General features: G+C 43.4%; 2 protein-coding genes across 3 annotated transcripts; both read left to right on the forward strand.

Moving 5' to 3' along the window:
• The first annotated feature begins 5523 nt into the window (after window positions 1-5523).
• Window positions 5524-17018, forward strand: fhdc2 (FH2 domain containing 2). Its single transcript, XM_080035720.1, has 12 exons — window positions 5524-5710; window positions 7252-7870; window positions 7992-8053; window positions 10553-10655; window positions 10878-10963; window positions 11415-11515; window positions 11767-11837; window positions 12137-12244; window positions 13205-13275; window positions 13604-13721; window positions 13823-13987; window positions 14205-17018. The coding sequence occupies exons 2-12, from the start codon at window positions 7388-7390 to the stop codon at window positions 16215-16217; spliced, it is 3381 nt and encodes a 1126-aa protein (XP_079891846.1). The 5' UTR covers window positions 5524-5710; window positions 7252-7387; the 3' UTR covers window positions 16218-17018.
• Window positions 17019-18999: 1981 nt separating this feature from the next.
• Window positions 19000-23730, forward strand: rhogd (ras homolog gene family, member Gd). Of its 2 annotated transcripts, none has more exons than XM_080035623.1 (2): window positions 19000-19067; window positions 20603-23730. In XM_080035623.1, exon 2 carries the CDS (start codon window positions 20632-20634, stop codon window positions 21205-21207), a length of 576 nt encoding a protein of 191 aa, XP_079891749.1. In that variant the 5' UTR covers window positions 19000-19067; window positions 20603-20631; the 3' UTR covers window positions 21208-23730. The 2 variants fall into 2 exon arrangements, with proteins under 2 accessions (XP_079891749.1, XP_079891750.1); XM_080035624.1 differs by having other exon boundaries at window positions 19031-19166.
• Window positions 23731-57334: the final 33604 nt, after the last annotated feature.

Genomic DNA, 57334 nt, shown 5'->3' on the forward strand with positions numbered 1-57334 from the left:
CTTAAAATGTAAGAGTTTGAGGTTGCCTTACTTTTTCATTTGTACGGTGTGAGTTCAAGCAACAAAATGCATCAAATGTGGCGCTCTCACGCAACACGGACATTGTCCGTTGACCAAATAAGATATTCCAGCCAGGGAGAGATGAAATGAAGAATGTGTGGTGTGGTTTGGTTTGGATTGGATTTAAGTCTGATGGATGGGGGGAGGAAGAGGCCCTGCTTTAATAACTCACTATAGACTCCATACATGACCACCCCGGCAAAGCCCATCCGTTCGCTGCCCTACGTAGCTATATACACAGCCTACTTAAAGAGCAGCCTTTGTTTGTACGACGCGCTTTGTCAACCTCTATTTAGTGGCTCCTTCACAACAGACCCGGCCCTTTGAATATTAACTGTGTGATCACTCTTGCCACACAAGCAGACGCTCAGGGACCCCCACCCTCTCCCTCTCTATATATCTCCGCGGCCTAACTCCCCTTCTCTTGGCTCCGGGGTGCTTTGTGCCCGACCACAGGCTTGGTATAACAGACTCTAGCGGTTTCTCATCAGCGTTTCGGGGGGAGAACTTTTTTGCTTTCCATTTGCCTCGCTGACATCATTTACCAAAGACTTTGATTCATTTCACATATGAGAGAGGAGACTCTAAAAACTAGGGCCATCAAACATGAGAGGAGTTCTTACGTTTTGGCCAAAGAAAGAGACAGGAGAAAAGTAAGGAGAAGAAAGGGGCCTGATTTGTCTATGTCCCGCTCTGTGTGTCACTGTGTCATTGTGAGCCGCTAGTGGAGTGCGACTGTCAGTCCTGACCGGTGTAATGACCGTAGCAGCTGGGACAGGAAGGCGATGGGAGTGAGTCTGGAGCTGTGTGCAGGGCCAATAATCCCCTTTATTGAGTCTCAGGAAATCCTAATTGGAGTCGGAAGTGGCTCTAGTGGCCAGATGTGCAAAGACAAACAAAGAAGACCCGACCCCCCCCCCCCCCCCTCCCCTGCCCCACTCCCCTCAAGGACAACTGACCACAAGCCTCCTCGCCACCCTGCTGGGTTTCATTTAAACGCAGCTCACACACACACACACACGCACACACACACACACACACACACACACATACACACACACAGATATACACTCACAGACACCCACACAGACACACACAATATGCATAGGCCAACTGACCACAAGCGTCTCCAGAAAGCACCCCCCCCCCCCCCCTCCCATCCGACCTGGAGGGGAACTTATCACAACAAAACAGAGCCACACATGTCTCACACGTGCATTCAATGCTCCAACTGTTGTGACAGTATAGACAGCTCGGTAAACACAGCAAGGCGTCAGCTGTGTGCACTTAGGACAGTCTTAAAAAAACAAATGGGGGTACATGGTCTATTTCTTTCTCAATCAATAACAAAGCAGGTGCTGTAGCCCTTATTGTTACAAAAGCACATAGTGTATATTCTTCAATAATGATTGTAAAGGAAGCTTCAAAAAGTAAGAAAAAATTATAGAACAAGTCTGAATAATCAGGCATGTTAAGACAAAGACATGAAAACCCTCCCCCAAAAGTAAGAGCTTCCACAGATAACGCTTCAAAGCATGTTTTTTTTTCTCTTATTCACAAATTTGACTCACGGCCCTTTGGTTTTTTCAGTCTCCATAATGTTTGTATCACTGTCTAATGGCCTGTCTGTGAACCCAAAGAGTCATATTGTGCAGCAGCAGTTGAGTAGAAGCCTCTCTGTTATGACAGATCTATCATGTGAGGGAGTGGATATAGTTGTCTTGTATGGAGCAGCCATGTAATGAGTTACTTTGAAGGCATGTGTGTGCAGTGTTGGAGCTTTGCAAAATAACAATGACATCACTGGAGGAAATTGAGAGCAAAGCTACCCTAGGAAGAAATCTAGTTTGGTTCATTAAAGCTACTTAGAAAAAGTAGTTCAAACTATACTTGATCAAATTGACAATGTGCATGTGATATAAAATGATAACATTAAAAACAATAAGCTAATCTTGTCACAGGTGAGCTGTCAATCAAGCAGTGAATAGGCCTGAGATCTAAACCTGTCCTCAATAAAAACAGTCCCAACTGGAGTTTTCACAGGGACTAAATTGCAAGGAATGTTACATTTTTCTTGGAAACAAATCCGGATTTTCTATCTGTGGCTCGTCAATGAGGGTTCAATTAGACAAAACAATGGTGAAATGAAAATAAGAAATCACTCCTCTCCTTTTATGGCCCAAAATGTTTTGGAGTTTCAGTAGCACAAGAAATGTGCGATACGTAATTGAACTGCTTGAATCACTAAGCAAATATGAATGTATTTGACCTACCAGCAAGCTACTGCAAAATGCATTTAAACTACTAGTTCAACTGCACGTAGTTCACTACCCCTTTAACACTGTATGTGTGTATGTTGGAAGTTTTAGAACTTCCAACATTTAGAATTTGGGAAAAGTAGGCTAAGAGTGCGTCTGTGTTTGTCTGTCTCTTGCCGTCTCTCCTTATCAGGCTGACTGTCTGGCCGAAGCCAGAGATCCTTGTCTAGGCCGTTCTAGATAGCTACACGTGAGCTGAGTGCAGCTGCATGGGAAACCGAGCAAGATCTGAGGAAGCTGGCTTTGATTAGGAATACCTCCCCAGACCTACTGTCCCAGTCTGGGATCAGACCCAGGTGTGTGTGTGTGTGTGTGTGTGTGTGTGTATGTGTGTGTGTGTGTGCGTGTGTGTGTGTGTGCGTGCGTGTGTGTGTGTGTGTGTGTGTGTGTGTCTGTGTATGTATGCGTGCACAGTTTCCTCCAGCACACACATACACACGTTATGTCTATGCTATGTGTTTAATACCCCCGCGGAGCCACCGCAGTCGCACTGACCTAGTTCCTCCACCATTGAAACAGCCAAGACCCAGGAGGCAGACCAGACTCACCAGAGGCAGAAAAACACCAAGGCCCCATACGGTTATGTCAATACCTTCACATGGAGTGTAGCTTTAGTACGCTATATATATAAATGGGGCATCTGGACAAAAAAAAGAAAACAATCTATCGTTATTGATTTCTTTACATCCGGATTCATTTCTGCTGTGTGAAGAGCAAATCTCAGCAGAGGTCACTGGATGGAATTCGATCGCCCGTAGCAAAAGTATACTGTGTAACAAATGCCAATGTGTGTGTGTGTGTGTGTGTGTGTGTGTGTGTGTGTGTGTGTGTGTGTGTGTGTGTGTGTGTGTGTGTGTGTGTGTGTGTGTGTGTGTGTGTGTGTGTGTGTGTTTGTGTGAACACCTACTGTTACGTGTGCGTAAGTCATAGGAGGAAGGAGCTAATAGCCTTCACCTTTACGTAACCCCTCTGAGACTTCAAAGCGAGATTATGAAGGGGAGATGGCGAAAGGCTAACACTTGCGACAGCCACCCCACCACACCGAGTCCTGAGCTCCTAAAGTCCTGTTGCTGTTGGGGTTCCATTTGTTAATCCTTATTCTCTTAAAGCTAGCAGGTCTCCTCAAGGCTTTACAGTAATGTCCCGCTTGTGATCCACCCATTCTTGGGGTTTTTCTTGAGGATCAACTATTCCTCATGTAGCACAATTTAAAGGTCAAACAAAAACACAGTACTTTGCACGTGCTATGTGTCTGAGCTGAAACACATCCAGTGTTAATACACAGCCTAGGCTCTGTAAACGGGCATGTTGCTAGCTGTGGTAACCTTTCTTTACTGTTAACGGAGCCTACGCTGAGTATTAACACCAGTGATGTTTGACAACAAGCGCGTTCCAGAATGGTTGACTCCACCTTTTTGATGCCTTCAAGCGGAAGCCATTAATTCCCTCACACACTCACACGGGCTTATGCACAAATCTTTCTATACATAAACATCCTTATGCACATTCATTCACTACAGAATGGACTCTGAAGCTCGCTGTCAGGCAAAGTAGTGGGGGGTCGGCTCTGAGTGGGTCCGTAAACACATCACAGACAGTTTTTGTCTCCTTGCAAATTTAACGGTCTTGGTGAAACAAATGAGGGCTGCCAAGTTAACTCTTTACTGCTCATTCATCACTGTCTCAATGTCCACGTTGCATGAATGCTGGCATAACATGTGGAGTGGTGCGGGGTCGTTCGGGGACTTTCATAGACTAATAATAATAAAGCTGCCGTCTCTCGACAGTGGCATTTCCTTGTATTCTGAGAGGTGCACTGTACTCTGAGTAGTGAGCCACTGAATAGAAAGTGAAGTTTCCTGAGAGAGGTTTATTCTGGCACGGCCCGACACACACACACACACACACACACACACACACACACACACACACACACACACACACACACACACACACACACACACACACACACACACACACACACACACACTATAACCATGCCCTGCTGCACTGCACAGGCACAACAATAGGCAGATCTTTTGGGGTCTTAACCCCACTAATTACTTGAGAGCCCAGCAGCGATGAGCAGCGCCTGTCAGCGTGTCCTGTGAAAGGGGAGTCTACCTGAGCCGGAGCGGGGAGCTCCAGGTGACATGGGAGCGCTCCAGCACCTCAGATGAAAGGTGGATGTTATGGGGTCTGCATCATCACCAGCACCTGGGCCTTTTCAACACCTCAGAGGGACTTCTGCTCTCTTGGCTTTCACCTATATTCCCCCTCGAAAAGTCCCCGCTCTTGGTTGGAGGGGAGGAGATGCGGAAATCATTTCCCATGTCCGATAGCCATCTGCTGCCCTCTCTCTCTCTCTCTCTCTCTCTCTCTCTCTCTCTCTCTCTCTCTCTCTCTCTCTCTCTCTCTCTCTCTCTCTCTCTCTCTCTCTTCTCTCTCTCTCTCTCTCTCTCTCTCAGGGTCTCAATAGCATCCTCTTCTTAGCCTGATCAAGGACGTCTGCACCAATTACAGATCAGAGACCAGTCCACTACGATGATTAGCATGAAATAGAGACTTTTCAAAGTTGTCAGTATACAGCCCCTGGACTGCAAGTATATAGGAAATATTTTTGGGGGGGTTCAGAGTATTGAAAATAATTAATGTTGAGATAATGGTCATTAAAGATGGTTGTATAGGAGAACTTTATAGACGCAAACGGACAAGGTATAGTCAAATAAACACCTAAATATACATTCTGGACCTTTTGATTTATACAAAAAATGTACAAAAAATCTCCAAATCATGCTTTGTCTTGCCCTAAATGAACACCATATGAGGTAGGCCATTAAAACAATTCATCTGATAGATAAAATAAATATAATCATTTCTGTTTTAGTGTTATTGATAGTCTCTTATTTCATCTTTTTCAACACTGTAAACATATCCGAAGTGTCAGTCCATTTCTTAACATCTTCAATGTCTACAAGTAGAGGACAAAAGCGGAGTTATGATAGATTGCACTCCCACCTAAGAACCTTGAATCCGCTCATGGGAAAAATGGGGAGGAGGAGGATACCAACAGGGCATATCAGCGTGCGGGTGCGCGCCTGCGCTTGCGCGCTCCTGGTTGAGCTCAGTGGAAGTTTCCCTGGAAGTTGAGGAAGACGAGAGCAGCCTACTGCCACGGTTGGAGCGGCGCAAGTGACTGGGATACAGGAGAAACTGCAAAGAAAAGCCTGGGATGGGAGCATACATTTATTTTTATGTCCTGTAAAGTTAGATCTCTTGTTGTTGGAGTTTGGGGAGTTTCCTCACCGGAGAAGTGAAGCCGTCAGCGGCAGGTAAGTGAAGAAACTTGATTTGGATTCGATTTGGAATCAGAGACACAAGAATGATTAAAAAAAAAAGATAAACTTTAATTGAGGCATTTGTTTTTTATGTTTTGTAAAACTAAAATGCAAAGCGATAATATCTGGTAGGCTAATTAGGCTATCCCGAAACATAACGAGATTAGCAATCATAAACTAAATGTAAGATGAAAAGAAAATGCACCAAATTGGCTCAGATGCAAGTCACCAAAAGTTTATTTTGCTTTTTTAGTTTTGATTGACTACTCACTTTCCCCCGCGATGACGTTTCATACTACCGACGAGCCATTGCGCAATGATATTTTTCAAATAATTCTTCGACAGATTTCATTAGGCTTAATGATGGAGGTTGAGGCGGCTCTTGCAGCGCGCTCGTGCGGCTCTCGGCGGTACAGCTTGACCATCATGCGTAGCAGCGTAGGCCTATCCCAGAAAGCTTTCCCAATAATGTGAATCATAGAAAAGCGAGGGAGGCTGATTAGCGGAGGTGTTTTTTTGTTGGGACAAATGCAAAGCCGTATCATAATTAAAAACTCTCCCTTGTCCCAGACTACCTGAAAACCTGTGTGAGTCATTCGTTAATTGCATTACTAGTCCTGTTCCAAACCTGCTGGTGCAAGTGTGTGCAGCACGTTCTCTTGACGTTATAACCTCCCACTGCGACGTGAAAAATAGTATTCAAAGTCATGATTTGTGACGATGATAAGCAGCCCTCTGTTTTTTTTCTCTCTGCTCTGTGGTTAACTCTGCATCTCACCTTGCCCTTGGTGTCTCCATATATTCTAATTAGTAGGGAGAGGCTGCAGTGCGGAGGTGTGTGTGCATGCAGCGAGGTGTAACTGAACAGGATGGGACAAGCAGTTCAAACAGCCTAAAGAGGGGGAGCGCTTGTCTGCGCTCAGCTAGTATACTTTCCCCGAAAAGCCTTGAACTTCCACTGAAAGTTGAACTCTGGGTTAGATGTTCAGCTCATGGACTTTTCGTTAGACCAATGGATGAGCAGGAGTATTCTTGCTAATGAAAGGAGAAGTGAGGGCAGGTGTCAGACAGACAGAGATGGAGATGGAAAAAGGTGTGAGGTCGGGCTCAGCTGAAGGTGCCTGCTGTTGCAAAAATGCCAAATAGTGGTGTAAAGGGTACCAGAAAACCATATTTGAGTAAGAGCAGAGATACCTTTCTTGAAGAATGACAACGTTACAAGTCATTTATTGCAATACTGCTTTTGTAAAAGTACAGAAGTCTCAGATTTGAAAAGTATTCTAAGTATCAAGAGTATTATGAAGTATAATATAAGTAGTCAGATAAATGTAGTGGAGTAATAAGTAGAATATTTCGCACTGAATTACAGTGGAGTGGAAGTATGAACATAGCACGAAAAGAAAAGATCAAATTTAAGTGTGTACAACTTTTTGTTATACATTACAGCTCTGCTTGAGACTATGACTAACTTCTCATCTCTTTCTATGCTCGCTAATGTCTGAAGATAAGAATTTTTTGTCTTCTTGTTTTTCTAGGAATACTGATGGACTTTTGAACTTTGAACCTTGGAATACTGGAAGAAAAGACGTTACTGACGCCTGACAGAAAAGAGACTTTTCACCCACTATTATCCACCCGTGGCTTCTCAAAACCCCCCCAGACTGCCTCTATATGCTCATCAACCTGACCGTTGCCACCAAGGAACCTTTTCATGGAACGCAGCCTGATGCACTCCATGTTGCGGAAGTGACGACCATGGATTCTCTCCCGGCGCTGGTCGCCCCTCCACCGCCACCACCACCGCCCCCACCACCCCCACCTCCTCCACCTCCATCTCTGCCCTGCCCTATCTCTGACTCCTCCTCTTCCTCCTCATGCCCCTCCCCTTTCACCCGCACGGACAGCGCCCGGCGGAGCAGGCTACGGAAGCTCAACTGGGAGAGCATCCCCAAAGAGAAGGTGGAGGGCAGGAAGAGCGTGTGGAGCGGAGCGCCGCCGGGCACCCCCGAAAACGAGGACGAGTTCCCCATAGACCTGCACTCTCTGGACGAGCTGTTCGGTCAGAAGGACAGCAAGCCCCAGGACAGGACCACCGCCCTGAGACGCCAGTCCGTTCTGATGCGCTGCAGATCCCCCCAGGACAGCCCTGAAGAGGTAGGGTCACCTGGATGGATGGATGGATGGCAGTTATGTGTTCATTCTGTGTATAAAGATAAAGAGAGATTTCTTGGCACCTGCTCTTCGCCTTAATTGTGTCCCTTTGCCCCATTTGCAGATCTCCCTGCTGGACTCCAAACGCAGTATGAACCTTGGAATATTTCTACGGCAGTTCAGGACGTAAGCTCCTCTCCTGCTTTTTTCTCTTTTGTATCACTGTAGGTCAGTGGTGTGAAAAGACTCTCTAGAAAGAAGGGGCAAACAATACAAAAAAAGGCTTAACTGGGGTTGATAGGCCCTACCATACTGAGAGCCCGCAGATATTGTAGTAAAAATGATTAGTTTAGGCTGAATAAGTTGACATTGTCACCTGAGAAGCTAAAATACCTTTCTGGTGTGACCTTGGGACAAAAACAGAGGGTAGAGGTACCCCATTGGATGAATGAAAGGTAGGGGCTCATATGACACCTGGGTGTTCCTATACAGTAGTACGGAAATCAATCGTAAACTTTGAGCTGACTGGCCACTTGTATAGGGCAAGTATAGAAGTCCCATTAGCCAACAGGTAAAATACGGTGCACACGCCACTGCCGTACATATGATTTTTTGTGTTTGTGCTATTTGTCAGACAAAGTAGTTCCTTTGAAGACATTGCATTGGACTTTAACAAATTGTTATTGACATTTCTTCTCTATTTGCTCATATTTCATGGACTAAACATTGGTGGAACTAATCAATAATGAAAACAATCAATAGTGCTCTTAAAAATGGGGTTGCACTTGAACGGTCTCAGTCTCTATAGCCTTTGTGTCTGCATTTGCCGGAGGTCACCCTAAGTCAAAAACGGAAAAGTAGTTTGAAGAGCAGGAAACAAAAGTGTGTACAAGTGCTCCCAGGGGAACGGTACTTCACTTGAGTTGTGGAGGTCGGAGTGTGTGGCCGTACATCAAAGATGGGTGGGTGGCTTTGTGTGTGTGTGTGTGTGTGTGTGTGTGTGTGTGTCATTAGTGTGAAGTCTCTTCAGGAAGGAGAGAGAGGGGATGTCTGTTAGGGAGGGGGGACTGGGGACAGCAGTATATTGCAGGGGACAGGTGCAGGGGAGAGTGCACTGTGGGCAGCTGGACACGGGTATAGACCTAAGAGTCAGAGTTGACACCTGCTGACGCCCTTAAGGAGTGTCTAATGCTAAAGCTACCCCCTACGGAGAGACACTCAGCTGGTGGCTTGTCATATTCATCCATCCCCTAAAAGCCTGTTTAGCATGTTTGCCTGGCTTGAACAAAGCCGCGCTCCTTGTCATGAATAGGGCTGTTTTAATAATCGTTAAAACACACACGAATGCACAACGTTTAGTGTCTTGGAATGACATGGAAAAAGAAGTGCTGACTTGCCATATCTTCATGCCCCCACCCACGTGTGTGCACAAAGTGTTCACGTAGACTCAATTGTGCGCCGCTCAACTGAAGAGCGGTTGTCTTCTGAACCAGATTTGTCAAGACATGTAGGGAAAGCCATTATGTGAAAAAACCCGCCTCTTGTGCAAACAAACATCTCTCCTGTTGGAAACTTGTTTGCCCTCTGTTGTAAACACAGACGGATCTACTGTTGAATTGCGGGTGCAGTTTAAACAAAATCTGGCTTTGTATTGACAGACAGGTAGACAAGAGTCTGAGAAGTCAACTTCGGTATCTTTTTATCATGTGTTAGCTATATGTAGGCCATTTCCCTGAGCATTCCGTTTACAAAAGAACTAGTTGGGACAGATATTCCTGCTCACAATAAGAGTGTTGAACCATGTATCCGTTTTGAAAGGGAGTTCTTGTGAAAATGATTTATCCTCAGTGTACCTTGGATGTCTTCGTTAGTAGAGCCTGGGGTGTTGGTGTTGAATAATTAACGATAAATATGACTGTTGAGCAATAGCTGAGGAGTTTGTTGTTGGCGAATGAAAGCCATGCAAAGTGGCGTGCACGTAATGGAGTATCAGCATGTGCGATGTGTTCAAATTTGAAACTTATAGATATCATCATGACATTTTCTCAGTTGAATACTTGTGCTAAGAATGACTATAGAAAGTTTAGTTGATGTGAGTGCGTTAGTTTTGAGATTTTTGGTTCAGAGTATTTAAAAAAATGTATGTTGATATAATGTTGTAAATTGTCCGTTGGAGATGGTTGTATAGGGGGAATATACAGACGCACACATTCAATGTTCATTATGGACATTTTATCTACTAGTCGGCAAAAAGACATGTTATGGAAGTGAAATAGACCAAAACCTTAAAATGTTTGGAGTTTTTTCCTGATGTGCCTTACCTTAATGGTAGACCGCTGGAATAGAGGACAGATGTGTCACCCAGAGAAAGTAAGTCAGAGTTTAAACGGGCAGTCAGTTCACTTTGTGGTGTTTCACCTTGACACCCGTGTAGATGTTTTCTTTGCATGTCTGCCTTTTGTTTGCCCAGTGTGGATATGCCACTTTGTGTCGCCGGTGTGGCGTCAACCAACCGATAAGCCTGACTATGTGATCAAGGCAAAACAAACTCATGACATAAGTCTTCTAAGGGGTGGGGTTGGGGTGCATGCTTTTTCTCTGAAAAAGGCGGAAAAGCCTATTGCACGGTAACAATTATGTCATTCCCCCCACAAAAAACGTGCCTGTTGTCATTATTTTCCACAGGCCTGCTAAGGAGATAGTTGAGGATATCAGGCAGGGTGCTGGGGACCGTTACGGAGCAGAGAAGCTCGCCGAGCTCTGCAAACTGCTGCCTGATCACGAGGAGGTAAAGTGACTTCTTTTGGCGTGCAAATACAACAGTGACAACCCCCCCTCCCTTTTCCTTTACTCATCATCTGGCTCTGGTTAGGATGATCAAAGGTTTGCCATTACACCATGTTATATGATGTGGTCTGTTTCTGGAGAACGCAGCATGTTATTGGAATCGACTGTTGACGGCATGTTGCTTTTAGTTTTTTAATTTTAACTCAATTTGGTTCTCTCTCAGGAGTGTCGACTAAGGCGGTTCAGCGGGGATCGGAGCTGGCTTGGAGAGCCTGATCTTTTCCTCCTGCTGTTGGTGGAAGTCCCCAGGTACACCACTATTCCTTGGATTGGATAAAATACCCAAAAATATAATAAGTGCTTTTCCAACTGAGTGTTGTTTTTGCCCGGTAAAGATGGTTGTTAATGGAGAAATACACAGACACACACACACAGACACGATTTAGTCAAATAAACACTTTAATGACCTTTTATTTGTATGAAAAAAGACATTAATTGAAGCAGAACAGACAAAAATCTCAAAATTGACCTGTGCTTGACAAATACAATAGTTTTGCCTGCTGTGTCTTGCCATGCAGCCTCCTATCGCCCGTGTGTTCGTGTTTAAGACCCCTGTCTGGCTCCACATACTTCACTTTGTGATGACATGTTTTTTGTTTAACTGTTGACTGATCAGGAGAGCCTCTTTGTCTCTACTCACCATCACTCACCCCTTGTCCGCTCATCCATCCGTCCCTCCGCCTCTTTTCTTTTTTTTTAGTGTTCGCCATCGTCTGGATGCCATGATCCTGCAGCAAGAGTTTGACCCTGCTGTGACCTCTCTGTGTGTGGCAGCCAGATGTCTGAGGGAGGCGGCCAGAGGTAAATGTAACAACAGGGAGTCATGCACACTCTAAAGAGGTCTGGGCCTTTTTGAAACGAGCTTGGAGCCACAATGCAAATGCGATAGGCTTGGTTGGCATTCAGAAGGGCGCACTTGCACGTCACCTCTTCGAAACAAAGTTGCTGACTCATTTGAAGGCTTTGATGTCAGCTGCATATTCATTCATAGTCGTCATTCCTCAACCTTGAGACAGACACAATGTTGAATCTCTGTCTTTGACTGACTCTAGAACTGCTGAGCTGTCCCGAATTGCACTCCATCCTTCGTTTGGTGCTGAAAGCAGGGAACTACATGAATGCTGTGAGTGCTTCTTCATTTTCTATTTATATTTCCATTTGTTTGGTTTTCTTTCATCCAGTCTGACAAAGCAATATCAGCCCTTTTTATCTGCGCACAATATGTCAGTCGCTATGGGGTCTGGGTGTGTGCTCTGGGGCGTCACTCTGGCTGTGCACCTGGGTTTTGTATCATTGTTTGCTTAAAGTTGACACATGTTTGTGTGTGTGTGTGTGTGTGTGTGTGTGTGTGTGTGTGTGTGTGTGTGTGTGTGTGTGTGTGTGTGTGTGTGTGTTATCCTGACCTTGTATGTGGCGTCTCAGGGTGGATACTCAGGGAATGCCGCTGGTTTCCGGATTTCATCGCTGCTCAAACTGGCTGATACCAAAGCCAACAAGCCGGGCATGAATCTGTTGCATTTTGTAGCTATGGTAAGTTAACATTCGCGTATGTATATGAAATGTAGGTGTACTAAGAGATCGCCGTAAACTTGCCTCTTGCTCGTATATTCGTCACAAAAAAGCATGCTGATTTCCACACTTACAGTTACAAATGTATGTAGTAGGGGCCTCAGAGTATTTGTAAGCATTCTGCATTCAAACACATGTATTGGGACATCCTAAATGTTTTCCTACCATACTAAATTGCAGGGATTAAGTATGGGGATTGGAACAAAGCCTAGGTATAGTCTAACTTTAAAAATCAAGGGGAAATGGCTGTTTATGTGACACCCACCTCTTTCTTTGCAAAACGGTAAAAGCACCGTTCTAAAAGAGTATGCACATATTGAGTGTCAACGTATCTGAAAAGCTGGACCTCTAAACTAGAAAGGTGGTTCAAGGTTCAAGGTTTTTATTAAATGTCCCACGAGGGCAAATTTGTGTACAGCAGGAGAAGTTTAAAGACACACGACAAACAAGACATCAATGGACACAATAACACAACAATATATACACAAGCCTGAGGAGACACAAAGTGCATAAAAATAAAGTGCCAAGAAATACAAATAAAAATAAAAGTCATCAACAACCCAAGATATAAAAATAAAAATAAATAAAAATAAAAGTCATCAGCAACACAAAAATAAAATCAGCATCAGCAGCATTTACCTGCTGGTGGCCGCATTGATTGCCCGGATGGATGATGGGATGAAAGAGTATTTGTATCTGTTTTTTTGTGATCTTGGGTACACACAGACAGTTAATGTTGCTGATGATTGAAAACATTCATGGGGAAATGACTGTTAGTACAACTTTTGCATAGAAGCAGTCGTTTCGGTGTTCTCCAGCCAGACTGCTCCACAGAGCATATGATTTTGTCAACAATCGCAAATGACGCGTTGCCTCTTCTGAAGACAATAGCTCCACAATCATTTGTGTGTGTCTCCGCAGGAAGCTGTGAAAAAGGACCAGAGTTTGCTGTCATTTCCCAGCCAACTAGGCCATGTTGGCCCCGCCTCCAGGTCAGTCTCTTCCCAAAGCTCCGAACCCTTTCCGATCCCACAGTGACTGTGTCTCAGCCCTGCCTACTAACATCAATACACCCCAACAGGCTCCTAAAACAAACCTAATCTAAACCTATTGCACTCTTGTATCAGAAAAGGGCGCCAGCTGTTAGCAATAAGTAGCCACCCTGAGTGAAAGTGGGTCATGACAACATTGATACACCGAGCCAATATTTAAGCTCTGCAGGAGACTTTTGCTGGAAAGTTTCTTCACAAGGTGCCAAGGAATGACTGAGCTTTTCATGTTCAATTGTTGATCTGTTTTATGTATTTTCCTTCTCTGTAGGTTGTGTGAGGAGTCTGTGCTGGAGGACTTATCCAAGTTAAAAAGCAGAGTGGTGGCCCTGAAGGCAAACGTCCAGACTGAGGCGGGGATTGAGCAGCACACGCGAGCATTCCTAAAGGTATAAAACATTCAACGACAGTCACAGTAGTACAACAGATGTATTTTAAGACTTGTTTCAAAAGTGGATGTAGTCTGTTGTAAACTCTGCCTGTGTGCCAGGTGGCTGAGGAGCGTCTGAAGGAGGCAGAGGATGAGATGGAGACTATGAGGATGTCCAGTCAGGCTCTGCAGGAGTTCTTCTGTGAAGATGATGAGACCTTCAAACTTGAGGAGGCTTGCAAGGTCTTCCATTCGTTTTGCCTCCGCTTCCAAAAAGCTATCCAGGTAAGATTTTAAAATGTATGGAAATATCTGTTAGAAAAATTGAATATATTCTCATAAAGAGTTTGATTCCAGAATGTGTGCTGTTTTACTGCTTACACATGCATAGTACAATTAGGATCTATGCCACATAAGAGGAATACATTTTGGATTGGGCCGCTTGAGCCATGTTGTGTAAAGTGTCGCTGACAAATCGATGATTCCTCCCCTTTTTCTGCAGGAGAATGCAGAGCGGGAGATGAAGGAGAAGAAGCGTCTGGAGCGCCAGCGTGAGATTGGGGAAAAGCGTCGCTCTTTGGCTGTTTGCACGGGGCTGGACCTGGGCATCAGCCTGGCCAGAGAGACACAGGGTCCTGAGAACCATGAGGAGCTGGAGAATCTACTGAAGAAGAACTTGGGCTTCACTTGGAGTCGACGTAGCCTTAGAGGCTCCGACTCCCGCAGACCTTCCCCCCAACTCCAGAATGACGCCCATCTCTTCAACTCATCCATTCTAAAGAGTTTCCCCGAGCTGGGCAGCAGCCCAACGTCCGCTGGCAGTTATCACTCCAACAGCTTCTCTGACCATGACACCACCGTTGTGCTTTGTACCTCCCAAGAGACGGACGGTACATGTTCCCCAGTTGACCAAGAAGCTGTTCTGGGCAGCGGGAGAAAGTCTCAGGGCGGTCAAACAACCAACAGGAGCACGGAAGGTGTTCAGGACTTGCACATTGCTAAATTCAGACGTCCTCAGCGTGGACGTGGCTTTACGGGGATGGAAAAAGAGAGAATTTCTGATTTGCTGCAAGGCCTACCGAAGGCACCTGGACTAAACAAAGAAACTGATGAGATTTCACATGAACACATGGTTTCCATGATCACTAAAACCAATCCCTGTACAAAAGACAGTGCTTTATCCATTGACACGCCTGCCCTCTGCGATAAAAACCCAACTTCCCCTCAAAGACACAGGTTTGGCTTGCCAGCAACAGACAAATCTCAAAACCCTATTCAGGGTAAATCTAACGGCTCGTGTTTTAAGGAGTCTGTTCCTCACTCTCTGAATACAAGTGGAAAAATGTCTCTCGGTGACACTAAAGGCGGGTCGCTAAGGTACCGCAGATCAGATAGTCAATCACAATTATCGGTAAATGATCCAGATCTGGTCAAATTGCAACCACAGGTGGGAGAGACGCCCAGTGCTGTGACACCTTTACCCGATGAGGATTTAACAAAGCAATCCAACACAGACAAGGTGTCTACACCCGTGAAGAAGAACAGGGTGCCCTCAAGTTTGCCTGAGTTCAGCCAATCACAGCCAGAGGAGCACTCTAACTTGCCAAGTCCCGAGCGGGGGACGGCAAAGTCATTCTCCCGCGTGGGTGAAACGCTGGAGTGCCATACTCTGGTAAAAGGCCTCCGATCCTACGACGCTTTGTCTGCCCCAACCTCCCCGACCTCCCCTACCTCCGCGCTCCCACGACCCGCACCGAGCCTCTGCTCCAAGTGGAGGAAAGAGAGGAAGGTTGACCTTAAAGAGGGGCCAGCTACGGGGTCCCCCACGCCAAAGGAGGAGACTCGAAACACAAAGGCACCTGTGCGTAGCGGAATAGGGGCCAAAAGGGGACTTGTCTCACCACGTGCAGGACCTTCCAGTAGTACGGGCATTCCAAGGGTGCGCTCCAAAACTGAGCCTTTACCCCCTGGCGCTAACACGCCCACTCCTAGCCGGCCGTCTACTCCTCGCAGCTCCACTTCCACTCCCACTCCCACACGCTCGTCTCCTGTCACAAGGCCTGCCGTTGCTAAGCCAGAGGTCAAACGCAGCAATAGCACACAGGAGAGGACTAAAAGTGAACTGAAGAAGTCTGTAAGTGAGCCGCAGACTCCAGGAAAGCCCACCTTGAACCGCAGGGCCTCAGAAAGGTCCCAACCAGATAAGGTGTCCGGAAGCAGCGCAGCCCATCCAGCATTCGTGAGAGGAACTCCTCTCAGAGTGTCAAAGCGAGTCGCCCCAAAATCCGAGAGCCAAGCACCATCGACCGAGCCTCTCACAGCCCACAGCCCGTCCTCTGCCACGGCCAAGACCATACGCACGGCCGTCATATCTGCCGCGCGAAACAAAGCTGCCAAGTCAACGAGCCCAAGCCCAAGCACCTCTCCCGCTAGCAGCTCTCAACACCCTCCAGCGTCACGGATACCGGGTCCAAAAACCCCCCGAGCTGCTGCGGCTCCGCCACAGTGGAGGTGATGGCAGTGGATAAGTGCATGTACTGCACAGTTTTACTCCCCCACACTTTACATGCTTTCATTGACTTCTGACTAATAAAAAAAATAGTGTTTGTTCATTAAGGGTGCGAGTCATCAATCACATTTCTGGTCGTAACCAGCTCAAGATTGTCTAAATTCAACTTTTGTGAAATTTGCATGTAATTCTGAACTTATGCCTCTGCATCTGGGAGAGGGAGCCGCACCGGGTGCAACTTGGACACTTTATTTCATGTCCAGTTGCAGAATAGTAGATCTTCCAAATCCTACCTCTTTTTACACCCATTTGTGTCCTTTGCAGGCAAGGGGACTTCACAATAAGACCCATCTTACTGTAACAGGTTAACGCTTAATTCTTCATATATCACAATCAAGTGACATTTCTCTGTGCCTAGTCCATTCAAGTGTGCTTTGAAATTATTGTAATTCAGGACACTGTTTCAATCTCTCTAGTTTAGAAAAAAGTAAGTTGTTAGTTTTTTAAGGATGTTGTCCAAATGGTTTGAATACTGTGACCCCTCTGCTAAGTGCTCACTGTGTTCTCACTCATGGCTGTCTTGCAGTCCAAACTCAACTTGGTACAATATTGAACTTTTCATCCTGAGGCCTCATTGTTCTGATGCACTTTACAAACTGAAGAATGGGCCGCAAGGGGATGATTACTGTCATTTTTATCGTTTGTTATGTTCATGTCAAAAGAGTTTATAACTTTATTGAATAGCATTGGTTGTTATTGAATGTTATGTGGATTTGTAAAGAAAAATGAGACAAATAAAGGTGGTGATCCGAAGAGTTGTGACCGTCTCTCAGAAAGGTGCTTGTCAGCTGAATTAAAAAGTCTCTATCTGTGTTGTTGATATGTAGTATATTCACCTCTTTTTTCTACAGTTTTGTATGCCGGGGGGGCTCTTGCTTTGAGAGCTCTCACTTTCAAGGTCCCCACTCTCCATCAGTTTGCTGCTCTTGCATTGTGCTGTCCTCTGTCTGCTTGTTGTCGTCCTCAGTCTTCGTCTAAACTGCATCTCTTGACACAGTCACCCCCCCATCCCTGTCAGTGGCCGTTGTCATGGAGATGCTACAGACGTCCCGGGGAATCTCCCTGGCAGAATAGTGGGGTGCAATGGGGTTGGGGTGGAGGGTGACTGTGGGTGTAGGGTCCCAGTGGGAATTCTCTCTTTACAGGCCGCCAGTGACGCCAGAAACCCTCTTGGGAAAGGCAATAAACCGGTGCCTCTTTGTGCTCTTGAGTGTCCGGTTGTCGGTCAGCCCTGGCCTCTTAACCTGCCTCAGTGTATAGAGGTGACATCATCAACGGGTCTCCAGGGGCGCAGGACAGAGCCGTCTAAAGTGATCCCTCTTTAAAGCCGTCTTAGAGTATTCCACATTGACTTTGTGTGAATAATGACTTGTCTGAAAGTGAATGAGTGATGTATGGGCTTTAAGAAGAGTGCAGACCAAAGAGACGACACAGTCCGAATGACAGGACACAGGGTGGTTTTATTGATGGTTTGTATGTGGGTGTATGTAAGCGACGTACAGAGTGACACACTGTGGCATTCATCGGTGAGAGTGTAGCAAGTTTAAGAGAAAGGGTAAAGTTTGAACAGAGAGTGTGTAGGCGTCCATACAGTCAGACTCCTTTTGAAATGTTAACAGACTGGTTATATGCAGTTAGCAGCCTGGCTGGATTTCAAGTGTTGGATGGGAAATTTTAGAAACTCCCCTTTAAACAATTTTGGACGGACAGGTTATAGGCCTACAGTTTATAGTAAGGTACACAGTATATTTCATTTTCATTTAACTTTTATTTATCCTCGAGAGACCAATTGAGGGGTGACCCTCATTTTCAATGACGTCGAGTTATGAAGTAGGGTGTTTGAAAGGTGTAATACTGTATTTTGTAACTGTTAATTGTTGTGGTCAATGAGTCACATTCGTGGAAATAGTAAACAAAAAGTTGTCCTGTAGCCTATTTCCTTCGCATTACTGAAGAAAATAAAATTATATTTCAGCCTCTATTCATAAATCTGGCCATGGAATATTGAGGAGGCAGATATTTGTTGGTGACTGGGAACTTTCTGCATTGGTATTGGGGGTAAAGTAGCCTAGGCTAATTACTTTAACCACGTGAAGCCTAAGTAAATTAAGTAACCAAGTGTATTTACTCAAGTAGGCTTTTCTACGTAGGCTAAAAGTACATTTTTGAGGTAAGCATACATTTCCTGCAACTTGAGCTAAGATTTCAGCATTAGGCTAATGTCAGTGCCAAAAAGATTTGGGCTAGGCTACCTACGTTTTACCTCAAGTTTATTTGATGACTAGTTGTGCAGAATATGACCTTACATTAAAATAGCCTAATGCAAGACATAAAATAGCCTTATCTCTCCAAAGATCGCTAACGATACTATTTACTAATGCATCAGTAAATCCGAAGTAACCCTCCATTTTGCATTGTAGACTCCTTTCACCCTTTTTTCTGATTGGATTTTGTAGGCCTAGACTAGCCTAGCCTACTTCTTCTCAAGTAGGCTAGGCCTAAGAATAGGCTATAGGACTTTTAGCCTATTTTTATTTTTTTTTTTTACTTTACTTTTACTAAGCTTAAGCTCTCAATAGATTCAACCACTTCCAAACAGTAGTAAGACAAATGGTATGAAAGCAGAATAGCTAAACAACGCCATCTAGTGTGCCCTCACAACCGGGGGCCACGAAATAAAACTACAACTACCAATGCACCTTGTTTCCGTGTGTCGACTTGTACGTAATGGACTGCTCCCCGGATGCGGCTGTGATTGACTCTACCAGGCAAAAAGATATCGAAAGCCAAGTGGCGGTAAGTCACAAAATCCTTCCAATTTCACTGTTAAGGCAAAATACGACTTCGGAGACGTATATTACAACGGCATGGGATTTTTGGACTAACTTTTAGGAGGTTAGTGGGCCAGGAAGATACATTTTTGAGAAGTTGCTTATATAAAAACTTTCGGCTTGTTTGCTAACTAGCTAGCTTGTTAGCCACCTAAAGCGCTAGTTCCTTAGCTTGATGCTAGCCGCTGGGGGAACGCCTAGTAGCCTATCATAAGTGAACTTTGGGGATTTAGAAAAATAGCGCATCGCCTTCGATTCACTCTCTATCTATTTAGTCAAGGAGTAGTTCGATAAACCTCTCAGATGTTGTTTATTAGTGGACTGTTGAAATTGTAGCGAACCTATGTAATGTTAATGACGTCGGTAAGCTAACGTTGGCGGTGGTTAGCACGCTTCTGCTAATTGGGTGAGAAGCTACTTTACTGGAAAAAAAAAAAGCTATTTCCGAGTTACTGGCTGTCATTTTTATTAAGTTCATTTAAAGTGTAACGATCACCCCCCCGCCCCTTATCACTAAGATGGACACCTTAGGTGAACTTCGCAGGGGGCATAGAGTATTGTAGTTATAAGTACTGTCAGCCAATTCTGGTGGGAATTAAATTCCATTTCATTTCATTTCATTTTATATAGTCCCTTTTTATATCATGATTTCCGAAAGATATTGCTTGAAAAAAGTATATGTTCTTGATTTTGATTTGATAGGTATTGAGAATGGAGACTCAATCCAATTTATTTTTGATAATGTTTTTGCATTTTCTGAATGTGTTTATTAACCATGGGAAAGGAAGAGAAATGTAACACAAGAAAGATAAGAGTCTTCGGTTGAAATTTATTTTCAAGTCTTGTTTGGGCTATTGTATTGTGTCTTATATTGAAGGCCGGGGCTGTGTTTGTTTGTGTACCTGTTGTATTTTCTATTGTGGAATATATCCTTGAGCATATATAGTTGGAAAGTCCCTGTTTTTATGTCATTGGCTTGTGGTATGTTAATGTGTCTGTATTATTCCATGTGGGATGAGTCATGTAAATGATGACCAGACACTAGTGTTGTGTCACTGTACCAAAATGTTTGTTTCGATACTGACATCAATGGGAATTTTGAAACGTTTTGATTTATTTTCCCCCTCAAAAATGTCAGTATTGTTCTTAGTTTTCAAAGCAGAAACCTTAAGAAAAATGAGAATAAGTCTAAGCAAAACTAATATGGTGAAACGTTTGTCATACTTGCAGAAGCCCTCATTAGTTTGAGATACCATAACGTAGAAACATTTTGATAAGACTATCATAGCACTAGGTTATGTCATATTATAGGCTAAGATGTATGAAAAATAAATAGGTACTGTTTTTTCCCTCCAAATGTACTATAGTAACTTAAGGCAACCTTTTTGTACTTTTTCAGTACCGGTATACCATTCAAGACAACCAGACACACATAAAATATGTGTATTCATTCAACTCCTAGAGGTAACCTAGATGCCCCTTTTCCCCCTCTGTCATCAGGTGCTGCAGCCCCAGTGGTCGTAGGCAGGATGCAGACCATAAAGTGTGTGGTGGTGGGCGACGGGGCGGTGGGCAAAACCTGCCTCCTCATCTCCTACACCACCAATGCCTTCCCCGAGGAGTACATCCCCACCGTGTTCGACAACTACAGCGCCCAGATGAGCGTGGACGGCCGCACCGTCAGCCTCAACCTGTGGGACACGGCCGGCCAGGAGGAGTACGACCGCCTGCGCACGCTCTCCTACCCCCAGACCAACGTCTTCATCATCTGCTTTTCAATCGGCAGCCCCTCCTCCCACGCCAACGTCCGGCACAAGTGGCACCCCGAGGTGTCCCACCACTGCCCCAACGTGCCCATCCTGCTGGTGGGCACCAAGAGGGACCTGAGGGGGGACGCCGAGACGCTCAAGAAGCTGAAGGAGCAGGGCCTGGTCCCCACCACCCAGCAGCAAGGCAACAACCTGGCCAAGCAGATCGGGGCCGTCAAGTACATGGAGTGTTCCGCCCTGCTGCAAGACGGCGTCAGGGAGGTGTTCGCCGAAGCCGTCAGGGCGGTGTTGTATCCGGTCACGAAAAAGAGCCCCAAGAAGTGTGTGCTGTTGTAATGAAACGGGTTCCCAGAGGTTTTTGGACTTGTTGGAGAGCGAGAGAGAGAGAGGGGAAGATGGGAGAATTCCACAGATGCAAAGGAAGGGCTGAGAGGACAAAGGTCGTCACCTTGCTGCCTACCACATACCAACCGCCAGCAGTTGAGACTTTTGTCGGCTCCTCTTGTTAAGACACTCCTCTCTTCCATATTCATCTCCTGGAGGACTTCACTCCGTCGTCGCCATCATCACCAAAGTGACTTAAAATGCCAAAATGGAGGGCAACAGCAGACCGTATCTCCTCTTCTATTTTTCTTACATTTTAACTTTTGATATTTACACACTTTTTTTTCCCAATTTAGAATCTGTTTCTAGATTTATAGCTTCTCTGCTTATGCCTATAAACAAAATGCTGATAATGGTTGTCACAAAGCCATAATAACATCCAAAACCAACCAAGTTACCCTGTTTGACTGGAGAGAAGAGATCCGCCTTTTGTTCAGGTGGAGAAAAAATGACTACCTCATACTCTCGCCTAGGTTGCATCTCATTAGTATCGAGCAGCGTCACCCCTCAGGATGCCTCGACTTGCCTATTTAGATGTAATAATCGGCCAATTAATTTCAAAGCAGCTTGGGTCCAGACAAGGTGTGGCGGTGATTCCTGGACAAATGCCAGTACCCACTTAAACAATGTGCACAGATTAGAGGTTAAACTAAACATGCCGCGGTTCCCCCTTGTGCCCAGTCTGGCATGTTAAGAGCTGTCTGGCAGGCGGCACCTTCCAGCCTCCTGCCCCTCTCTCTCACTGCCACGCATGGAGGAGCCGCTAGGCCTTTTTTTTTTTTTTCGGAGATAAGCCGGACCCCATTAAAAGCAACCGACCACTTGCCTTCTTCAGTAATAGGGGAGCAGGTGTCATAAGGTCCAAATTAACCCACAGTGGTACAGCATTTCTCGAGCTCCACAAATCAGGAAATCGGGGTGTGTTGTACAGCTCTTCACTGTCTACGTCTTAACTCTCGAGGCTCACACCGAGTGCCATTAAAAACATGCCTAAGAATGACTTTTTGACAGTGTGTTTTTAGTCTAATAATGTTGAATTTACTCTGTAAAAATCTTTTTTTCCTCAAATGTTTTTAACCTACGAGTGCGGTTATGGCCAAAGTTGAATATATTTTTTGTAATAGCTTGTGTTTTTTGATCGGTAAGATGTCTGTATGTAATAGTTAATTCTCAGATTTGATAAAGCAGAACTTCATGAATGCCACCCTCGTCAGTTACATTGTTGCCTTACATTTAAGGTCAACAGACTATGACCACTGCATATTCGATTCAGTACAACATACCAGAATCTGTTTTGACTGGCTTGTGCAAGGCTAAACACACTTATTTTCCTGTATTTTCAAGTAAATGGATTATAATTTCGTCTTTCGAAGTAGAACAGTGTCATAGCTGGCTTTAGTAATGTGTTCCACCAACCATATACAGCAGCAGTTTCTCTACAGTATAGAAGGAGCCTTTCATTTGGTCAGGTGCCTTATCTAAACCAAAGACCTTAGCAAGTGCCCCTTTGTCAAAACGAGTTGTTCTCATTTTAGTGCCGCCAGGTGCAAACAATTCTGGGTGTAATTTTTGTAACTTTTCAAAAGCATTACTGCCTTACTTCTTGCTAGTGAACACACTCTTCTGGCAACATCCTATTGTAAGACACAGGTGCTAAACTGACATCTAGCGCGAGTCGCATCTGTGAAAATGGTGCACTCGAAACAGAGTGCTCATGGCCCACAGCTCTTTTAAAGATTGTGGTTTCCATCCCTGCATTGCATGGTGCATTTAGAAAAGGGCTCAAGTTCAACAATGCACATACGGTTTCGCAAAAAAAATGCATCGGCGGAAAGTGCCTTGTCACATCTGAAGATTTTTATACATTTTACAAAATGTTTTTTTTTTTAGAGAGAAATGACTGGTTGCTTATTTCTGCTTACAGCTGCCAGTAATACCAGCAACCCCTTTTTTTGCTATAGTTATTTTCATATACTCACTCGAGCGGGGTGTATTATAAGTCAGCCTAGACCGTGGCCTGTGTGTATAAAGTCTAGAATAACCCAAGCGCAACACGAGCAGAAGATTTAGTGTAACAACAGCGATGCGGTTTAAGATCTGCCAAAAGGATGTGTGAGAAATTTCCCAGATCGGAGTGTGTGTGTGTGTGTGTATGTGTGGAGGGTTGAATGTGAGTGCATCATTTGTCAAGCTGTTAACTGTGGTGAGTTAGTTTTTTTTTTTTTTTTGCAGTGTCCTGATTTCACTCAGATAATGCTGTTGAAGTGGAACATACACCTGTGGGCTCTCTCTTGACTGTGTCCCCGGAGGCTGTATGCTACCGTGTGCGTGGTACTACGCTTTTACACTGGGAACTTGATTTGTAGAAATCTGTAATTGTTTTATATATAACAAAAAAAAAGCATATTTGTATAAATGAACTAACAGTGAGATGATTTTAAATTATGCCAAATAAAAATGGTGGTTAAAACCAGACGCTGTCGAATGATAGAACTCTTTTTCTGTGCCATTTTTATCTTATTTGACAGAAGAACTCGTAATACAACACATAATCAGCACATATACCCACAGCTGTAAGTCTGTAATGGAAGAATGAAGTCATGCTGAAGTGTAGAAACCAAACTGAGTCACACATTGACACACAGCTACATGTATTTGCAGCTCAGGAAGCCACACTATGTTCCATATTGCACACATCTTGTTAACGTTCATTTTCTTTTACATTAACTGCTATGTCAATTACCATGTCCGAACACTAGATGGACACAGCCTCCAGCTTAGCTCCATTGTATCCAGAATGAGTGCCATTTGTCATAGCCATTTTTTATTATATATTTTTTTTTTCTACCCACATTCTGTACATTGGGAGTTAATGGTCTATACCCATCTGGTTTTCAGGGCCATCATTCAAACTGGGCAGACACCCACAAGTTCACTCAGATGCGGCGGCTCTTAAAAACTCGGCGCTGCTGCTTTACTCTGAAAAATTCCCCTGACCTTTATGGGTGGTGGCTCTTGACAAACGACAGATGTGTTGAACTCCACCAGAGGCTCATTACAACATCACTGCGGCAACATTTAGAGCCCCATTTCCTCTTGTGGTCTGTCTCAATGTTTTACAACCAAAGACAATGCTCCGAGCGAGTTTACAGCCTGTGAAAGTAACTGCCTGTATTTGTGGGTTTGACATGTTTTCACTGAACTCTGCCAAGTATGAATTGTTAAAGGCGGTCCGGAACACATTGCCTAGAGGCATAATGAAAGGATGGGCTGAGTTTCACTGTCTGCAATGCACTTCAAACTAAGGGAGGCGGATTTGCATGGGTTAGTTAACGTGATCCATTTTTAGGTGTGGTGGGCTGCACTCTTTCTCATATCCTCCTTCTGTTTTGGTCATGGTGCTTAAGTTAACCCTGGGCCAAGAAAGAAAAAAATAGCATGTGACTATGATATTATGATGGAAATATGTTATTTAAATAACAAAGTACTGGCAGGCTGTACAGTACATTTCTTGATTAAGACAATAATGCATATTCTTGTCATTTTGTCAGCCATCAAGGTTGATTTAAAGTAGTATCCTCAGGTAGAAGAGATGATCTGATACAGCGTACAGAAGGTGTATTAGCAGAAATGTTAGCACCTTTAGGAGAGACACTGCCAGTGAATAGGGTCAAATATTTAGCTTGTATATATATGATCATGAAACTCATCATGAAATTTGGCAACATCTAACTAATGATTGATTTAATGAATGATTTATTTCTAAAATAAAAAAATGTATGCACATGCAAATGTACGCATCGTTTTTTATTTTAGAAATAAAAAATTACTATGTACAGGTCGTAAAAATGCATTTGCGTTTTAAGGACAAGATGTATCATGATTGAGACAATTAACATGAACAAATAGTCCTTGTGTAGTAACCTTCATCATAGTGCTTAGAATGGTCCTGCCTGAAATATAACATTGGGGAGGACCTATCGATGAATACATAGGATAACAGCAATGGAAGTGTAGAAACTGGAAACATTATGGGGCACAATACTGTTAAGCACAATAGCATCAATAACGCTGCACGAAAACTCCGATGATATGTACACCATGCGTCTGTTGGCCTGGTGCATTCTGGGAGGCTGCTGCTGATAATGGCTTTCACTTCCTACTCATGTTTCCTTTATTTACAATAGACCAAAGCAAATGCTATTGACTTTATGACGTACTTTATATGACATAACCTACGTCTCAATTGTTTGCATGGTGCACAGTCACCCTGCCAACCTTGGGTTTTGAACGTAGCATGGAGGTAGATTTTTCAGCCTTTCTGTGAGTCATCAGTATGGAGTGAGTGGGAGTGTTGCTGTCCTCCGCTGGGGGCCTTGATCTGGGCTCTCTCTATCCATCCTCAATCTCCACTCGTTCCTTTTTCACTGTCCGTTTGATGCTGTGCTGGGTAAAGCCAAAAAGACCGGGCAGCTTCCGGCGCTATTCAGTCGGAAAACCGGAGGAGATGCCTCTTCTTCTCCTTGTCTAAAGATAGAAAAAAAAGCTAAAGCAAAAAAAAAATAAACTCCTTGATCTATTAGGCGGCCCCGCAGCTAGACCGAGAACGCTGCAGTTCTGCATTCAAATCAAACTGTTACAGCGGTCGGAGAGGGGAAAATGAGATTGCAAAGACACACAGAGGGGGGAGTGAAGGCCGCTGGCTGTGTTTGCAACTAAATAGGCCTCCACAGAGCGCGGGAGAAAAGAGTGTGGCGCTGCTTGAGACAGTTATGGAAAGAGCTAATAGGCAGACATAATGATTGAGCGGAGGGGGAGCGGGTCAAGTTGTCTCACACACGTAAATTGAAAGGGAAGAGGGTGGGTTAGAGCAGGAAACATTGATGGATAAAGACAGAAGTAGCAAGGTGACCGAGCCTCATCTGAATTCTGGTGTCCCACGGAATGAGCAGTTGGTTTGAAAAGGAATAGGTTTACATTTTTGGGTGATGCGCTTTTTCGCTAATCTAACCAGCCTTTAGGCCTAGATTCTGGATAACGCTGGTGTCCAGTATCCCTTTTTGTCAAAAAAAGGGGGAATATCTCCTCATAATCTGTATACCTGTCTGTGTTGTGTGTGCACTGAAGAAGAAGAAAGCTGGTGTTGATACACAGCCTAAATGGGTATGTAAACAAAGGGGCCCACCGTAGCTAGCAACATGCCCATTTACATAGCCTAGGCTGTGTATCAACACTGGAATTCTTTTCAGCGCACACACAGTATAGATAGCAGATCGTATGGAGATATTAACTGATTTTGATAAAAAGTGATTTTGACAAGAAGCATTCTCCAGAATCACTGACTACACCTTTAAATTAGTCCACATTTGGTGCCATAGGCCTATAGCCTACATATGGGAACACTGGGATGACCCTTCATTTGGGCTCACACTTGAAACCGCTATCGATCTTCTCATCTAATTCTCAAACTAGAAAGCAAACAAGCCAATCTCCTTAAATCACGTAAACAACTTGTTTCTATAAATGAGCAGTTCCTTTTGGTTTACATCAATATTCGCCCAGCACAGCTCTGGGGACGGAGCGGAACTGAACCAGCTCAATTAAAGACCTGTAGGCTCTGAGCTATGAGAGTGTAAACTAAGAGAGAGAGAGAGAGAGAGAGAGAGAGAGAGAGAGAGAGAGAGAGAGAGAGAGAGAGAGAGAGAGAGAGAGAGAGAGAGAGAGAAGGGAACAGAAGAGCAGTAGCAGAGAGGGTAGAGAAAAGAACAGGTCTGCTCAAGTATTAATTATGTTGCTTTGCAGAGCTTGGAAGTGGGGGAAAAACTGAAATAACAGCTCTGGGAAGTTGGAGAGTCCTCAAGTGCCCTCCTCACATTCCTGTTGCTCAAAAACCTTTTTTTTTTTCCTTATGAAAGGTCCTGAGAAAAAAACAAACGCAGAAGGGAAAAGAGGGGCTGATTAGATAGCCCCTCTGTCTTGTATGGTCAGTCATCCCCTCTTTTGTTGATGCCCAATCCCTCTCTAAATCCACATAGATAGCTGTTCACACGGTGTCACTGGCTGATGTCTATAACAGTGGGGAGAGGCCAGATGGTGGTGTGTTCGCTAGAGCAAGTCAACTCTGACACTTTTACTACACGCACGCTGACACCGCCGCCGTGGGGTTTTTGTTTGGAGTGATGGAGTGAGAAAAAAGGGAGAGAAAAAACAGAGAGATAATTGTGGGACAAAGCTGTTGTTAATAATGTAAGTGGATATCAATCTGTGCGCTGTCTTTGAGCAGTTCTCCGTTATGAATGGCAGACCACACACAGCACTACACACACACACACACACACACACACACACACACACACACACACACACACACACAGGGATCTTGTTGCCCCTTCCCAATTACCAGCTCTAACTTAGCTTTTTTTCACGCTCCGTCAGAGCTGTCATAACCCTAATATCTCAAGACAGCAACGAATAACCAAACACTGTGAAGTCCAAACACATCTCTCTCTCCATTGCTTTGGTGCCCTCTCTGCCTTTATTGAAGTCAGTCAGCCATCTCCATGACCTGTCAGCAACACGAGAGGAACCTTTTCACAAACTTGTCAAAATCATGGCAGCCCGGGCAAAAAGGTTGCAGCAATTTAGGCCTATACTCCTTCAGTACTGAGCCGGCCCAAACACTGCTCTAACCAGCTCTGGGTGAAATTTATCTTCACGCATTTCTTAGCCTGGGGGGGATGCAGAGAGAGCTATTAGACTCTGATCCTCTCTGGAGTCGTGCAACGCTTTCATGGCTACAAAACAGTTCTGCCATTAACAGACACAGTCAGTGTTTGTGTGAATGTGGCCTCTGTGTGTGTGTGTGTGTGTGCTGCCTGGATTTTTCTGCTCTCCTGCAGCGCCTTGCCTGCTTTGATGTCACCAATCTTGTCTTTTTCAGGAGCAGATTTTCCCCCGTTCTCCTTGAGCATGTGGTTTAACCAGGTGGAAAAATGCTTTGTGGAGGAGAAGGGAGCTATTTTTCTTCCAATCTGGACTTTCTTTTTTTTCTTTTGCTGTGGTCAGAGGCAATCTCTTTTTGCTATGAATCTCTGCTCTCTGAAATGTACGTTTCTATCCATCATTGGTCCATTGTTGGGCTTGTCATGTCTGTGTTGTCACAGAGGCGGAGACTGTGTCAAAGTGCTCCTTTTATCAAATCTAACCAGTGTATTTAACCTGTGACTTGTGGCTAATGGGATTAACACAATTTGCCCCTATAAGGTCATACTATGGGCTTTTAAGTGGCTCAGGTGCACCTATGGGATGAGTTTAGGACAAGACAATAAAGCCTTTCTCTTCTACATCAGAGGTACATCTGAACATTTGTATCTAATTCAGCCACAAATAATCTAATATTCATCCCAATATCTGGGGGCTGTCAGCACGCACACATTGGGCCCCCACGTTTGTTCATATGGAGGATGTGCCCTTTAAAAAAAAAGGAAATTGCCCTTTAACCCTTAGAGATTCTATGCACGCCCCTGTAAAACACTTTCAGGTGATGTAAACTGTGAGGGAAGGGAAAAGGTCCTTACAGTCCAAGTCCGAGTGTTAATCCAATTGTCTTCAGTCCCATGTGGGTAAAAGGGGATTGGGCTTCTCTGTGTGCATGCGTGTGTTTGTGTCTGAGATGTTTATGGATTACTGGGAGGTCATCCTCTACGGTTGAGCCTCTTGTGCAGAGGGAATACGTCACTGGCTACGGACTGGTTGTTGTTTTTCTTGGCTCTCACTACATAAACCTCATGGGGCTTGTGAGTTTTTTCTCAAGGAGTCTGGCTAATATTTGACGTTGGTCTCATTGTGTTGAGAAACAGCAGTTCGTTACTCAACTGTGACCATCGTTATATAGTGCCTGTTTAAAGCTGCAATTACCCAACTCATTCAGATAAAAGAAAAGAACAACTTACCCAAGGGTAGCATGATTCTCTCAAATGAAGCAAAGAGAAGTGTTTTTTGTATTCCGCCATCTTTTACTCTGTCTCCCCTGTACTTTAGGCGTATCTACTGATGGCTGTTGTCATTGTGTGTGTCTGTTGACCTAATTGTTTTACTAAGAAACCACATTTTGATGGATTTAGGGGATATGAGCTATAGACGTTCCAAAAGTGAGTCACAGCACGGCACACTGAGATTTGATTGAAGGCTAATGGACGTTTTGGCGAGACTGTTTTCCCGACTGCTTTGTTTCCAAGAACAGGAAAGAGCTTTGAAAGGAAACTTTGATGTCAACATGGATCAGAATAACCCCCCCCCCCCCTCCTTCCCCTTAAATTGCATATTAGGTATTCTATTGCTTGACAGCTGGACTAAATCCGCTATAGTGCAGACCATGTGATGTGATTAAGAGCTCCAGAGAGCATATGAAATTAACCTTCAAGGTGAGATTGTTACCTGTGCAAAGCATCACACACACAGCTGAAGAATTGAGTGTCATGTCCCAAACTAGGTTTAAAAATATTTGTACTTGTTTGAGTCTTTTTTGACCTGGTATAATCTCAGAATAAAATTGATTCAAAAGGATTTCTGCAATGCCAATAATTCATACCTCCCGATAATGAAGTGTCTACCCTCCAGCAAATGATTTCCCCCAGGCATTGAAGAAGTCATCCAGAGAAAGCAGGCGAGGTGGAGTGAAGTCTGAATCTTGTGTTTACAAAACACGACTGACAAATCCTACTGAGTGTACATTTAATGACCTGATGTCACCTGATGTCACGGCTAAGACTATTCCCACATGTGTATCCTGTGTCTCCTGTTGGTGTGTGTGTGTGTGTGTGTGTGTGTTTGTGTGTGTGTGTGTGTGTGTGTATGTATGTGCGTGCATGCGTGCGCTTGTGTCTCTCCCCGTCTCATTGCCAGATTGTTGCCTCTACCACTGCTTCAATATACGTCTCAGTCCTTTAAGTCTATGTTTGTCCATCCAGCCATAAGAGCATTAGAGAGGTCGGCCTTGGGTTTTAAGGTTAAAGTTTACAATGCAGTGGATTCATTACCGAAATCTACATAAATACTGAGAAACTGAACTTTTCCAGTATAGTTTTTTTTTGCATACAAAATGGCTGAGATGAGCTCACGGGTGTTTGTGTGTTATATTGTCTGTGTTGATTTTGGAACATGAAGGTGTGTGTTGACACCGTGCATGTATTGAGTCCTCTTAATAGACAGCTTTTATAACATCTGACATAGCGAGACTTGACAGCTTTTTTCTTCTTCTCCCGTGACCATGGAAACTAGCAAATGAGCCCTTGTGCGCTATACGGTGAGGCACTCGGAGGAGGCGTTGGAGGTAACAAGGCTATACGGTAATCTACGGTAGCCGTCACACATAGACACTCAGTCACATCCTGAAGAGAGTTACCACAGGGGAGATAAGATGATGATGAGGAGAGGTAGCAGACGGATGGAGGAAAAAAAATCGAAAGATGACAGATCACACTTCACATGTTGACATTTCAGTGTGTGAATATATCCCACTTTCCCCCCCCAGAACATGTCACATTGTTACCCTTGAGATAACCCCTTAGTACAAATCACATGCAGCACCATGCCCGATGGAGCTCCTATATACTCCTTCCCCACTGAAGTCTATACCAGAGATGTCTCCTCCAGATGTGGTAGCCTATCTGTAGAAGCGCCTAGCGTGCGGTTTGGCTCCCTCGATGGCTTTTGGAAGCAAGCTGTGTGTAGCAATTGAAGCTGGCTAACCTCCCCGGGGCTCTGCACTAATCGCTAATAAAGTCTACCTCCTTCCACAACCACAACCCCGGGAAGAGTGTGTTGTGTGTGTGTGTTTGTGTGTGACCCCTGCCTGCCCTCTCTGTGTGGTCACATAATGATGACTATATACACTCAATCAACGTGCCCAATCATAAAATACAGAGAGCAAATACATAGTGCCACTGGACACAGAGCCGGCCCGAGGCATAAGCGAACTAAGCGGGCGCTTAGGGCCCCCGACCGCCAGGGGGGCCCCCTCCAAAAAAAAAATTTTTTTTTTTTTTTTTTTATTTTTTTTTTTTTTTACACTTTGTGCGTTTGATATTAACATCATATTATGCAAATATGAGTTATCATACAAAAAAAGGAATAAAATGTTTTGGTCTAGATAATTAATAGTCTAAAAAGGTAATCGGTTCATCTGGGAGGAAATCCGAAATGATCTGATCATGTCACGTTCACATCCATGCACAGTGTGTATTGAGTTTATTTAAAAACAATTGGAAATGGGGCTGCCCTCAGTTGCCCATGCACTGTGTATAGTCTAAAGCCTATTTCAGCCTCGTCTGTGGAAAAAAAGATACAGTAGCTGGACAACAGAGTTCTTCTGCTTCATTCCTCTCACTGCATTTAAATGAATTCACTATATTACAGAGAAATATGTCCCGTAAAAGAAAAAAGAGCACCAAGCCCAACCCAGAGGACCCTCCAAAATATTTTATTTTATATTAATGTTTTTATGGAAAATCCATGTGTCCTTCTCCAATAGCTTCTAATTCATCCGACCCAGTGTCTCCAAATGATTTGTTCACACAAAATCTCTCAGATTTAGCCTCTTAATTTTCCTCTCAAAGTGCACCAGATTCATGCATTTCACTTTAAAAAGGTTAAAAAAATCTCCCGGGGGGGCATACCCCCGGACCCTCCTAGGAGGGTCTGAATCTCCGCTGTCTAATATTTTCGCACAGCCGCACAGTGGAGGCACTAGCGAAAAACACTGGGTGTGTGAATGATATTTAACAAATATCTTTAGTTTCAGCAGCGCTAACATTGGAGAGGGGGCCCCTAATCATATTTCGCTTAGGGCCCCCTGAAGGCTTGGGCCGGCTCTGACTGGACATATTACTGCACACTGTGATTGTGGTAACACGCAATTTAACATTTGATCCATGAGACCCACACATGCTGTATGTGTATGCATCACTGCAAACAGACGTACATGCTCACATAAGGTCAGCCAAATACACTCCCCCCTCACAGCACTTCTGCCATGCCCTCCAGGGGTACACACTCACACACGTACACACACAGACACACACACACACACACACACACACACACACATAGACAGTTATCACAGCTAAAGAGAGGGGACAAGTCTGTCTACATGGAGCAAAGCACATTGTAAATGAACAAGGTTTGTGCTGAATAAAATATTGAGTGACAGTCACTAATGCCCACAGTGCTGAACTGAATGAAAGCCTTAAGAAAAAACTGGATCCAATATTAAATCTATTTATTAAGTCAGTCTAAATCAACTGTATACACATCATGGGCACAGTGACCTTTGCTCTCTGGTGCTTGAAAAGGTCGAATCTATGCATGTATAAATCCAGTGTGTTACAATCAATGTTTAGAAAAAAAAATTAACACACACCCCTTTTTATTGTTTTTTTCTTCTGCAATTCCATGACAGTATAGAGATGACCGGAAATCAGGAGGGGCCTAAAAGATGCCATGGTTCCGATGAACTCAAACAATGTAACACCACCACAGCACATTGAATATACACAATGTAGCAACAACTACAATTGCCCACCATCCCACCCACCGATAGTCTGCTAACACATCCTGTTGTCACTGTGCATATATAGGCTTGCTGATTCTAGCTTCATGCCAAAGTCAGCTTGCTAGTGTGCTCCTAATAGCAGTGTCAATGCATGAATGTTTAGCGGGTATATAATGTTTTTTTTTTCTCTTCAATATATCTTCATAGTAGCATGCTAACGTCCGCAAGACAACGAAATATTTCTGGACCGTATTATAAAAAAGATAATTATTTTTTTACCGGACCAACCAAGGAACACAATCAGACTCAAAGCTGAATATGTAATGCAATACATCCAACGTGCCTGGTGATGGGTTCATGATAAGTTCCTCCCTCCCCTAGAAGGACCAAACCTTCAAAAACATCCTTCAGTTCCAATTTTAAAAAAAGCCTGTATTCTTTGACAAGGAAGTGCAATTGCAATCTATATTCCCCCAGGAGTAGTAATAGGCCTGGCATATTTGATCCAAATGCATTTTGAACAAGGAGGAGGAACCTATCATGAAGCATATTGTGTGACGAGAGAGGGGATGTAGTCCACTGGAGGATTTATCAGAATAGTGTTCAATTTTCATCTCAAATATCCCACTGGATTCTTTGGCAAAACGTAATGTTCAAATGAGTTTTGCCAGGGTCTTACATTTGTGTTTGTTTTAGAGTTACAGGTTATTGCTCCGTGCTCTTGTTTTTCTTTTCTTTTCATTTTCTTCTGAAGAGTGTTTGTATTAATCAACCTGCAGGGCCCATCATGTCCCGGTCTCCACTAGATCCCCCCGTCACTGACACTGAGATGAGTGTAATTACATGCTCAGCGTTGCCTCTCTCCAATACCCAAATAGATTTATGATTCACCAGCCCACGCACTGGCCACACATGCAAAATCACACACAAACACACAGGCAAAGGCAAAGGCAAAGGCAACACACACACACACACACACACACACACACACACACACACACACACACACACACACCTCCCTAGTAATCAACTCAGATGGTGAACAATTAATATCCAATTCCAACCAGCCTTTGTTTTTGTCAGCTGTGGATTTAAAAAACGAAATGAGGAGCTCCCGGGGGAAATTGACTCATGAAAAACCAATATTTAGTGTGCTGACATTGTGTCTGCTTGAGGTCACGGAAACGAGGACAATTGAGCTCACGTCTGAATAGTCCTCCACGAGTGAACAACACTGACTTTGGCCATAGGATCAAACAAAATTGCATGAGAAAAGCTAACACCACCATACCCTTGGTGCCTTTTAATAGGGTTTGAAGGGTCTTTGGTATAGCCTGGAGGCTTCAGGTGCTCACAGTAGAATCCAATTTTATGCCGTCCGTCTGGCTCTCCGAACAGCCAAACGGATAGCCAGCCAATTCATTTCGGCCCTGCTGTAGTCCTCAATCAATGGGCAGAGACAGCAGAGGTGGGAGAGGTGTCTTGGCTTCTCTCTGTTTCCCCTTTAAATCAAACTTACTAATGCAGGGAAGGAAGACAGCACCTTCATCCTTTATCTGGCTCGTAAGACAAGCCAAAGGAATGCCTCAAGGCAAACTGTGTGCCGGGCACTCTGCTGCCTGGCTACCTCAGCGATAAACAGTGTCTTCTTTTGTAGCAGGCTGTGGAGTTATGTGTGTGTGTGTGTGTGTGTGTGTGTGTGTGTGTGTGTGTGTGTGTGTGTGTGTGTGTGTGTGTGTGTGTGTGTGTGTCGGGTTATTTGATGTCAAGATAGACTGGTCAGAGGGTGAAGGATGGTGAAATAGGAGAAGTTGAAAAAGGCCCTTGTGGCTGTTGTAGTTGTGTTGATGTACCAGCTAGTCCTGAGGAAAAGTCATCAAATATATTCATAAATGCTGTATGTCTTTATTTGAATATGCAATACCCATTACTTTCAAGCCATTGCTCTTGAGATGGCAATGGTCGTTTGTTCGTTCCACCTCTTCCGTACTGAAAGTTTTCGACAGCTGTTGTATGGATTGTCATGAAGTGTTAGCGTGCTGACTTGCAAAAACTTAAATGGTGAATGTGATAAACAGTACCAGCCTGGTGAGACCTTGCCTGATCTTGTAAGCGTCACATTTGTTTCTTTCCCCAAAGATCGCTCTGACATTTCTTCAATCTCCATGGTGGGGCGGGGGGGTTAGGGGGGTGACACCAGTTTGTAAATGCTGCCATAATGAAAAATACAGAGAGTTTTGTGAAGCTGATAGGCTTAATAAACTTTTATGTCTACTCATTTGGCAATGGCTCGCATTTAATCGGCATTCATTCATTCATATGCATATAGGTTACGCAGTATAGCTTTAAACGCACATGCATACACACTTGATTAACCTGATGTCGATCTGTTACCAAGCCCCCCATGTAGCATCTATTTCTGTATAATACCACAGTGTTATGCTCTCCCTGGTCTCACCACACCTCTCTACTTTGACCTCCAGGCTGACCCCCCCCACTCCTCACTACCCACTCACTCCACAGCCTAGTTTTCTGTTCCAACACCTCATTACAAGAGTGATGGCTCCCTCACGCTCCCCATCAGGCTGTCTCAGGCAGCCGCCTCCGTCCTGATCTGAGGCCATCCATCTCTCTGGCAAACGGGATAGCAAGGAGGACGACGATAAAACATTAAAAGTGGGAGTTAAAGCCGACAGCTAAAGCGCTGCCTTTAAAAACCAAACAAAAGTCCTGTTAAGTCAGTCTTGTTGAATGGATGGTAGAATCAATGCTTTTGTTTCATGTTACTAAGTATTTTCATGCATTGCAGATATTTCCCTTTAGGATGGTGAAACACCAACACATACCAGTGTAGAATGTAATGCCTGTGAGCTATAAAGAGAAGCAAGTGTGTTGTAACATTTCTGTTGAAGTATTGTACCACATTAAGTCGGTTCTAGAATTTGCATAATTAAGATGTTTGCGCAGGATCATACATAACATGGTTACATGGCATACACAGTCTACAGCCATGTTAACTGACGTCAGACTCCTCACATGTTCACAATGACGATGCTAACTTGCTGATATTGAGGTGTACTGTTTTAGCCTGCTGAGACCAGCTTGATCCGGTAAGATTCACATTTGTTTCTCTTCTGCAGATCAGTCTGGACTTTCTCCAATCTTGGGCGGGAGGAGCCTGGTCCTGTCCGTTAGTAGAAGGCAGCCCCTGATTGGTTCATGTAGTTGTTCGAAGTAAACATGGATCAACCTTTAAGAAGCTCCCCTTGAAATGTTTCAGTTGTTGATTGTACTGCTAAGAACAAACCTGGACGTACAGCAGAAGGAATCAAATCCATGCGCGATCACCAAAGGCTTACCTCATGTAGATGCGCCGACAGTGTTGTTATTACTCAGAATTTCTCATGGGGGCGACAGAAGTTACGGGCCATTGCTTTAACACAAGGAGCCGGGCAGGGGGGGCAGCAACAGTTGAGGCAGCGAGCCCTCCCAGGTGGACAGTTATAAGGGCGAAAGCAGTTGGTTGTTATTGTGTGGATATGTCAGCAGATTTAGGGCCTGCTGTGAAGGAGAAGGGTAATGAGGGTGGAGGTGTTTGTCTAGGGGGCACCAGGAAGTATCTAATTAATGCCATCCCAGAAGCCCCGGTGAGGCCTGACCTTCTGTTCAAAGCCCTGAGTTGCCTCCACCGCCTCACCCTGCCCCGGCCTGCCAACAGCGATACTTGAATTATTGATAAGACAGAGAGGAGAAGCAACAGTAAACTATGGAGGGAATGATCAAGATTTCTCCATTGCATTGTGCATGTACATGTGTGTGTGTGTGTGTGTGTGTGTGTGTGTGTGTGTGTGTGTGTGTGTGTGTGTGTGTGTGTGTGTGTGTGTGTGTGTGTGTGTGTGTAGGGCTGAAAGCAAGTGGGCTCACAGGAAGCTGGACAATCTATAAAGGGATGGTTAGATGAGACCAACCCCAAGGGCATCTCTCTGGCCAACAGGGAGAAGAGCATCCTAGATAACTTACATTCTTGAGAGAGCGGGGTGAAAGGATGGGATGTAACAACAGTAAGTACATGTACGAAAATACTATACTACAAGTAAAGTACAAGTATAGTTGTTTTTAATGCAAGTATGCCAAAATCATCATGGTTTCATCCTCTCAAATTTGAGGATCTGCTGCTTTTCCCTTAAGGCGTTCCAATTTTTACCAAGCAAAAATCTGTTTCATACGCAGTCCCATTCAGACTGAGCTCCACCTAATCCAGCTACAAACCCTGCTTTGAAATGCAAATGCGTTAATACCAATCTAATATATAATAGTAAAACAGTCACTGCTGCATCGGGTACTTTTACTTTTTAATTCAATAAAAATGTAGGTGATGTGAAGTGCATGTTTTGGAGAACTTAAGCCCTACCTAGTGCATCTTTAAACCTACAAGCTGAATACTCCTGATACTGTTAAAATCTGATTCTTTTGTACTTATACTTAATTGATATTGTGAAAGGTGACTTGCAACTTGCGACAGAGCAATTGTCTCAGTAAGGCATCTCTCTAATGTTATTGACGTACACAAACAAAGAGGAAGAGACAAGCCAAAGAAAGAGATAGATGCTAAATGTGTCCAAGCGTTTAGGGATGTGTCTGAGTTAAATGCAGTAGAGTAGAGATAGGGATGGACCAGGGGTGTGCTGCTAGTCCTAAATCAGGCTTGATGCTTTCCCCAAACGCTCGGCTGTTATTTCTCTGCAGCTGGGGCTCACTCACAGGAAACAGATGGCGGTAATAAAGCCGGGGAGCTTGGGCGGACCGAGCACTCCCACTGGGCTGTCTGCTAGCAGGGCACACACTCCATCCCAGGCCTGGTACTGACACACATAAAGCCCCGCCGAGGATTGAGTATAGGGCACGGATGTCCGGCGGGCAAGGTGACCACTGAGGCAGGGATTTCAATCTGCAGGAGAAACATTAGGGCCGTGTGTTTAAGGCTAAGGGTTTGAAGAATGATTCACACAAGTGGACTCCATGGAAGTAATACAAGGACCAGACACACAGTACACGTGCTGGGAGAATGTGGCTCAGAGTGGGTGTTACATTGCAGACATATTGATAAATCAATACAAAAGCACACCATGAATCTTGATACAGAAAGGAATAGTTTGACGTTTTTTAGGAAAATAATCTTATCGGCTTTCTTGTGGAGAGATGAAATATACTATTATATTAAATAGTAAATATACTATACCTGCCAATCTCACGGTGATGAAAAGACTTGATAAAAAGTATGTTAGCATGCAGTAGGCATGTAATTGTGACATGCCTTTACTTATCCATTACATAATAACGTTGCGCCATGAACTTGCCTCTTGCTTGTACTGTATATCTGTCGCATCGCTGGATGTTTTCACTCGGAGGCTGTGTCGATGTGATGTTACTTCCGGTGCGCAATGGATTGTGGGTAGGAAATTGCCCAAGAAAAATGCTGATAACCACACAAAAAAAATCATGTTCGAATATAGTGCGTCCGGGTACTTTTAAGCATGCTGTATCCGACCACATACTAAATAACGGGTACTAAAAAATGGGTATTGGAACACAGCCTTAATTAAGTAGAAGAGAGGAATAACATGTCAATCAATTCATTTTAAAAGTGCTGGTTGGTGGATTTTGTTGCAGGCTAGCCGTTTCCCTCTGTTTCCAGTCCTTATGTTAAGCTAAGCCATTTTTTGGACGGGCATGAGAGTTTTTTGCGATCCCCCTGCAAGAGAGAAGATGAGCTTTCTTTCACCTCAATTCCTTTAATTAATTCAACCTAACTCTCAAGCTCTGTTTTGCACCTGCCATTCATCATCTTGTTCCCCAGACCTTCAGATGCGCTAATAATAATGCGACAGTAATAAACATCACAGCCGTCTCCCGAGTTACCTTGAAATCGCACAGATTGCATTGAATCTCTCCAGAATAGAAAAACCTGAAGACTGATGCATAAATTTGAAAGACTAATTAGCCGTCGGTGATTAGTCCTTGCTATTGCTTTTATTCTCCCTTTACTCTTTCAATCCCAACCCGCCCCTGCACCTACGCTCTCTCTTTCTCTCTCTCAACTATAAGTCATTAACGGCAAAGCCTCCCATGTGGGAACTGAAGCTACCTGTGACGAACAAAAGCAAATATCCTGGCTTGTTTCATGCATCAGCCACCGGAGCCCCTGGGACCGGCAGAGTATATGAAGTCAGTAGACGGCTGCTCCTGCTAATGCCTTTTGAATCCCTTATATAGACTTTTTACCCTCTCTCCAGTCCAGACAGGAGACAGACGCAGTCAGTCCTCATGTCAACGTCCTGTTGTTTTAGTCAACAAATACACTAAGCCAGGAGGAATTATTTTCCCAGGCTTTGCTATGTTGAATGTAAACATGATATGCAGAAATACAGAAATGGATAAATGCCATGCTAATGCTGCTGCCAAGGTGCTGTTATACAGAAGAGTATTAGGGGCACTGGAGAGAGAAAAACTCAGAGTAATAAGTTTTATTTTCCATGTTGACGAAATACAATGTTGAGAATAAACTCGACAGGTAAAGATGATTGTTGGAAGTTAGGAAGATGAATTTCTGGTATCGATAATTTGTACGCGAAATGTTATTCAAACACAAACGTTGCATCTTTGCAATCTTCATACGGCAGACAATGGGCTACAACCAAATGTTTACTGAAACCCAGATGTCCTCTAAGCCAGACTAATTATACAGTTTTATGCTCTCTATGTGCAGTGGGCTGCGAGACGAGAGCGCAGGGACTGTCTACAAAGGACAACACAGATGCGAAAAATATTCAACACCTTCACTCTTTTACAGTGCAATGCAGTTATGAGTCGAGCTTAGAAGACATTTGCTTAGCAATAAGGTTGTAGCAAAGATGCATCCTTTGTGTTTCAAAACTGTTTTTCTTATGAGTTATTGATACAATAAATTTGAATCTGTCAGCATTTTGACTTTTTTTCTGGAAGTGCATATTGAAAGAAAATCCTTCCTCTTGGGTATTGCTATGTGTTTCTACAGCCCTCAAAAAACCATCATCCTGGGTTGCCTCAAGAAAGAAAAAGTTAAGGATAGTTTTCAGCTGTCCATCCACATTCAATATCCACTGAATAACACACCGTGCATTAATTTGGCATGAAAGCAGAAAGTTGCCACCTCAACGAGGTCAGGAGAAATCAGTTCCTATTAGCACAATGCAACCGTGATGCTGTCTAATATGTGTGTAACGGCTGGATCAGGAGGACACAGGCGCGGAGACAGTAACAGTTTTAAGAAGATTTATTTTGGAAGTAACCAGCAGGGGGTTAGGACCGTGATCCGGGGGGAAAGCTGGCTGTCATGGGGCTCCAGGGAGAGAGCAACGGGGCAAGTCCAGGGAGCTGAGTGTGAGCAGGCTAGAGCAGGCAGGCAGAGGGGTCCGGGAGGAAGTGCTGGCGGGCGAGGGCTGGAGCTGGTGGCTGGAGTCAGGCCGGGAGAGCTGTGGCAGAAAAAACAGGAGTTAGCCAGGAAAAATGCAAAAAGCGGAGCTGCAAACAGGTTAGCTTAGAGAGAGGACTGACTGTGTGGAAACAGAATCTACAATCTGGCAGTGTCTGGCAGGTAGGGCCGGGTATATGAAGAGCAGTTGATTGATGATTGATGGCAGCTGTGAATGCTGGTGATTGACTCCAGCACACCTGACTCCAACCCTGCAATAGACCAGCACATAGACAAGGGTAAAAGGGAAAAACAACACAAGGACTTGAGGCCCAAGCAGGATCATGACAATGTGATTCAATAAACAGAGCCTTTGTGTTTACGTACAGAAGCTTCAAAGCATTTATTTTTCTATCTCGAGCAACCTCTGGCCTTGTTATGCTTGGCAAGGCAGATGGCAAAGGCAATTTCAGTATACTATATCCACATCATCCCCGAATATGTAAACACTCCCTAACACCAGGCTCTGACATCCTGTGTTTTTGTACTGCACCTTCCCCTACGCAATGGGGCTTACACAAGCTTTACCAATGTTCTCTGATCTCTCATTCAAGGTTCAACCTGCGGCCCTTTAGTAGAAGAAACGAAAGAGACAAAGAGTGAAGAGGAGAGTGCAGTAGAAGAGGCACACAAAGGAACTAATGTGATGACAGAGATAACAAAGATGTCAGAGCGGGTTGGAGTGTTCGCAGAGAAGCAGGGCAGCCAGCGAGGCCAGATGTGTCTGTCTGCATTTTGTCTTCCTGTGACAGAGTGAGAGTGATGTCTGCTTTGATCCAGCCACACAGCATCTGACATGTTCTCGCTTCCTATCCGTGCACTCAACACATCCCCATTGGCAAGGCAGAAAGCCCCTTAACACGCGTGGCTGTTCGTAAGCAAAGATAGAACCGTTGATAAACACACACCCCACCCCCCCTTTAAGCCACCTGTCATGGGCTGAATGTGAAGTGATGTGATTACAAAATTGTTATCCATTAACTCTCATCTTCTTTGGTGTAAGAGCAGCGGGATTTTTCTCCACTTAAGGCGAAAAGCTGCACCGGGAAAAAATATATACATTTGCCCCGACCATCTGCGTGGGAAATGTTTAACAGCTTGTTCACGTCACACAGTGTTGTCTGCTGAACGCCCAACCTCCAGCCAAGTAAATTGTTATAGTTGCAAGAAAAATGGGGCCGGCATGCATGTTCGTATACATGGAGGGGAGAGCTCCCCGGGCGGAAATCCACACTCAAACAGTGAGAAAGGCCTGCCGAGGCTCTGTAAACACTGGATAGGTGCTTAGTGCCTCTGGTTGGATTCATGGAGCTGCTTTCAACTTCTGTTTGTATCCCGGTTGACAGGCAGTGTAAACTCTTCCAGCCTGCGAGTAAAACAAGAATTACTCCAATTTTGTTTCAGAGAGGTCTGCCTCCATTCAGAATGGGAGGGGGTTGAGGTACAATACATTCTACTGTGGGTATTCATATATCATAATAGGCATGTGCTGTATATGCAGAACGTACAGTATTAGTAGCATTCATGTGAGTGTCCTCTAGTCGACAGATTATCTACAACACACACTAGCAAAAGACACACACTTAAGTACAGTTAATCAATTTACTGTGCACACTGTGAAATTTGAGTACAATTTTAAAGGGTACGTGTACCTTACATGAATATTTTCATTTTGTTACTTTATTTCAAATGTACTAACACTGCGTTTCAAAAGCAGGTATCAATCCGTCTGTCCACCCCTTTTTTCCTAATTGAAAAATCTCAACTTCTACCAAATGTGTTGCCATGGAAATGTATTCACGCTCAGATTCTGCAACCTACTGATTTAAGTGGTTTTCGATTAAATGTCTGCACCACTTATGAATCATTTCCACAAAACTTGGTACAGCTACCTGTGGTGCCGAGGGTTTGGTATTGTTCTCTTTTATTTCTTGTATTCAATTTTGTGAAGCGCTTGTGTTGCCGCTGTGTTTGAAAAGTGCTTATGAAGTTAGATCGCCTGATTTGATAAATAGATGAATTGATTGACTGATTGATTGATTGATTGATTGATTGATTGATTGATTGATTGATTGACTGATTGATTGATTGATTGATTGATTGATTGATTGATTGATTGATTGATTGATTGATTTGTGCAACCGCCAGGTTAAAACGTTCTCTTGTCTCTCAATTTTTCTTTTATGACCAATACATCCATAACAAATGACGTTTACTTTGTAGGATGTGTTGGCATGCAACAAACATCTTCACACTTGATAGTCCACTTATAGTTTGCTTCCTTGCCAGAATGATACATTGTTTCATCTTTCATCAGGTTTGGTTCTTTCACACCTATGGTCAATCCAATTCCTCTTAGGTTAACCTCATTGGTCAGATGTGTCTAGGGGCGGAGCAACAACGTATTTCCTGAACTGCTCTACAACTGGTCAGACTTTCCATCCGGGTAAACTGCCGAAAGAAACTACAGGAAGTAGATTCTGTTTCTCATCCCATAATGCATTAGGCAGCTGGCTTCAGGAGTGCTAAGTGTTTCCTGCAGTTGGGTTCCGATCACATTCTCACCACAAACGGACTGCCCCAGAGTTTGTTTGGAATCGTACCAAGACCACGTATTCAACAAGGTCTCGGTACACTTGTTTGGTGAGCTATTGGTGCGCAACCGACTGCGATTGCTGTATTCTCGTTTTAACGAACCGCAGTAAAGGTGGAAACAAACCAGAGTTTGATTCAATCGAACAAACAAAAGCAGGTGTGAAACCATTTTGACCATTATGCCTGACAAACCACCAATGTCTCTCACAGACGGTGACTTTCTCCTTATAGTCTTGTTATATTGCATTCCAAAATAAACTTTATACTCCATTTCTTAAAGGGTTGACTGATGATAAACATCTACACTCCTTCTTGACATTTTGCATACAAAACAAAAAAAGTAGGATGCTTATTTTAGATTAAACAAACCGACTGTATGAAGTGTGATCTGGTTTAGTCGGCTCAATTGCAGTTGCAGTTTGTGGATGTGAAGTCCTTAAAGTGCTCAGTAAAAACATCTATGATTCAATGACAACTGACTCAAAGAACCACAACCACAACGACTAAATAGAGCTGATGGAGAGTTGACTATAAATTCTGTATAATGACTAATATATGTTTTATTGCCACTACTTAAGTAGACGATATGAAAACCTATTCCATCTCTGGTCTCAATGTTGTCATTAAATGTGCCAGTGGGTTGAAGTCGCTGTACCATTAAACTGATTTATCTGATCTTGAATATTTTTTTGGTCCAAGGAACTGCAGGTGCATTCTGCTCATGTAGAGGCACTTAATCATAACGACATGATTTTCCCTTTAACATTAGACACTGTCTGAGTGTAGTGCTTTTGACACTAAAAGTACCTGGGTTATATAACCAGCTCCTCTATTCATTTCTCTTGTCTTGTGTTGGACCGCGTCTGTCATACTGAGACATATACAACCTGTGTCCTCTTAAGTGCCTCTTATCAGCAGCATCTGTCATAAAGAATCAAATTGGGCTGCTGATGCACGCACAGCTGATCCCTCACCCCCGGGGCTTGATCCAAAGAAAATATTGCAATCGTGTGAGCCGTGGATTTAGTCTGGGTGGTGTTTATCCACCAATCTGTTCGGGTTACCACGGAGGGTATTGTTCAGATTCCCTGTTGTGTAGAGCAGTGCTTAGAATAATAAATGTCTGTCTGGATCCTCAAGCCCATGTTGTCTTCCATATGGAGGAGGACATGGGAATACAGATGTAAAGCTACCCACAGTGAAGCAGTTGGTAGACGGGATTATCATGGAATCATCACCACCATCTGAAGGCATGGAAGTTCATCAATCAAATGTGAAGACAATGTGTTGAATTAGGAGAAGCCGTCTGGCATATGATTTGTGCCACCTGGCAGCATAATTTAAACCTTCTACAAGGAACTCTTAAATGTTTATCAAACAGTCTAATGTTTCCTCTGATGATTATTAATGATCTGTAACAGCAAACGAGAACATCAGTGAAAATAATGCCATTTTTTACTTAATCAAAGTTTATTTTGCTTCACCATTGTCAATTCTTTATCTGACAGAGTCAACATATTAAAACGTTACCTCATGGCAACGCATCCTGCAGTCTCTCTTTCAATCGCTTCCTTAATAGATGCACTCGCTGCCGACACACGCTAGCAAAGATATTTAGGAAAGTAGGCGCTGGTGTCATAAAAAACACTACTGCAGTTGTCCACAAAACTAACGCTAGAATCCACAAAAACTGAAAGCTCCTCGCACTTTGAATAGGATCTAAATTCCGTTCAAATCAAACAGTGACGTCACATACATATCAAAAGTTAATGCCCAATCTCTATGAGGCAATGACATTAACTACAGTGGTTTGAAAAAGTGGGACTGAAATGATAAATATATATTATATATTATTTGATAGATGCATGCCTTTTAAGTATAATGTAATAGAATAAATAGGCCTTTTTGCTTTCTTTGGTTTTCTTCCGAGTTGGGAATAAACTTACTGGAGAAGAAACATTTTGTGTATTATGATTTACCCACTGCTATTGCTTTACATAACATGAATACACAGTGTACATGGTGGTAGTTAGTGTCAGATGTACTCAGCATCACACATTTAATGACTGGGTGTTTCTAAGATTATAGCTCTGTCTACTCTAACTAAAGGATCCTTCAGTCCTGATTCCAGTTCTTCCCTTGAGGCTCATTCAGCCAGCGAGGCATTCTTAATACTGAATTTCCACACTCTATCAGATAGGGTTTTCTGCAGAGAAATGTGGACTCTCCAGTCACCATGACCGATGCTAGTTTATAATCCACCTCAAAATGATCTAGTATTAAAAGTCACATATTATGCTAATTTCAGGTTTTAATTTGTAATGTGGGTACTAAAAACAGTTTTCATGGTGTAGTGTCCATTGCTGAATCCCTTCTATTCAGCCTCTGTCTGAAATGCTCCGTTTTAGAGCCTGTCTCTTTAAGCCCCGCCTTCCAAAAAGCCCAGTCTGCTCTCATGGGCCCTATATCTAACTGCCGATTTGACTTTACCTACCAGTTAGATTCAGGGGTATCTGGGGGTGTGCATAGTACAGGTGGGGGTTGTGCTAAGTTAGGTTGGTAGTAGGGGGCGCGATTTTTCCCCTAATGACTCCATAAGGGGAGATAAATCTGACTGGGGTTTTTGAACACAGATTTTTCAGAAAGGTGGTGGTGGAGTTAAAGAGTGAGGGTTGTTTTTACTCATACTTTGGGAGTCCCCAGTCACAACGGGGAACCATATTAATGTTGAAAAACCATGAAAAAGTGCATTTTGCATAAAGGGTGACCTTTAAAGCTTTTCAGAAATCTTCAAAAACAAAATGTGATTGGATTTGTTTCAACCTTACTTGCTTCATCCCTGACTTAAAGTAAAGTACCATCATTGGTTCATTTATAACCACGTTCAGATAATGTTGTGACAACCAGAGAAACACTGTCCTTCTTTCCCCCAAAAATGTGTCCAGCCCAGTCACAGCATACACATCCTTTCCTGTTTGGACTTTTCCTGTCTCTGCTCTTTCCTGCTTAACCCTCCTGTTATGTTCATTTGTCAGGAACAGCAATGGTGTTCCGGGTCAATTTGACCCGAATCTCCAAAAGATGTCCTGAACCAAAAAAAATCCTAACAAGCAGTGTGAACATGTCATTACCAACTCCATTACTAACTATTCTATCAATATTTAGTGCAATTTAGTGTTCCTTACCTCTAACAGGTAATGGTTCAATAAGGATAATTCACTCGTTTTTCATTAAAAAACTTTTTTTCATTCAAACTTTTTTTGTAATGTTTCACCACTGTATTACTTTTGAAACACTGGAGAAAATGTGAAAAGTCTCCAGACACATTGTGGCTTGAAATAAAGCCCTGCCTGTCTCTGCATCCCACATACTGGCTGTCAATTCATCCTTCGACCCCAGCCAGGATGAGGAGCCCCAAATACGCATCTAAATGTGTTTTGTCCAGCTCCTTCCACTTTTCCCCAAAAACACACCTCCCTTCTAGATTAGTCATTTCCAGAATGATTTTCTGTATTGAATCTGGCATGACCAGCTCAAAAGCTGACTTGATGTCAGTCACACGAGTCAGTGCCATCCTAGTGGGCCCTGGCACTGTCTTTAAAGGTCACATATTATGCTAAATGCACTTTTTAAATGTGTTCTAACATATCCATGGGTCCACGGTGTGCCTAGAGACTGCCAAAATATTTAGAAAATAACAATATCTCCTTTTCTCACTCTCCCCCTTTCTGAAACCCCTCCCCCCCAATATACTCCAGTCAGAATTGTCCTCGTTTCTGACCTCACAAACTGGAAAGCCAGAAGCTTCCACTGTGCAGCCCACACCCCTATTTCTTATTGGTCCACGGCCCTGACAGACAGAGGGCGAGGCGTATCTGGCTTCGCTTCCGGACAGGGGACAAATTGACCCGAACAGTATCTATGTAATATAAACATGCAGGGGGTGGTTGCAAATGTGTGAGATGAACTATTTTCATATTATATGTTGATTACACTAATTAAGGCAAGCAGAAGAAGTTTCATACTGAAAAAATAATTTTAACTATTTTTCCCAGATCTTCAAACTTTGAAACGGGTCAATTTGACATAACAGGAGGGTTAACTCTGTTTGTCTAAAACGTCTGTGTGTTAGATGTTGCATTCTGCAGCAGTTGGCAGGTGATGCCCGGAGGTAGAAAACAGGTGGGATTGCTATTGATTTTCTCCATGAGCTGCTGCTCCATGTGCATAAAATATTTAAAAGGGAAAAGGCAGAAAAGAAGGGAAGAAAGGCCAGATGTGTTCATTGCAGCTCGCTGGAGCAGAAGTTCTCATCCTGGAGTTTCTCTCTGGCTGATTCTGTAACCTCAAACCCTGTCTAACCACACATAGGCTCTGTACACCTCATGAAGTCTTTCATCAAGTAATAGTGTAGTCCTGCTTTAAAATGGTTGATTTTAAAATAGTAAGCATCAAGAACTGTGTGTGTGTGTGTGTGTGTGTGTGTGTGTGTGTGTGTGTGTGTGTGTGTGTGTGTGTGTGTGTGTGTGTGTGTGCGCGTGCGTGTGTGTGTGTGTGTGCTGCATGTGTATGAGTACAATACATCAGCACAGAATTGATTCAGCATTGCTGGCAGTGCAGATTTGTTGATGAATCACTGTAATTTGCAGTGCCTGCGGAAGAAGAGGCGACGCGCCACGGACTATTAAAAACAGCAGCACTGCATTGATTACCATAGCAGGTAATTGCTCTGTGAAGATAGAAATCAGTGCTAATCCCGGGCCTGTTGTCAGGTTTTTTTGAAACAAGTAAAACTTTTGATCTCCCCCCGGCGGGTTTGTGAAAAAAGCCCGGCCATGCCAAGAGAGATAAGCTGTGGACTAAAGTGGACTAAATCAATTGCTGCAGTGGGTAATTGCTTTTCTGTGCATGTCTAGCACATTTGAAGAGTGTGGAGGAGGGGGGTTGTTTTTATATTGATTCACTGCACAAGGAAGATTTTAATTCCCCCCCACCCTCCCAAACCTCTCTTGACAGTCTGAGGTTAGCAAATCCAATTATGTGGGCTTGTCCCCGAAATTTAAACTCAAACCACAGGAGAACCATGATATTGGAATGAGTGACATGAGTTAGTGGTCCCCTTTTGAGATTTTGAATGACTTGGAGATAAGGATCAACAGATCAAGGTCGCATTCTCCCAGATAATGAACAGGTTGAGGAAGGCTCGCATTCTGTGTCCTCTGTGGAACTATACGGAAGAGTGTCAGGGCCATGGGAGGGAAAATAGATGAGAGGAGGATGTTTTTATATATATATATATAATTGTGCCCTTTGAGAAAAAAGACGAAAATGTCAAGAGTAAAGTCGAAATGTTGAGAATAAAGTGAATCATCTTTCCGAATGTACCGCAGTCTTTACCCATTGAGTTTATTCTCGACATCGTATTTTGTCTAGATACTCGGCGTTGTATTTCAATTTTATTTCCACATGTCGAATTTATTCTTGAAATGCATAATGAAAAAAAACCCTGTCTTCCTCACTTTTTTTTCTCTCCCTTGTGACCCTAATACTCACCCACAGAGGAGGACTTCAGGAAATAGGTGATGGGAACAATGGAAAGACACACGCTATGACTTATTGAACAGGCGCTGAGACATCCAGTGTTGCATGTACCAAAACCAAGAATGCCCTTTTCAGTGTTTTCTGGAGTTTTATGGTGCGTTGACACTGTGGAAGGACAAAACACAATGCATAATGGATACTGTGTCGAGGAGCTGTGCCGAGCTGGAGCGAAAGTGAAATATAGTATTGGACAGCAGCGGTGTGATGGCTCAGGCTAACAGCTCAATACCTTGTCTCCGGTGCATCTGCTTAGGAAATACTGGATGTGCCTCGTATCTAGCGTCAGCTCAAAAAAGTCAAACAACAGAGCAGTGTCCTTGAAAAAGCCCCATTTCTATACCATTTTGAAGTCATTAATTTTTTCCGAAATTGTAATGTTCCAGCAGCACAGTTTGACTCAATCCGTCGGGGGAATGCCTGTCAACAGCAGCGCAGCAAGTATTATATTGTATATTTAAACTATGTAACTGGGGCAAAGGACTCATGAATAAAATAAAAAGAAATCAGAAAATAAGTTTGACTCTCTATGTGCATTGAATATCCGTAGGTTTTTTGCCTATTTGTCTCATGCTGGTTTCCAACAGTCACGTTGAATCTATAGTGTGAAACAACATACAGCAGAAAATGACTGGTAATCATGGCTGTGCTAGGATGCATTCACCCCCTCAGCACAAATCCTGTTCCCTCCAGGTTTCCATTGGCCACACCAGTCTCCATATGGCAGCTTATTATTTAATAATTGATCAATTGCTTTATTTAACAGGGACAATGCACAGCTCCGTAGCAATACTAGAGTAAGCAATAAGCTAATTTTCATCTTAAGTCCATTGGCAGGAAACAGAGAATACAATGTCTAAAAAAGTCAACCTACTACATAACATAACATATTACCAACAATTAAATGACAAAATTAGGACGTACCTACAACAAGAATTTTTAAGATCACCTGTCTAAGTGCATGCGTGATGGCAACATGATTGGGTTGACTTAACCCACAATTTCATCTTGAATTTAAAACCAGAAAAGCTGTTGCATTCTTGTACCTCTCTTTGGGCTGAGTTCCAATATGTTGTGGCTCTAACAGAGAAGACTGGTCTGCCAAACTCATTAGATCTGTTCTCTAACTTCACAGTCACCTCTGTTGAACGGCCTAGTTCTCCTCCCAATGTCATGAGCACATAGCCTGGCACCGCTCGCCTACTACTTCCGCTCAATTTTCATTTCCCCTCAGTAGTCAGTCTGGGTGTGCGGTATATTCTTAGGTTTTCTCCGGACAGATATCTGCCGGTCCAATCAGCGAACAGAAGGAATGGCTCAGAAGCCGGCGCATGACATGGTTGGTTGGTTGGCAGATCCAGAGTGGCACTGGGCAGATCCAATAGTTTTAAACTTCAACAGACACCCGCCTGCCTTCAAGTGAGTAAACGTTTGTCAATTGAGCGATTCTAGACCTTCTGTACAAATGAAATGAAGTATGATGGTCTGGTAGAACCAGGCTGATGAGCACAGTGATATGAACCCAAATAATAGAGAAGCGCCCAAATCACTGATTACTTCATACTTACATAAGCAAGAAACACTGTAAAAAGTCACTTAAGGTCAGTTAGGTCTTTGAATTCTATGTCCCAGTGGTGAGAACTTGGTAGTGTTAGAATGTATGAAAAAAATCATAACAGTAAGTGTACCGGTTGTGTGTATAGTTTTGCTTTACAGCTAACCCTATAACCGGCTTTACACGCCTGTGTGTCAGTTTGTAGTAATTTGATTGAACACAACTTTATTTGGGAATTCGCTGCATGAAATCGCAATTGAAAATAAAATTAGATCTTAAAACTGTATTCTGACACAGGGCCTCGTACGGGACAGGGCCTCAAGAAGAGGTGCACAACTCACCTCAGAGTATATGATATTGTAAATCCCCAACACATTAACGATTAAATGAAAAAGCAAACTTCAAATGACAGAGTGTAACTTGTGTTTTGGGGGCCCCTTAGAAGACAAGAAATGCCCATACAAAACCAACCGGGTTATTTGCTTGTGAAGATAATGTGGTATGAACCCTTAGATGTGAATTGCTGTCATCTTCTCGAGCAAGCTCTGAGTTTGGGAGCTAAAATGTAGGCTAAAAGACCCCCCCCCCCCCAAAAAAAAGCTGAATCTCAAATGTATTCCCATTTACGGGTTTTATAACAATACAAAAGCTCTAAATGCAGTCCTGAGAATATGTAGTGAGGGGGATAACAGACAGGAATTAGCATTTCACTCTCTCTCAGGCCTCCATTAATCCTTTCATTCTGTCTTCCATTAATTGCTTGCATTCAGCTAGAGTGTTTTCTTGTGCGACACAGTCTGATTAAATCTGAAAAAAAAAATTAAAAAACACCACCATGCTCTGTTAGTGGTGTTTTTTAATTGAATTAAGTCCATGCATTGTATCGGCTGCGGCTCTAGATGGGGGGGGGGGGGGGGGGTGGGAGGGGGGGGCACTCATTCTACTTACCTTGATGTGTTGGGAGACAGAGACACAGCCACGGGCCATAATAGAGACTTCACTAAAACTCTGGGAGGAGAATGCAGCGAGCGCGTTGATCACTTAAAGCTATCAGAGGGCCCATTCATAATGAATGACACAAGAGCAGACACCGCCTCTGAAGTGCGCCGCTCGGCTCTGCCAATTAATTTAGAGGTAATAATTCCTTTGGAACCTCAATACGACGAGAGGCCACCGTCGCTGTTTCTGCTGGAATTAGAAAGAAACAAAAAAACACGTTGACAAGCAAAACTGTGATCACAAGCCAGTCACGGCCATGTACAGAGCTCTCAGACACTGGAATGCAAACGTTTACCAAAAAGGGATCTTTCAGGAATTTATCAGTGCATTGACATTGAGATGAGGGACCTAAATAAGGGAGAAAAATGATCTGTGTGTGGTCAATTTCAACAAAACACCACAAGTTCATAACACAGCCTTTCTAATAAAAATGTTGCTTATGAGCTTATTTCTTTCTCCCATGCCCTATAATACTCTTCCGTAATTTACACATCCAGCAGGCACACATAGCATTGATTATGTCTTTTGTTTCTGGCCACTTGGTCAAAATGTTTAGTCCAATATTCAACTTATATCTCTGGTTTCGGTCTTGACAGAAAAATAGATTTGATATAATCAACTAACAATCAATAGATATATATATATATATATATATATATATATATATATATATATATATATATATATATATATATATATATATATATATATATATATATATATATATATATATATATATATATACATATATATATATATATATATATATATATATACATATATATATATATATATATACATATATATATATATATATATATATATATATATATATATATATATATATATTAACGTCTTTATTAACTGATAATTACGCAAGACAGACAAAAAACAGACTCACATGAAATTTCATGTGAGAAAGGAAGTTATTCCCAGCAGAAGGGAGTTCTGTATCTCCTAACAAAGAACTACTTGTTCCACTCACAAGCCCAAGGCAGATAGATACAAATACATCCAAGGACGCAAGAAAGAAGACAACAGATGATAAGAGACGTCTATGTAATAACTGGGCATCTGTAACTGAGCTCTCTCTTTCTCTCTCTCTCTCTCTCTCTCTCTCTCTCTCTCTCTCTCTCTCTCTCTCTCTCTCTCTCTCTCTCTCTCTCTCTCTCTGAACTTCGATGTGATCACATCAACCTGCCTTGTCAATTTACTTAAATAAATACAGAGGCCCAGATTCCGAATGTTAAACCTTTCTCCATGGCATTTTTTCCTTCATAAATAAGGCTAAAGAACACGTATATTTTTTATTTCTAACAGTCTCCACCAGTCTCCTTGGGGGGAAAATGTTGTAATTGTTGGCTGGAGGACTATTCCACCATGTTAAACAACCAGTCACTGTCTCTGTGTTGTTTGGTGCCATAAACTGGATTTATCAGAACTTTTATTGCTGCAAACAGCATGCAGTAAACAACCCTGTTGTGCCACAGCTGGAAGATTCTGAAACGCTCCATAGATGTCGAGGGAGAACAGTAGAGTTGGCTGATAACTCTCTCGGGAGTTTGTCACTATGGGTGACCGCTATCGCATACACACAAGACTTTATTTGGTCTTTTGTTGATATGAAAACATGAATGATAGCCACAACAATGTTTCAGCAAAGCACTCAGTGAAGTTTTATTTATTGTGACGGGGAGTTTTTACGTTTTTCCATTACAGATTATGAGGTGTAAACTTGTGGTGTAGTGTAAGAGTGTGTGTGTGTGTGTGTGTGTGTGTGTGTGTGTGTGTGTGTGCGTGTGTGTGTGAGAGAGACGGGCTGCTTGCCAGTGAGTGAGCAGCAGCATCACTAATGCACACGGCCCATTTGGCTGCAAAGAGGAAAGGAAGACAACAGTGTTCCTGTTTTATTCGGGGAACAGCGGGGGCCTCCAGCGGGCTGTATTGTTGCCGCAGTGTGTTTGTTTGTTGCTCGGGGACTTTGTGAGGCATCGTAAGACATTTGCAGACAAGACAAGACACACTCAAACACACACACACACACACACACACACACACACACGCCTAACGATGATGTACAGCCTTCCTCCTCAGCAGTATTGCCAGGAGCCAGGAGAGTGCAGTGACTGGGGGCTGACACAGCGGGCGTATAGGGGCCAAAGGAGGAGACTCTTATCTGCTCCCAGTGCACCAAAACTGCCACAATCAGTGATAGTGCCTTGCAGCTTTTTGGGGCTTTTTTCAACAGGCTCCCACCTTGTTTAATGGTAATGTTGTTTGTTGTTCATTGTTTGTATGTCTACAGTCTGTCCCTGAATATTAAAACCATCTTTATTTGATCTCTTCCCTGGTTTCCATACGAGGCTGGTAATCTGGAATAAGTCAGAGAAGCACATTTGGTCCTGCACAAACAACTGGTGAATTAAGGATTTGTGATTAACGATAATAATAATTACAGGAGAGACGGAAATGACAGTGACAGTTTTGAAAGAAAGTCAAACAAAAAATGGAGAGACAGGATAGGTCGTGCAGGATAGGTTGCCGCCCACTGATGATGCTGTGGTCTGCAGTGTTTCATTGCACTGTTTAAAACCTGCTCAGTGGAACCCCAAAAGAGTAGGAACCAAAAGAGGTTCCAGGTATCAGAGAAGGCAAGTGTAGTAAAGCAGGTACAATGTAGTGGAAAAGTGCTGACGACAACAACAATCTCTGTAGTGCACGGTCAGGTCACAGCGCTTCAAAGCCTCTGACATTTTGAAGGGAATTCTTTTAATCTAGTATTAATAATGTCATGTGTTGCAAGCTGGGGATTTCCTTTAGACAATACGATCAGTAGCTATCCACTGCAACTACTGCAGCCATAGGCAATATTTCCATCACTGGCTTTTTTCTTTTCTCTTTTTTTTTTACAACAAAGGGAATGTTGTTGTTTTTCTCCATTAAATATGTGGGACGAAATGTCCAAGGCCACATCAAATATGCATTGACTGCGTTTTCAGATTTGAGACTTAATGTTCACTTTCAGACCAAAACTATTTAGCGTCTCTCTAGTCTTTATGAACATGAAACGATGTATAGAGGGAGGAATGAGTGCTTGATAACACAATGAGTAAAGAGTAAGGTTATATACTGATTATGGATTCAGCTCCAGTGTACTTGCTGGTGACAGCACAGTGTATGATGTTTGTTACAGAGATCAGAAGGAAACACATTGTTTGAAATCGGTTTGGTGCTGCAATGGAAGACTGCTGATGACAATTCAGCTTCAACAAAGTCCTACTCAAAATTTTCTTTCTTCTTGCGCTAAGTGTTGTTGGGTACAAGTAGGCTATATATTTTTTTAAAGCATACTATGCAATGCAGACGAAGGGGAATCTACTGTATCCATTCTGACCTCATTCACCAGGATTGTTTGTGTTGTTGTTGCTGAATAGCAGATAAGACCAGAGCTAGAGAAGGACTTGCAGGTGAGGTTTAACGCTCTTTAAATGTCATTAAAGGTTGAAGCCATGTCGAATAGGATTAAGGGCTAATTGGTGTTTAAAAGGCAGCCCTCTCTCTGGATGTCGAGGCTCTTTTCCCCTGCTGGTACTGTGTGTAACAGATGTGTTTTAAGCACAATTAACAGCTTTTAAAGTGGTCAAGCCTCAGTGTCAGAGCACACTCCCAAACATGCAAGTTGCTTGCAGGTTGTTGTCTGCGATTCTGGAGAATACTGGTTGTAAAAAAAAATGTTTTTGTCCAAATCAGTTATTGTCTCCTCATGATCCACTAGCTGTCCGTGCTGTGTGTGCGCAATCCAGTGTTAATACAAAGCCTAGGCTCTGTAAACAGGCATGTTGCTAGCTACGGTGGGCCCCCTTAGTTTGCATACCCTTTGTTTTCGCCTGGCAGTTTACAGAGCCTATAGCTGTGGATATATTCACTGTTTATGACAAAAAGGGAACTCAGTTTTTTCTTTTTTAAATGACAAAAAAAAACACTTTTGCCAGCATAGAGGACCATTGTGCATCTCTTTAGGCAGACTTTCCTACAAATGCCTCTGCACATCATCCACATCGTTATCCTCAGCAGAACTCCTGCTGTTCACAAAAGCATCCGTGAGTCATGCACATTCACCTTGAAAGAGAACACATCAAGTATTGGTCTATTGGCAGGGTGCCTTGTGTCATTTGTACCCACACGGTGCAGTGAATTCTCCACAGCTCATATGTTCCTCCCATAGTCCATAAAGCACAGACAGAGAGTGGACCAGAGGAGAGCAGCAGCAGCCAGACGACTCTCAGGCTGTGGATTCACCTCACGTCACACCGCATTCTCTGGCCCGGCTCAGCGTTGACAGCAGATGGCCTGCAGGGTAAAATGTCAGCGGGGCCACTCATTGCCATGCATAAGAATGCAACTGTCTGCAGGCAGTAATATTGAACACAGTGCAGTGGTTGGCAACAGCGAAAGTACTAAAAAATCATTAAGCATCTTGAGACAAGTGTCGAAAATGACGTGGCTGAATGTCAATGAATTCAAATGAAGTTTGTTCTGTTGGCATGCTGCGTGGTTGGACCGTTATTACAAGTTCCTATAAATATATGAACCTCCTGCAGGAGGCTAAGCCTGTGTGTCCGGAAGTGTTAGGGGGCTACCGGAGAGGGAAGAAAAAGGAGAGGGAAGTTTTTGAAATGTTGAGGGGGTAAAGACATACAATGACCGGTGAGGTAAAGCTGGAAAGATGTTGACAGATTCTAACTTAAGTGCGTCAATAACTTGTGCACTAAAACAAAAACGATGCATTTGTGCCCGACCTCATTTTTTACCAAAATGCGACGTCCTCTAAGCTTGACTAACACCTGCACTGCACTGTATAAGAGTGAAGACATAGATTTATGTATTCGCGTATGTGTTGCGCAATCGCCGTTGTCCTCTCACATATATTATCAGGTTGAAGCTCATTGTCTGACTTACGATGAGAAAAAATACCTTTTGTGTCTAATGTTTATACCTGAAATACGAAATCTGTCTTTGAATATTGTAATTTTTCTCAACATTGTATTTTCACTTTATTCTCGAAGCCAGCATGAAAAAACACATCCTCCCTTCATTTTCCTTCTCTCTCCCCGTGGCTCTAATACTCTCCATATGTTTGACATTTGTTTCTGGTACGTTATTAATTACAATGAGGCCGCTCAAATCACTCCGGCAATCACAGTGCAGAACAGCAACAAGCCAATGTCCCTCTCATTCATTCAGGCAGACCATGTCATATTTTTCCACAGAGACAAAAGTCTAGCAGGCCAGGCACTTGGCTCACAGAACGGACTGTCAGGCCATCTGCCGCGCTGTCCCCACAAATTCCCTCTTTTGTGTGATGCTGGGGTAATCAAGTCCTCTAGTGTTTCCGTTTACTGCATGTTATTGCTACTTCCCCATATGCCTGCTGCATCCCCTCTCATTATACAGCACTACCCACAATGCAGCTGTGTATCATCTCACATACCCTTCATCATATTCAGGGGTGGACTATAGGATCACGAAGACGGCAGAAATGAGCATCGAAACCTCTTCATGCACCCTTATCACACGGGGGAACATTCATATAAAGCATTCGAGAGCGAGAAAAGTGACCCTGCTGAAATACCAGAAGTGTGTGTGTGTGTGTGTGTGTATGTGTGTGTGTGTGTGTGTGTGTGTGTGTGTGTGTGTGTGTGTGTGTGTGTGTGTGTGTGTGTGTGTGTGTGTGTGTGTGTGAATGAAGCTTTGTGACCAGCCCTGTTATATGTGACCAATTTAAAGTTCACATATCATGCTAATTTTCAGGTTGAAAATTGGGTTTTGGGTTAAACCCAGTCTGCTCTGATTGGCCCTGGATCTAACTGCCGGATTCAATCTAACAGTCAGTTCATTCAGGGGTATTTGGGAGGGCTGCTTATTACACGTGGAGGTAGTGCTAGGTTACGTTGGTAATTAAATCTGACTGGGGTTTTTGAACACAGGTTTTCAGAAAGGTGGAGGTGGAGAAAGAGAGGACGGGTTGTTTTTTCTCATACTTTGGGAGTTCAGTGTGTGTGTGTGTCTCCGTGTGTGCGTGCGTGCGTGCGTGCGTGTGTGCGTGTGTGCATGCGTGTGTAGGTGTAAAGGGGCTCTTTCACTCTAGACTATGGAAATACATGATTTTAGCTGAGCGAGGGAGAGAGAATGGAATGGCAGTGTGCTGTTATAGCCGCAGAGAGGAATAAGGCTGCAGAATTAGGAGATTAAAGAAGCTGCAGGATTAGGC

The sequence above is a fragment of the Ammodytes marinus genome (assembly GCF_949987685.1).
Source record: "Ammodytes marinus genome assembly, chromosome: 10".
Lineage (NCBI taxonomy): Eukaryota > Metazoa > Chordata > Actinopteri > Uranoscopiformes > Ammodytidae > Ammodytes > Ammodytes marinus.

Bases quoted from the DNA above. Each gene is read 5' to 3' on its own strand.
- rhogd (XM_080035623.1), top strand. From the start codon at position 20,632: ATGCAGACCATAAAGTGTGTGGTGGTGGGCGACGGGGCGGTGGGCAAA.
- fhdc2 (XM_080035720.1), top strand. From the start codon at position 7,388: ATGCTCATCAACCTGACCGTTGCCACCAAGGAACCTTTTCATGGAACG. The intron at 13,276-13,603 runs GTCAGTCTCTTC...CCTTCTCTGTAG, and splicing joins CATGTTGGCCCCGCCTCCAG to GTTGTGTGAGGAGTCTGTGC. The intron at 13,722-13,822 runs GTATAAAACATT...CCTGTGTGCCAG, and splicing joins ACACGCGAGCATTCCTAAAG to GTGGCTGAGGAGCGTCTGAA.